The sequence below is a fragment of the Dama dama genome, chromosome 20 (assembly GCF_033118175.1).
Source record: "Dama dama isolate Ldn47 chromosome 20, ASM3311817v1, whole genome shotgun sequence".
Classification (NCBI taxonomy): Eukaryota; Metazoa; Chordata; class Mammalia; order Artiodactyla; family Cervidae; genus Dama; species Dama dama.
Genome location: NC_083700.1, coordinates 27,061,050 through 27,133,138, shown reverse-complemented (window position 1 = coordinate 27,133,138; position 72,089 = coordinate 27,061,050). Strand labels below are relative to the sequence as shown.

General features: G+C 41.5%; 1 protein-coding gene and 1 non-coding gene across 2 annotated transcripts; one reads left to right on the top strand and one right to left on the bottom strand.

The window, feature by feature from the left end:
- Positions 1–20,344: 20,344 nt before the first annotated feature.
- Positions 20,345–20,469, top strand: LOC133041864 (small nucleolar RNA SNORA26). Its single transcript, XR_009689418.1, has one exon. It is a non-coding gene; the product is annotated as a small nucleolar RNA SNORA26 (small nucleolar RNA).
- Positions 20,470–34,174: 13,705 nt separating this feature from the next.
- VTCN1 (V-set domain containing T cell activation inhibitor 1) lies at positions 34,175–70,844 on the bottom strand. Its single transcript, XM_061168434.1, has 8 exons — positions 70,805–70,844; positions 70,376–70,519; positions 66,243–66,297; positions 56,726–56,803; positions 55,008–55,072; positions 42,792–43,139; positions 37,409–37,687; positions 34,175–34,299 (listed from the first exon to the last, which is right to left on the bottom strand). Exons 1-8 carry the CDS (start codon positions 70,842–70,844, stop codon positions 34,175–34,177), a joined length of 1,134 nt encoding a protein of 377 aa, XP_061024417.1.
- Positions 70,845–72,089: the final 1,245 nt, after the last annotated feature.

The window sequence follows — 72,089 nt, the reverse complement described above, 5'->3', positions numbered from 1 at the left end:
ATATGGGATAAGATGATGGGAGAGAATTATTTAAGGAGTCTCCTTTCTTAGGATTAGTTAGTGTTTTAGTCCATGTTCACATACTGCTTCATCTTTTTGGGTACCCCGGGAAGCAAATAGTTACAGGGAAGTGCAAAAGTCTTGGGATCAGAGGAATAGGACTGAGGAAAGGGCCAGGTCTGTCAAAGTGTCTAAGGAGTTTCACTGCACTCCTGTGGCTCAGCGGATAAAGAATATGCCTGTAATGCAGGAGACACAAGGGACAAGGATTCAATACCTGAGTCAGGAAGATCCCCTGGGGGAGGAAATGGCAACTCAGTTCAGTATCCTTGCCTGGAAAATCCCGTGGACAGAGGAGCCTGGTGGGCTACAGTCCACAGGGTCACAAGAGGCAGACATGACTGAGCGATTAAGCGACTAAACCTGTAGCCCAAGATAGGGAAAGTACCAAAGGCAAGAAGGCCAGGAACAGAGGATGACCTATCAGGAAATCGGCACATCTGGATTGGACAGTTTGCCTTATTAGCACCACCAGACATGGGGTGAATGTACAGAAGTGAACCAGAGAACTAGAGAGCTATGTCAGGCTTCCCTTTCACCATTATCCCTATTTCTGTCATTCACCATCCTTCCTCCTCTGAAAAGCAGAAGAATCCTTTCTTCTAAGATCTGTGCTTTAAAGCCCAGTCTCATCTACTTCCTCCTCTGTCTTCATCCTTTCTTTTCTGAAGGGTTTTTCTTCCAACTCACACCCATATTTAAGTCTCTTCTACCTTACAACCCGTCTTTAGCTCTTGATTTCACTTTCCCTCTTAAAAAGAATAGTCTACATTTGCTTCTGTAATCCTCCTCACATTTTACTCCTAAACATAGTATAATCTGGCTTTTGTTCTCACCATCCCCTGAAATTGCTTTTGCCACAGTGCCTGATAACTTCCCCCTTGCTCTGTCTAGTGGATACTTTTCAGTTATTATCTAACAGAATTTGTTATAGCTTCTGACATTGACAGTTTCTTTTTGAAACTTTCTCCTCCTTGGTTTCTCTAACACTATGCTTGATTTTTCTTCCTCTTTCAGCCCTTCTCACCACTACTTTTCTTCTCCTTGCAGTGCACTATTTCTTGCACCTGGCTCTTAAACACTGCTACTTCCTAGGGTCTTTGAGCAAAGCTTTTTTTTTTTTTTTTTTAAAGAGAGCTCCCTTGGTGGTTGTGGGGTTTGGAGGTGATATAGATAAAGCACCAGCCCACTTTATATAGGGGCTCTTTTTGCCGATACCATTATTGTCTGTATCATATCTCTGAGTCTACTCCCTCCCTGCTTTTCCTGCTTTAGTTCAAATTCCTGTCATATTTTGTTTGGATCACTGATTAGTTTCTCTATTTCCAATTTATTCACCATGATCCTGTTAGATTAAAATCCTTTTTTTTTTTTTTACCCCCTGCAGTTTGATCATAATCTTCAGTGGCTATTGAATACCTTCATTTATTCATCAAATATCACTTAAGCACCTGGAATATGTTTTCCCCAAATATCTTCATGGCTTGCTCCCTACTAGAATAATAGTTTCCATGAAGGGAGGGACTCCTGACTGTGCCAGGATATAGCTTATTGTGTGGAACAAGGTAAAACTCTGTTCTCATGCAAATTATCTTCTAGTAGGGCTTGACTTCCTCTGCCAGTCCAGCTAACCTCATTTCTTGCACTGCGTCACCCTCATCCTAGCATGCACCCTGAGCTTCAGCCTCTTGGATAGTTGTACAAACTTCTTGCTCTGCCTAGGACACCCTGCCCATTCTCTTGTCTAGTTAATTCCTATCCATTCTTCAAAGCTCAGTTTTCAGATATCAGCTTCTCTAGAAGTCCTTTTTGCAACAAGCCTTTATTAGGTGTTCCTCTTTGTGCTACCATGGTACTCTGTGATGACCTTTTTAGCATTCTCATTTCAATTGTATACTTGTTTCTCACTACACCCCACTCCTCCCACACTAAGAACAAGGTATAATATTTTATTTCTGCATTCCTAACATTGGGCAAGTCTCATAGATAGTATGCTTTAATAAATGTACTATGCATGAATTTAGTGGCCAAGATTCATGTTTAATTTCTAAGGAACTGATCATAATGGTAGGACAGATGACTGGAGGAATTTCTTGTTTATTGTAGTAGATCACTTTTGCTGTTCAGATTTATTTTCCCCCCAGAGTCTGAACCTGTAGTGCCATCTAGTGGAAGTAGCTGCAATAAAAAGCTATCAGTTCAGTTCAGTTGCTTAGTCATGTCCCACTCTTTGAGACCCCATCTTTGAGACTGCAGTCCGCCAGGTTTCCCTGGCCGTCACCAACTCCTGGAGCTTGCTCAAACTCATATCCATCGAGTCAATGATGCCATCCAACCGTCTCACCCTCTATCATCCCCTTCTCCTCTCGTCTTCAATCATTCCCAGCATCAGGGTCTTTTCTAGTGAGTCAGTTCTTTGCATTAGGTGGCCAAAGTATTGGAATTTCAGCTTCAGCATCAGTCCTTCTAATGTCCAAGGGACTCTCAAGCATCTTCTCCAGCACCACAATTCAAAAGAATCAATTCTTTGGTGCTCAGCTTTCTTTATAGTCCAGCTCTCACATCCATACATGACTACTGGAAAAACCATAGCTTTGACTAGAGGAATCTTTGTTGGCAAAGTAATGTCTCTGCTTTTTAATATGCTGTCTAGGTTAGTCATAACTTTTCTTCCAAGGAGCAAGCGTCTTTTAATTTCATGGCTGTAGTCACCATCTGCAGTGTGATTTTGGAGCCCCCCAAAATAAAGTCTTTCACTGTTTCTATTGTTTCCCCATCTATTTGCCATGAATTGATGGGACTGGATGCCATGATCTTAGTTTTCTGAATGATGAGTTTTATGCCAACTTTTTCACTCTCCTCTTTCACTTTCATCAAGAGACTTTAGTTCTTCTTCGCTTTCTTCTATAAGGATGGCATATCTGCATATCTGAGGTTATTGATATTTCTCCCGGCAATCTTGATTCCAGCTTGTGTTTCATCCAGCACAGCATTTCTCATGATGTACTCTGTATAATAAGTTAAATAAACAGAGTGACAATTTATAGCCTTGACATACTCCTTTCCCAATTTGGAACCAATCTGTTGTTCTATGTCTGGTTCTAACTGTTGCTTCTTGACCTGCATACAGATTTCTCAGGAGGCAGGTCAGGTGGTCTGATATTCCCATCTCAAAGAATTTTACAGTTTGTTGTGATCCACACAGTCAAAGGCTTTGGTGTAGTCAATAAAGCAGAAGTAGATGTTTTTCTGGAACTCTCTTGCTTTTTCAATGGTCCAGCGGATGTTGGCAATTTAATCTCTGGTTCTTCTGCCTTTTCTAAATCCAGCTTGAACATCTGGAAGTTCATGGTTCATGTACTGTTGAAGCCTGGCTTGGAGAATTTTGAGCATTACTTTGCTAGCGTGTAAGATGAGTGCAATTGTGCAGTAGTTTGAATATTCTCTGTCATTGCCTTTCTTTGGGATTGGAATGAAAACTGACCTTTTACAGTCCTGTGGCCACTGCTGAGTTTTCCAAATTTGCTGGCATATTGAGTGTAGCACTTTCACAGCATCATTTTTCAGGATTTGAAGTAGCTCAACTGGAATTCCATCACCTCCACTAGCTTTGTTCATAGTGATGTTTCCTAAGGCCCTCTTGACTTCGCATTCCGGGATGTCTGGTTCTGTGTGAGTGATCACACCATCGTGATTATCTGGGTCATGAAGATCTTTTTTGTACCGTTGTTCTGTGTATTCTTGCCACCTCTTCTTAGTATCTTCTGCTTCTGTTAGGTCCATACCATTTCTGTCCTTTATTGTGCTCATCTTCACATGAAATGTTCCATTGGTATCTCTTAATTTTCTTGAAGAGATCTCTAGTCTTTCCCATTCTATTGTTTTCCTCTATTTCTTTGCACTGATCACTGAGGAAAGCTTTCTTATCTCTCCTTGCTATTCTTTGGAACTCTGCATTCAAGTGGGTATACCTTTCCTTTTCGTCTTTGCCTTTCACTTCTCTTCTTTTCTCAAATATTTGTAAAGCCTCCTCAGACAACCATTTTGCCTTTTTTGCATTTCTTTTCCTTGGGGATGGTCTTGATCCCTGCCTCCGTACAATATCATGAACCTCCATCCATAGTTCTTCAGGCACTCTGTCTATCAGATCTAATCCCTTGAATCTATTTGTCACTTCCACTGTATAATCATAAGGGATTTGATTTAGGTCATACCTGAATGGTCTGGTGGTTTTCCCTACTTTCTTCAATTTAAGTCTGAATTTGGCAATAAGGAGTTGATGATCTGAGCCACAGTCAGCTCCCGGTCTTGATTTTGCTGACTGTATAGAGCTTCTGCATCTTTGGCTACAAGGAATATAATCAATCTGATTTCAGTATTGACCATTTGGTGATGTCCATGTGTAGAGTCTTCTCTTGTGTTGTTGGAAGAGGTTGTTTGCTAGAGCCAGTGCATTCTCTTGCCAAAACTCTGTTAGCCTTTGCCCTGCTTCATTTTGTACTCCAAGGCCAAATTTGCCTGTTATTCAAGGTATCTCTTGACTTCCTAGTTTTGCATTACAGTCCCCTACATTGAAAAGGGCATCTTTTTGGGTGTTAGTTCTAGAAGGGCTTGTAGGTCTTCATAGAACCATTCATCTTCAGCTTCTTCAGCATTACTCATTGGGGCATAGACTTGGATTACTGTGATATTGAATGGTTTGCCTTGGAAACGAACAGAGATCATTCTGTCGTTTTTGAGATTGCATCCAGCTACTGCATTTCGGACTCTTCTATTGACTATGAGGGCTACTTCATTTCTTCTAAGGGATTTTTGCCCATAGTAGTAGATATAATGGTCATCTGAGTTAAATTCATCCATTCCTGTCCATTTTAGTTTTCTGATTCCTAAAATGCCGATATTCACTTTTGCCATCTCCTGTTTGACCACTTCCAATTTACCCTGATTCATGGACCTAACATTCCAGGTTCTTATGGAATATTGCTATTTACAGCATCGGATTTTACTTCTATCACCAGTCACATCCACAACTGGGCGTTGTTTTTCCTTTGGCTCCATCCCTTCATTCTTTCTGGAGTTATTGCTCCACTGATCTCCAGTAGCATATTGGGCACCTACCGACCTTGGGAGTTCATCTTTCAGTGTCCTTTTTGCCTTTTCATGCTGTTCATGGGATTCTCAAGGCAAGAATACTGAAATGGTTTGCCATTCCCTTCTCCAGTGGACCACATTTTGTCAAAACTCTTCACCATGACCCGTCCGTCTTGGGTGGCCCTACATGGCATGCTCATAGTTTCATTGAGTTAGACAAGGCTGTGGTCCATGTGATCAGATTGGTTAGTTTTCTGTGACTGTGGTTTTCAGTCTGTCTGCCCTCTGATGGAGAAGGATAAGAGGCTTATGGAAGCTTCCTGGTGGGAGAGACTGACTTGAGGGGGAAACTGGGTCTTGTTCTGATGGGTCCATGCTCAGTAAATCTTTAATCCAATTTTCTGTTGATGGGTGGGGCCGTGTTCCCTCCCTGTTGTTTGACCTGAGGTCAAACGATGGTGGAGGTAATGAAGATAGTGGCGACCCCCTTCGAAAGGTCCACAGTGCAGGGCATGCACTGCCGCCCTCAGTGCCCCCAACCCTGCAGCGGGCCACCGCCACCCCACGCCTCTGCCCGAGACTCCTGGACACTCACGGGCGAGTCTCGGCCGGTCTCTTGTGGGGTCGCTGCTCCTTTCTCCTGGCTGTGGTGTGCACAAGGTTTCGTTTGTGCCCTGAGAGTATAGAATCTGTACTGTGTAAAACTTGGACAGTGCACGCTGTTCTACTCTGTTTCTTTTGAACAGAGACAGAGAAGGGAGAACTTGGTTGGGTTGCATTATTGGTGCTTTTATTTCTGTCTAGAAATTCACTATACCTTGAGGTGTTTCTAATTGTGAGATGTAACAAGTGTAAATATTCCTTTATAAGGGATATTTTGTGATAAATGGGAAACTCTTCAACTTTGAGGTGTATGATGCAATGGCTAGAATGATCTGAGCTTTGATGCTCTCCTTGTGTAACTGCTTTTAGGTCAGAGTGGAACTAAATAAGACTTAAGTTCCATTATTATTAAGACTTAACTGCCTACCTTTTCAGAGAAAATTTTTCTGTTGTGTAATTCAAGATCTTCTAGTTCTTCTCACGTGACTCCTAATTGATCAAATTATTTGCCATGACCCCAAACATTCTGTAGTTGTTGTATCAGGAAGGTGCACCTAATCATTATTGGTTTGGTATAAATATAAGCTCTTCTTAGACTGTTTGTACATTAAGGCAGACACTGTTCATCTCTCTGTGTAAATTCCACTGCTATACTTTTAAGCTCATTAACCTTCTAAAAAGCATCTGATACATTATATTAAACAAGTTTAATGTGGGTAAATGCTTTGTGATCATGTCTTTCACATAAATTTATCTTCTATATAAATATATATACAGTTAAGTTAGTAATAATATAAAGAAAATGGCACATTTAGAGTCTGGATTCTGTGCTGCATGTGGTGATGATTCTTGTGATTCAGGTTAGAGCAGCTGTTGTGGAGTACTCATCCTGTTGTGTTAGAGAATGGATCATGAAAGTCTTGCTTTGCACTCTTTATGATGTTGCTTTATAATTTAAAATATGCTGTTTTTTCCTCTTAGGATTCTTTTATGGTTTATATTTAATGAACATGCTGACTTCCAAGCTTAACATGAGAATTTTGATTTAGAGGTGACCCTTTGTTTGGAATATGTTTGCCCTAGATATCTTCTTAGCTTATGGCTTATTCCCTATCAAAATGGTAAGTCTTTGAGGGCAAGGACTGTTGTCTGTTAAATTCTATGTATATCCACAGTGTCTAGATGCATGCCTAGCCCATATTTGGAGCCCAGTAATTATTTATTGAATGGATGTGTGAGAAAATTGAGGCATGGCTAGATAAAGACATTGGTCTAAGGTCACACAACAAGTTACTGGCAGAACTGGGTAAGAATCCATGTTTTATGACTCCTACTCTATTGAGTGATTCAGTACAACACCTTGTCTCTAATCAGTACTGGGTCCCCTGCCCTGGGCCCTTTGCTTTGAAAGAACCGACTATGGTGGGCCTTCTCCAGTTACATCCTATCCCAGGGGCCAAAAAATTCTAAGAATACATTTCCCTACTACTTTACCCACCCTGCCTCCCCAAACGCCCCATGACACACACATATTCCAGCGAGATTCTTACTACCAGGGACCCTTGAAATTCCCTGACAAATAACCGGAAGCCTACTTTCAGGGCCTCTGCCAGCTCTTCTTTGATTGTAGACAGAATAAGTGTGCCCACATCTAAACCTTCCGAGTTGTCAAAGGACAACTGTTACAGGTGATGGAGCTTGATCAAGTTTGTTGAAATATCCATACACGTGTGTGACTCCCCTCTATAGGGTGGAAGGAGAAAAACAGATTCTGGGCTGGATGCCTCTGTTTCTTCTCTTGCTTATGGCCCCTCAATGTTAGTGACAGCCCTACTTACATGATAAATCTGGTTCTCCTCACATATTAAATGTCATTTAAAGGAACACTTAGTGAATATCTGTATTAGACCAGACCTTGTGCTTGGCATTTTCAAATGTGTTTTCTCATTTATGTGTTCACCTAAGAAGACTCAGAAGTGACTTGCTTAAGGACCCACAGCTGATAAGGTGCCAAGCTAAATGCAGTCTCAGGAGGTGTATCCTCAGAAAGTGTTAAGTATTCCACACTTATCGAGACTGACACACATATAAATGTACACATATATCATGCAATTGTGTGTATCTTTTATATGTGTCATATATGTGTCTTTTATATATTATGTATGCCATATAAAATGCATAATTAAATATTATATATATCCATGGGTATGTATATATCTGTGGGGTAGATGTTTGTGTTACATATATACATGTGTATATAGATCTTTGTACTGATAAAATAATGTTTTATTAAAAACACATGAACAATTTAAAAGAGTGTGAGTAAATAGTAAATCTCCGATGCCAGGCCTTGAGTCAGAGACAACCAAACATTCTGTAGTTGTTGTAGTCACTTTTTTGTTGTTAAAGATACTCATATATTTTAAAACTTTCCACCAACGAGTTTGAACTTTTTTTAATCTGGAAGACTTTAAATATAAGTTGTGTACAAGTGGAGAGAAAAGGATAACACATCCCCAAGTATCCATTACTCAGCTTCACCAGTTAATAGCGTTCTGTCATTCTTATTATTCTTAAGGTACTGATTTGGAAAAGCAAAAAATGAGAAATTTCAAAAAAAATCTGCTTCATTGACTATGTTAAAGCCTTTGACTGTGTGGATCACAACAAACTATGGAAAACGCTTAAAGATATGGGAATACCAGACCACCTTATCTGTCTCCTGAGAAACCTGTATGCAGGTCATGAAGCAACAGTTAGAACTGGACATGGAACAATGGACTGGTTCAAAATTAGGAAACCAGTACATTAGGGCTGTATATTGTCACCCTGCTTATTTAACTTGTATGCAGAGTACGTTATGTGAAATGCCAGGCTGGATGAATCAATCACAAGCTGGAATCAAGATTCCTGGGAGAAATATCAACAACCTCAGATATGCAGATGATACCACTCTAATGGCAGAAAGTGAAGAAGAATTAAAGAGCCTCTTGATGAGGGTGAGAAGAGGAGAGTGAAAAAACTGACTTAGAACTCAACATTCAAAAAACTAAGACCATGGCACCTGGTTCCATCACTGTGACAGATTTATTTTTCTTTTCAGGGCTCCAAAATCACTGCAGACAGTGACTGCAGCCGTGAAATAAAAAACGCTCCTTGGAAGAAAAGGTATGACAAACCTAAACAGCATATTAAAAAGCAGAGATATCACTTTGCCAGCAAAGGTCCGTATAGTCAAAGGTATGATTTTTCCAGTAGTCATGTACGGATGTGCAAGTTGGACCGTAAAGAAAGCTGAGTGCTGAAGGATTGATGTTTTTGGTGTTGGAGAAGACTCTTGAGAGTAAGGAGATCAAACCAGTTGATCCTAAAGGAAATCAACCCTGAATATTCATTATGCTAAAGCTGAAGCTCCAATACTTTGGCCACCTGATGTGAAGAGCCAACTCATTGGAAAAGACCCTGATGCTGAATGAGGTGGTTGATTGGCATCACCGACTCAATGGACATGAGTTTGAGCAAACTCTGGGAGATAGTGAAGAACAGGAAAGCCTGGCATGTTGCAGTTCATGGGACACGATTTAGTGACTGAACAACAACTTATTTGAAAAGGTTTACATGTAAAGGTGGAAAATTTTGACTTTTTGTCTAAATTTTTTATTTTTAAAAATGCCATACATAGTTAAATACAAATTTTATATATTTATTTTACATTTCTTCCTTTATTTCAGAGAGGACTCAGATGAGAGTTAGACATTTAATAATGTTTTTATAACAATAAATACAACTTACTTGATATGTATGCATTCTGTTTCATGTCATACTGTTTTCTTTGCTGGATTCTGTGAGACTGCAGTTTTACTTTGTTATAATTGGTCTACTTTCTGTTTTTTTTTTTTTTTTTTTTTTATCTCCCTTCATTTGGAAGAGCTGTTGAAAATGATAAGCAAATAAATGCCATTTTTTTTTTTATCATTTCTGTGAGTGATAGAACTTGAAAGTGATGAATATGTAAAGGCAGACTATGATTTAACATAGAGGATTTTCTAGTTCAAATGACAGCTCACTTTTCTGAGCTAAAGTGCACCCACATCTTGGTAGCAGCATTTAGAGCGTGAGTAGATGATAACATTTCATGGCATGCAGAGAAGTCTATACAGTATTTCTAGGAATGTTGCTAGGAAATATAAATAAATAATGTTTCTAGTTGCAAGGAAATATAAATAATCCCCACAAACTGAGGCAAAGCCTAGTTATTTATTTCTATAATGACAGCAACTATTTTTTTTCTAAAGTACTTATTTTCTAGGTAGCATTTAAATCTGCTCAGCATTTTAATTCATTCTTCATTTTTTGTACAGTGTACAGGACTGAAAGCTTTTTCTCCTGTTGTTAATGAGGAGCATACCTAATATAAATGAGGTGTTTTCAGGAAACTCTGGTGTGATAAATACCTTCTGTCTTCTGTGTTCCATGCCTCTCTTTTAGACAGAATTCCATCAAGAGAAAATCTTCAGAGTGATACCATCTGGAGGGCTGGGCTGGGGAGGGGCCTTGCAGGGAAGATGCTCCTGAATATCTGTGTGACAGGAGCTGAGAGCCAGCAGGCTGGGTAGAAAAAAGATTCAAAGGCTTTCTTGGAAGCTGCATTTGCAGACCCGAACACTTTTTCCTCATTTATGTATCCAGTGTGGCTTGGTGCTGCCACTGCTCCAGACTTACATTGTCCAGTGTGAGAACCACTAGTCATTAAGTGGCCTTTGAGCACTTGAAATGTGGTTAATACAAATTAGAAATGGTGTAAATGTAAAATGCATGCAGGTTTTAAAAAGATTCATTATGGAAAATGCAAACTGTCTCATTTAGTAATATTTTATCTTGATTGCATGGTAAAATATTTTATCATTGATTGCATGTTAAAATGATACACATTTTAAATATAGACTTTTTTTAAGAGTAACTTTAGATTTACAGCAACACTGAGCAAAAAATACAGAGTTTTTATGTATGCATTTTCTGCCCCTGCCCCAGCCCAGTACACACAGCCTCCCTCGCCATCAATATCCTGCACTAGGGAATTACCTTTGTTATAACTTGTAAACCATCACTGATACAAATTATCACTCAAAGTCCATATTTTACATTAGGGTTCACTCTTGGTTTTGTTCATTCTATAGATTTTGACAAATGTGCAATGACACATATCCACCATTATAGTATCATACAGGATAGATGCACCGTGCTGCATTTATTTCTCTCTTCTCCCCAAACCCTTGGCAGCCTCTGATCTTTTTATTGTCTACAGTCTTGCCCTTTTCCACACAGTATGTAGTCTTTTCAGATTGTGTCCTTTCACTTAATAATATGCATTTAAGAATTTTCCATGTCTTCATGGCTTGATAGTTCATTTCTTTTTAGCACTGAATAGCATTTCAATGTATGAATATACTGCAGTTGCTTGTCTTAAAGTGACAATATTTTAATTAAAGTCTATTAAACCTATTGTTAAATTTATTTTCAGTTGTTTTTTACCTTTTAAATGTGGCTTCTAAAAAAATTACATAGACTGTTTAATTAAATTTCTGCTGGATAGAACTACTTTACATCTTGGTAAAACAGTGTTACTGGTAGAGTTAATCTTTAATACAACCTTGTTCAAACACCTGTGGAAGTTTTGCGGCCTCCGACAAAGAAGATTCTTCTCTAGTACTTGCTTGGGTCTGGTCCCTCTGTTGCCCTCAAACTTCTTGGGATTGCCGTGCTCCTCCCCCAGCCCCTTCCAACAGAGACTTATGTTATTTAATTAATTTCATCAAAGACCAGATGATAATTGACTGGGTCTTTTACTACCATACTAGTTTCTCTGGGGCACATGAGTATGGGGTCTGTGGCCAAGTGGCTTTAAAATAAAAAGCATTTTCTTAGAAGAACTGAAATAAAACTTTATGAGTTCATCAGTACCATCTTTCTAGATTCCTTATATATTCGCAGGGTAGCAGTGGAGACGCAGACATAGAGAACAGACTTGGGGACGCAGTGGGAGAAGGAGAGGGTGGGGTGGTTAGAGTAGCACTGGAGCATATACACTGCCATATGTAAAATAGAATTTGCTGTGTGACGCAGGAAGTTCCTACCTAGTGTTCTGTGACTGCCTGGGGAGGTGAGAAGGGGTGGGAGGTGAGAAGGGGTGGGAGGTGGGAGGGAGGGGACGTATGTATACCTATGGCGGATTGATGTTGATGTATGGCAGAAATCAATGCAATGTTATAAATCAAAAATAAATAAATTTAAAACAGTAGGAGTTAACTTTTTTGTTTGAACTCTTAGAATTTATCTTTATATGTGATTCATATAATGTTTCTAAAAACTAATTGAAGTAGGAGTTCATAATCTAATTCATTCTTCTTTTGTGTTCTCAATGACAATGCCTGTCAGTGGGCCAAAACTGGTTCTTGGAGCATGACAAAGATCTTACCCTTTAGTGTATAATGCATATGCTGAGTTGTTTCAGTTGTGTCTGACTGTTTGCAACCCAGTGGACTGTAGTTCGCTAGGCTCCTCTGTCCATGGGATTCTCCAGGCAAGAATGCTGGAGTGGGTTGCCATGCCCTCCTGCAGGGGATCTTCCCAACTCAGAAATCTAATCCAGGTCTCCCACACTGCAGGTGTATTCTTTACTGCTGAGCCACCAGGGAAGCCGCACATGGGGCCCCTGCAGCTGCTGCTGCTGCTAAGTCACTTCAGTCGTGTCCGACTCTGTGCGACCCCATAGACGGCAGCCCACCAGGCTCCGCCATCCCTAGGATTCTCCAGGCAAGAACACTGGAGTGGGCTGCCATTTCCTTCTCCAGTGCATGAAAGTGAAAAGTGAAAGTGAAGTCACTCAGTCATGTCTGACTCTTCTCGACCACATGGACTGCAGCCTACCAGGCTCCTCTGCCCATGGGATTTTCCAGGCAAGAGTAGTGCAGTGGGTTGCCATTGCCTTCTCCAACATGGGGCCCTTCAGTTCAGTTCAGTTCAGTTCAGTCGCTCAGTCATGTCCAACTCTTTGTGACCCCATGAATCACAGCACGCCAGGCCTCCCTGTCCATCACCAACTCCCAGAGTCCACTCAAACTTATGTCCATCGAGTCAGTGATGCCATCCACCCATCTCATCCTCTGTCATCCCCTTCTCCTCCTGCCCCCAATCCCTCCCAGCATCAAGGTCTTTTCCAATGAATCAACTCTTCGCATGACATGGCCAAAGTATTGGAGTTTCAGCTTCAGCATCAGTCCTTCCAGTGAACACGCAGGACTGATCTCCTTTAAGATGGACTGGTTGGATCTCCTTGTAGTCCAAGGGACTCTCAAGAGTCTTCTCCAACACCATGGTTCAAAAGCATCAATTTTTCGGAGCTCAGCCTTCCTCACAGTCCAACTCTCACCTCCATACATGACCACTGGAAAAACCATAGCCTTGACTAGACGGACCTTTGTTGGCAAAGTAATGTCTCTGCTTTTTAATATGCTCTCTAGGTTGGTCATAACTTTCCTTCCAAGAAGTAAGCGTCTTTTAATTTCATGGCTGCAATCACCATCTGCAGTGATTTTGGAGCCCAAAAAAATAAAGTCTGACACTGTTTCCACTGTCTCCCCATCTATTTCCCATGAGGTGATGGGACCAAATGCCATGATCTTAATTTTCTGAATGTTGAGCTTTAAGCCAACTTTTTCACTCTCCTCTTTCACTTTCATCAAGAGGCTTTTTAGTTCCTCTTCACTTTCTGCCATAAGGGTGGTGTCATCTGCATATCTGAGGTTATTGCTATTTCTCCTGGCAATCTTAATTCTAGCTTGTGCTTCTTCCAGCCCAGCGTTTCTCATGATGTACTCTGCATATAAGTTAAATAATCAGGGTGACAGTATACAGCCTTGATGTACTCCTTTTCCTATTTGGAACCAGTCTGTTGTTCCATGTCTAGTTCTAACTGTTGCTTCCTGACCTGCATACAGGCCCCTGCTGAACCACAATTTCTTGTAACATTTTTCTCTTTGGTCTTTTTCATATGTTGCTCCTTCTGCCTGGACATACCACCTGCAGCCCCTCCCCTTCCTTCATACACAGCCTTTGCCTGGATAACTCCCAGGAGTCTTTTAAGGTTTAACTTCCTCCAGGAAGTCCTCCCTGACCACCCAGCCCCACTCAGGCCTAGATTGTGATCACAATCTTTTATTGTGATTGTCCTTACTATTGCCCTTGCCATATTTTATTATACCTGTACATTAAACTTATCTGTCTTCATTACACTGGGAGTTCTTTAAGGACAAGAATTATGACTTATTTTATTGATCTTTTTGTCCTCTTTGGTTATTATAGGGCCTCACACAGTGTTTATTAAATAAAGCAACAATTTTTCTATGAGATTTATTTTATATAATTCTATTTAAAAGGAAAAAGAAACAAAAAATAAAGCCTTGATGTTTTATTTAGCTTGTAAAGCTTTACTGCTGATAACAGTATAATTTCAGATTGACATTTATAAATATTAAGTATAGCTCCCAGGTGCCTGTTATTACCCCTGTAAAACTCTTGGTGAAATGTACCTGACAATCCTAGGAGAAGCAGATTGGGTGTTCCTCTCAGCTGGGGGCAGGGGCTGGGTTGGGGAGATACCAAGATAGGAAGCAAGGGTGTTGTTTTTCAGAAGTTTGGAGGTTGGTGAGAGGTACAGATTCATGAATGATAGTGATCATTTTTCCTTACATTTGTATTGTTTTTTATAGTTTCAGTTCAGTCGCTCAGTTGTGTCCGACTCTTTGCAACCCCATGAACCACAGCACGCCAGGCCTCCCTGTCCATCACCAACTCCCAGAGTCCACCCAAACTCATGTCCATTGAGTCGGTGATGCCATCCAACCATCTCATCCTCTGTCATCCCCTTCTCCTCCTGCCTTCAGTCTTTCCCAACATCAGGGTCTTTTCAAATGAGTCAGCTCTTCGCATCAGGTGGCCAAAATATTGGAGTTTCAGCTTCAATATCAGTCCTTCTAATGAACACCCAGGACTGATTTCCTTTTATAGTTTACAGTACACTTATTCTTCACCAAAGTCCTGTGAAGTAGATATTATCAACTCCATTTTAAGGATGCTGATAATAAAAGCCAGAATGTGTTATGAAGGTAAGAAAGTCTTTTTTTTTTTTTTCTTTTCTAGACTTTAGGTATTTCCCTCAAGTCTGAGGTCCACCAGTTTTAAATCTTTAGCACCTTACCAAATTCTGCACTTTTCCTTTGTATAATACTGTGGAGATACAACTCAGGCTGCAGCTTCACTCTTAGCAGCAGGAACTTCTCTCTAATGAATGATGTACTCCATACTGACAATTTCTCAAGTGAGGTGCGTGAGATTAAGTCAGGTCAGTTGCTTTTCTAATTTATCAAATCTTTTTATATGTAATCCTATATATTTACCCAAGATGAAGGCTATGATCGCAGCTGTTTTTGCAGTGGACAAAGACTGGAAGGGCGTGCACAGACATGGTAATCGTTAGGGTGGTGGATTTAGAAGTAATTTTTTCTCTATGTAAGTTAAAAATTGTATATAATTTTTAGAGTAAGTACATACCCAAGTTTTTTGCACATTAATTAAGGAAAGCTAATAGTCATCCACTTTGAATCTTACTAGATCCTTAGCTAATTTAACTCAGTTGTTGAACAGCCATTTTCTCTCTGTCTTTCCACCTCCCATCAAGAAATCTCCCACCCTCTCCTCTCAGTAGCATGATAGTACTCTCTCAGAGTCATTGGCTCAAACCACAGCATCATACCACATTGATCTGGAAAGATTTGTTTCTCTATTTCATGACCTTGTCATTCCTCTTGAGAATCGGGCCTAATGAATTCTTGCTTTTCTCCTCCTGAAGCAAATTACTTTGTTCCAAAGAGGTCAATCTTGAATTTCTACTATGCCTCAAAGGGGCATGGATCAAAAATCAAAAATTAAAATGAAACTGGGAGCAGGAAAATTAGTTTAGAGTCTTGGGCAATTGTTCACTTGAGAGAAGATGCTGAATTAGGAACCATAAGGATGAAGAGGAAGTAGATGGATTATAGAGGCAGTTTGACAGGCCGATTAATTAGGCTGTGTTAGGGATCAAAGAAGACTCTCAGACCTCTAACTTGGATGACTATGTAGATACTACAACTCACAAAAATGAGTCTGTTTTGGATATGTTTAAAATGAGATAACTTTGGATGGAGGTGCTCAGTCAGTAGTTGGAAACATGTCTGTATCAGGAGAACGGGATGAAAAATGGAGATAAAAATTTGAGAATTATCAGATTTCTTTTTTTGGTAACTACCAAAAATACAAGTGATCTTTCAGTTAAAGTGACCCTCTTCCTTTGATTCAAATTACCATCTGCTTCATAATATATATTTGAGACATTTTTACTATTTTCATACTGTTAATGAAAGGATTCTAGACCATCATTTGCCCAGGGAGCAGCTGAGTACCTGAAACAAGAGAGGAAGGTCAAAGGGAAAGAATTGATCATTTAGTGAACTCAGAAACTGTCTGTGCTCTGCATATAACAGACTGTGGGTGGTCTTCAAATGATAAAAGAGAATTTTCATGGCCCTTTCTGGCAGTGTAACTCCAGAGGATTATTTTGGTTTTGTTTCTGGTTTGAATCACAACTTGGTTCCTAACGTGAATCTGAGCAGAGACCTCTAGGCCTTTTCTTTCCACCTGGTAGAGAGCTGGCTCAGAGTTGGCACACCCATGTGAAAGCTCTTAAACAAAACTGGTCACCCTTTGTGCTGCCATTTCAACTGACCAGTGGTTCAATGACATGTATACGTACTGTATATGTATATGTATACATAAGGCTGAGTGCCAAAGAATTGACGCTTTTGAACTGGAGAAGACTCTTGAGACTCCCTCTGACAGCCCAGAGATCCAATCAATCTTAAAGGAAATAATCAAGCCTGAATATTCATTGGAAGGACTGATGCTGAAGCTGAAGCTCCAATACTTTGGCCACCTGATGCAAAGAGATAACTCATTGGAAAAGACCCTGATGCTGGGAACAATTGAGGGCAAGAGGAGAAGGGGATGACAGAGGATGAGATGTTGGATGGCATCACCAACTCAATGGACATGAGTTTGAGCAAAATCCGGGAGATAGTGAAGGACCGGGAAGCCTGGCATGCCACAGCCCGTTGGGTCACAAAGAGTTGGGCACGACTTAGTGACTGAACAGCAATGGAATATGTACTGGAAGGTTGCCTGACCTGCTTTACAATAGCGGGTAGATAGGTAGTATGATTATTGCTTTTCCTTAACTGAGCAGGACACATCTGTGGAGGGCCCTGGAAGCCCTTGACAGAATAACCTAGTACAAGCTCCTGAGCTTTGGGGGGCACCCTTTCTAACAAGGCCATTTCCACAGTTGGGATCTTCCATAGCATCATAGTTCCCTGCTCTTTCTTTTCTTGCAAATACGTAGAGTGTTAATATATAGAAGGGTCGCTCTCTACTGTAATGAGGATGGGTGACTACGCTCTACTTGAATGCTTGGCCTGATGAATCGGGTGTAGCTATACCCAGCCTAAGCACTCCATTCTAATGAGCTCAGAGGATTGCTCTGCTCTTTCATATTTGCTTGGAAGTTTTTCCCCCAAATAAACCACCTTTTTTTAATTCGAAAATTAAAACAGATGTTTAAAGGTTACTTCCCACTTACAGTTATTACAGAATATTGGCTATATTCCTCATGTTGCACAGTATATCCTTGAGCCTATCTTACACCCAGTTGTTTGTACCTCCCACTTCCCCACACCTATATTGGCCCTCCCCACCTCCCCACTGGTACCCAGTAGTACCCACTGGTTTGTTCTCTACATCTGTATGTCTACTGCTTTTTTGTTATATCCACTATTTTGTTATTTTTTTAGATTCTGTATTTAAGTGATATATAATTATACAGTCTTTCTATCTTTCTTTAAGTTGTCTTTCCCCAGCTTATTTCTCTTAGCAGAATGTCCTCTACGTCCATCCATGTTGCTACAAATGGTAAACTTTCATTCTTTTTTATGACTGCTGCTGCTGCTGCTAAGTCGCTTCAGTCGTGTCCGACTCTGTGCGACCCCATAGACGGCAGCCCACCAGGCTCCTCCGTCCCTGGGATTCTCCAGGCAAGAACACTGGAGTGGGTTGCCATTTCCTTCTCCAATTTTATGACTGAGTAGCATTCTATTGTGTGTGTGATATAAACACACATATCACATCCTCTTTATCCATTCATCTGCTGATGAACACTTAGATTGCATCTATATCTTGGTTATTATAAATAATGCTGCTATGAACATTGTGGTGTGTGTGTCTTTTCAAATTAGTGTTTTTGGTTTTTTTGGGTACATGCCCAAGAGTGGAATTGCTAGATCATATGGTATTTCTATTTGTCATTTTTTTGTGAAACTTCTTACTGTTTTCCACAGTGGCTACACCAATTTATATTCCCACCAACAGTGTACCAAGGGTTCCCTTTTCTCCACATCCTCACCAACATTTGTTATTTGTGTTCTTTTTGATGATAGCCATTCTGACAGGTGTGAGGTAATATCTCAATGTAGTTTTAACTTGCGTTCCCCTCATGATTAGTGATGTTGAGCATCTTCTCATATGCTTGTGGGTCATCTGCATTTCCTCTTTAGAAAAATGTCTATTTAGTTCTTCTGACCATTTTTTTAAATTGAAGTATAGTTGATTTACAACGTTGTGTTGGGTTTTGCTATACAGAAAAGTGATTCAGTTATACATATATACATATTCTTTTTCAAATTTTCCATTATGATTTATTACAGGATATTGAATATAGTACCTTGTGCTATACAGTAGGGCTGACCTTGTTTATTTTATATATAGTAGTTTGTATCTGCTAATCCCAAACTCCTAATTTATCCTTCTCCCTTCTCTCCCTTTTCTCCTTTGGTCACCATAACTTTGCTTTCTATGCCTGTGAGTCTGTTTTTGTTTCAGTAAATAAGTCCATTTGTGTCACATTTTAGATTCCAGGTGTAAGTGATTTAATATGGCATTAGTCTTTCTCTTTCTGATTTCACTTAATATGATAATCTCTAGGTGTGTCCACCTTGCTGCAAATTCTTCTGCCCATTTTTTAATTGTGTTGTTTGTTTTCCTTGATGTTGAGTTGTTGGATAGCCATCCCATATTGGTCATATCACTTGTAAATGTTTTCTCCCATTCAGTGGGTTGTCCTCATTTTTGTCAATGGTTTCCTTTGATGTGCAGAAGTGTTTTAGTTTAATTAGGCACCATTTATTTATTTTTGCTTTTGTTTCCTTTACATTAGCAAAGTGAAAAGTGAAGTCGCTCAGTCCTGTCAGACTCTTTGTGACCCCACGGACTATAGCCTATCAGGCTCCTCCGCCCATGGGAATTTCCAGGCAAGAGTATTGGAGTGGGTTGCCATTTCCTTCTCCAGGGGATCCTCCCGACCCAGGGAGCTTCGCAACCCCAAAAGATCTTGCTGTGATTTATGTCAAAAGGTGTTCTGCCTCTGTTTTCCTCTAGGAATTTTATAACATCTGGTCTTACACTTAGGTCTTTAATTTGAGTTTATCTTTGTATATGGTGTCAGATACATCCTCTTTTATATTTACATTATGTAGCATTAGGGTTAGTGTTCCTTTTGCATGACTTTGACCAACACAGAGATGTTTTACTCTACAAGGACTGCAAAAAGGATTTTAGTGAGAAGGACAGAAAAAAGAAAAAAGTTGTCTTCTATTTTGAGAGCCCCAGGACAGAAAAGATTGTAATCTACCTCTAGCCCAAAGACAGCCTTAGTACTTGGCAATTTAGTTTAGTCACACGGAGCCAAAACTGCCCCTATCACTGAGTTCTACTTGTTTGAAGATTGGCCCCACACTGGTTTTGTTTTTCATCTTTTCATGCTCTCTGGTCTTTTGTGACATTTAAAATAGTAACTTGTGGTTTGAGAAGGCCATTAGTCAATTCAGTTCCTTTAACAGCATCCACCTGCTGAGCCATTGTGCTCTAGTCTTCAAGTGTCCTCTGACCCGGTTTGAAGCAGTAGCTATTTGGACAAGGTTTTCCCTTGTGTCCCAACTGTTCAAATATTAAACATCTATTCTTGGTCAAATAAGGGGAAAAAAGCTAAGTTGGTCATATCTTTTCCTGTTATGGTTGCTTTGACATTCATTTGCCCTTTCCAATACACATTTGATACTTAATAATAACTAATTTTATTAATTATTCCTTATATGTTAATGTTAGGGACTGAATTGTGTTCTCCTGAATTCCTGTGTTGAAGTCCTACCCCCCAGTACCCCAGAATGTGACTGTATTTAGAGATAGGGCCTTTAAAGACGTGATTAAGGTTAAATGGGATAATATGGTTGGACCCTAATCCAATATTACAGGTGTCATTATAAGAAGAGGAATAGACATCAGAGATGTGTGTCTGCAGAGAAGAGGCCATGTTAGGACTCACTGAAAAGGTGCCCATCTGCAAGCCAAGGAGAGGGGCCTTAAGATGAACCAAACCTCGCCCTTTCCAGTGCCCTTTTAAAAGGCTGATGTGGTGCCTTAAGAGGCTGACACAGGAGGGTAAAGAAAGTCTCCATAAAACCCAGAGAAGAGATTTTTAGAACTCCCCTCTGGATCCTGTCTGGAGTCACAACTGAACTGGAAGATTTTAAGACTTAGCACTTACTAGTATGTGTATAGTTAATACCAAAGTCATTAAATTTAAACTTGACCTTCAGTTTGACAATTAAAAAAAAAAAAAAAGATGAACCAAACCAACTGACTCTTGGATCTTGGATTTCTAGCACCCATAGCTATAAGAAAGTAAATTTACTTTCTTGAGCCACTCACAGCCATCTCCTGGGAATAGCTGGGTTAAATGTATTTGCAAATAAATATCCTTTTTCCTTTCCTTTATATACTGGTTAACATTGTGGGTCACAAAGGTTATCAAAAGATCAGAAACAGATATAAGTATACATATAAGAACATGCAATAGAGTTAAATATTATAAAAATTCAGTGGGGGTAAGGAATTAATGAGTAGTTTTGGAGAATCACTTGAAAAAATAATAGTTAACTCCCTTACCTCACAGATTATACTAAAAATTAGCTTCAGATGAAATAAAGATTTAAATGTTAAAAAAGAAACATGGAATATTAAAATATAAAGATGATCATTTTTATATCATCTAGGGGCACTGAAGGCATGTAAGCATAAGTACTAAAAGAAGAAACAAAAATGGAAAAAACTGATAGATTTGATTATATATAAACAGTATATTCGGTCCTGGCAGAGTTTCCGTGCTCCACATTTGTGAACTCAAGGAAATATTTATAACAATTAAACCTATTCTTCAGGTATTTTTGAGGCCTAACAACACAGAACATATAAACTGGTCTCAAGAGACATTTTGGATCATCTGGTAAAGACTGCACCTCAGCAGGTTACAGCCATCTTCTGAAGTCTTAGAGATCGTCCCCAGGGGACTTTGGGGATCACATCAAGGTGAAGTTAGAGTGAGTTAGGAGGAGGCTTGAAATTTCACTGCCAGCCCCTTTGTAAATTAGGGAAGGGCTGTGGTGGAAAATGCCCAAGTGTAATTGAGGAAGCACTGAATCTCTTCCAGGGAGAGGGTCCATCTTCCTTATAGATGGCTGCAGATCTTCATGAGCAGTGAAGCTGAAAGTTCCAGTGAGTCCTCATAGTTTAATACATATAATATACAGGATAGCCAATATTTATATAACACATATGGTGGATTCTTTATCAGCTGAGCCACAAGGGAAGCCCAAGAATACTGGAGTGGGTAGCCTATCCCTTCGCCAGCGGATCTTCCTGACCCAGGAATTGAACTGGGGTCTCCTGAATTGCAGGGGGATTCTTAACCAACTGAGCTATCAGGGAAGCCCCTCACACACACAGTATTAGACTTTTTATAGCACTTTTACAAATGACCATGCTTTTCCAGAAATAGTATGGTTGTGATGAGAGATTTGAGTTTGAATGATTTTTCAATCTGTTGTCTGTATAATCTTTGGTAAGTTACTTAACCTCTCAGGACCTGTTTTCTTCTCTGTAAAATGGTGACAGAGCTTGGGTCAAGGTGATACCCATCTTATAAGGACTGAAGAGACAAATACCTAATATGATGTTTGAGACATAGGAGGCACTCCATTTCTTTCCTTCTCTAAAGATTGTAATTTGTGTCAGGGGATCTCAAATTTCTATAATAGTAATGATTATAAAGGTAACATTCTCTTCAAATATATCTCATGTTACACAGTGATTCTTAATTCCAACAGTGGGGGTGGAGGTGGTGATTTATGTATGAGGTGGTGATTTATGTATTATTAAAAAGCACCCCCACATCCTCAGTGAGAATCCTTGGTCTACTTTGATACCCCAAGGATCTCTTGCTACTTTGATATTTTTTGTTTGGTATTTTTACTCATAGCGTTATTTCAATGAAGTGAGGATTTGCCTTCATGGGAAGATAATACCTTAAACAAATGAAGAAGATGCCAGGGAGCATTTTTTTCTTGGCGTGGGGGTGCATGGGGAGTTTTGATGAAAAGAATGGTGAAAAGACAGAGTACTCAGGGCCTAGAGGAGAGGTGATTGGGCTGTATGGGAGAAAATGGATTAAAGGGATGATGAGTGGAACTGAAGACAATCACTATTTTTCTTATGGATCTACATTAGCAGGCTGTGACTTGGCTTCTTCTGGGGGCCACCTGCTGTCTGTTAATAGAAACTACTATCTTTATGCTGTAAACGTCTCATGTTTCCAGTCTCATCTACCCTTGTTATGAGACCTGGACCCACCACTTGAGTCATATAGGGCTATCTGAGCCAACTCATCAAAGTCATATTTAAGTACCATAAGATCCTGGAATTTTATCTGTGAAAACCTAATAGTTCTTCTTATGATACATAAATAGTTACAAAAAAATCTTGGCAGCTGCAAATAAGGAAGGCAAAGAGAAGGGAAATGGTTACAGTTTGCTGTGACCCTCTCACAGGATAGATGAACTGAGTATTACTTTTGTTTAAAGAGTGTGATATAGGACGAAGATATCCATAAAGTTCTCATTTGAAGTGTTGTTTAGAGTTTTGGGTTCAGTTCAGTTCAATCGCTCAGTCATGTCCAACTCTTTGCAGTCCCCTGGAGGGCAGCACCCAGTTCCTGTCCATCACCAACTCCCGGGGCTTACTCAAACTCACGTCCATTGAGTTGGTGGTGCCATCCGACCATCTCATCCTCTGTTGTCCCCTTCTCCTCCCACCTTCACATCTTTCCTGTCATCAGGGTCTTTTCAAATAAGGCAGTTCTTCACATCAGGTGGTCAAAGCTGAAGTTTCAGCTTCAACATCAGTCCTTCCAATGACTATTCAGGACTGATTTCCTTTAGGATTGACTGGTTGGATCTCCTTTCAGTCCAAGGGACTCTCAAGCGTCTTCTCCAACACCGCAGTTCAAAAGCATCAATTCTTCAGCGTTCAGCTTTCTTTATAGTCCAACTCTCACATCCATACATGACAACTGGAAGAAACAAAGCTTTGACTAGATGGACCTTTGTTGGCAAAGTAATGTCTCTGCTTTTTAATATGCTATCTAGGTTGGTCATAACTTTTCTTCCAAGGAGCAAGAGTCTTAATTTCATGGCTTCAGTCACCATCTGCAGTGATTTTGGAGCCCCCCAAAACAAAGTCTTTCACTGTTTCCATTGTTTCCCCATCTACTTGCCATGAAGTGATGGGACCAGAGCCATGATCTTAGTTTTTTGAATGCTGAGTTTTAAGCCAACTTTTTCACTCTCCTCTTTCACTTTCATCAAGAGGCCTTTAGTTCTTCTTCACTTTCTGCCATAAGGGTGGTGTCATCTGCATATCTGAAGTTATTGCTATTTCTCCCAGCAGTCTTGATTCCAGCTGGTGCTTCACCCAGCTCAGCATTTCTCATGATGTTCTCTGCATATAAGTTAAATAAGCAGGGTGACAATATACAACCTTGATGTATTCCTTTCACTACTTGGAACCAGTCTGTTGTTTCATGTCCAGTTCTAACTGTTGCTTCTTGACCTGCATACAGATTTCTTAGGAGGCAGGTCAGGTTGTCTGGTATTCCCATCTCTTGAAGAATTTTCCACAGTTTGTTGTCATCCACACAGTCAAAGGCTTTGGCATAGTCAATTAAGCAGAAGTAGATGTTTTTCTGGAACTCTCTTGCTTTTTCAGTGATCCAGTGGATGTTGGCAATTTGAACTCTGGTTCCTCTGCCTTTTCTAAATCCAGCTTAAACATCTGGAAGCTCATGGTTCACGTACTGTTGAAGCCTGGCTTGGAGGATTTTGAGCATTACTTTGCTAGCATGTGAGATGAGTGTAATTGTGCGGTAGTTTGAGCATTCTTTGGAATTGCCTTTCTATGGAATTGGAATGAAAACTGACCTTTTCCAGTCCTGTGCCACTGTTGAGCTTTCCAAATTTGCTGGCATATTGAGTGTAGCACTTTCACAGCATCATCTTTTAGGATTTGAAATAGCTCAACTGGAATTCCGTCACCTCCACTAGCTTTGTTCATAAGGGATCTTAAAATTGAAAATGCTAAGGATACTTCTTAGGCCAGACAGTTAGATTTGAACTGAAGAGATAAGATAATGCTGCAGGTCAAATTATGACTTTGAGAAGAGACAGGCATATCATTATCTGGGGGAGCCATGCAGTTCATAGACACAGAGGCTCCTAGGGTGACAGCTCCAGACCCCCCTTCTAAGTGGTGACTTAACCTCTTTGACCCAGCAGATTCTATCAGTAAATAAGGCTTCCTGGGAGTGTCTGCTTGATCCTCTTCTATGAGCAAACTTCCAGGGACTACCTAGGCTCTGTCCTTATTTTGTCATTAACTTTATAGTGTCCAAGTACTCAGCAATGAAAAACAATAGACAAAACAATGTGCGATTTTGTGATAAATTGCATTTGTAGACAGAAGAGAAGAGTGAAATCATAGTGCAGAGGACCACTCAGAGACAGCCTAAACAAAAAGTTTTGCCTGAGGGAAGTAGAATTTAAGGAAAGGTAAAGGAGAGCATTTCTCAGGTTCTGTTTTTGTGACTTAGTTTTTACTCATGGCTTGCATACTGAAACTCCTGGATGATTGATGTCAAAAAAGGAATAAGACAAGGTTAGAAGGAGAAAGGTGCTCAGGCATATATTGGGACAGTGTGAATTAGAGTAGCCAGTTGGCTGTTAGGAGACTTACCAGCTGAAGGGAGATTAGGAATTACAAATTTCATTAATAGAAGCCTTACTATGCAGTAATGACCCCCTGCATATCCCATCCCCCAGTTAACAATGAAGAGATTGAAGTCAGTATACACTTACAACAAATCTGGGTATAGCTGGTAGCCAATAATTCTCAAAGTTTGACTTGTTCCCTCAAATTGTTATACTTCGGAAATATTCTAGCTTTTGGCATCCAGAGTTGAGCTTCCCTAGATGTGGCGTACATTGTATCCTTGCCTTTGTACTTCAGGTAATACGATGCATCTGTTGTCTGATGCATCTGCACACACCGTGTACTCAGAGACAAGGCCAAAGAAACAACGTGGGCTGGGAGTGGTTGCATTTTCAGTTTACTCTCTGAGTTTGAAAGTGAAAGTCGCTCAGTTATGTCTGACTCTTGGAGACCCCATGGACTGTATAGTCTGTGGAATTCTCCAGGCCAGAATACTGGAGTGGGTAGCCTTTCCCTTCTCCAAGGGATCTTCCCAGTCCAGGGATCGAACCCAGGTCTCCCGCAATGCAGCCAGATTCTTTACCTGCTGAGCCACAAGGGCCAGCATTATTCTCTTCCTACAGAAGACCTTTGAGAACAAGCTGGGAATGCAGCAGAGATATTTCAAAGTCCCCTGGGAATTTGCCCTTTGGCAATTAAAAATTTTCTTAATATTTTACTCCTCTACCAACTACTAGTATGATTTTGGGCAAATTATATAGCCTGAGGATAGCTAATTACCCACACTTTACCCTGGGCCTCTGGATCTTCATCTGAAAAGTGAAAGGACTAGGAAAGAGGATTCTGAAGTCCTTCCACCTCCTAAGATTTGAGAGTTTAATAATTCCTGAGTAGTAAAAATCAGATTTTTTTTTTTTTTTGATACTAGGGCAATGGGTTTGTGCACTGATATGTATTCTCCCTCAAATGGGAGATTTGCCTCAAGCCTACTGTATATTCCCAGGTGGAGACTTGGCAGGCTGGTAAAGCCTAATGTAGTTTCCTTAAGAAAACTAGAAACTAGACCAAGTCACCTTGCCTTTGTTCATAGGCTCCTATCATTTCCACTCATTCATTTATTCATTCATTCAACAAATATTTATTGAAGGTCTGCTGTGTACTAAGTACTAATCTTTAGAACTTGATCTCATGCTTTTTATCCATTTTCCCTTAAACTAATGTTCTTTGACAAACTAGGCAGACAGCAGCATAGGAAATGTATATTTAATCCTTCTCTTGAATGGTCAGAACTCTAAAGTCAAGTTTTCTATAACAAAATGTAATATAAGCACAATTGGTCCAAAGTGCCAGGGAGGGCAGTATGCGCCACGTGAAAAATACAGGGAGGGAGTTAGAAACCAAACATCTTTTCTATCAGAGCTTCACTTCTCAGGGTCTCATTTCAAAGGTTCATTGCCCTTGCTTTTGGAAGTCTCTGCTTCAAGGAAGTTACATGGTTTTGTTGCCTTAATTTGAGTTTTGACTAGGCAGAGTCCTGAGATCTAAATTCAGAGTGAGAGAACTTGGGATGAAAATCAGGCAACACTCTCACCAGACTTGGTTTGTAGAGTAGGAAAAAAAGGAAAGGCAAGTGGAAGCTCCAACCAGCTGAGGGTCATCCCATCAGGAATTCCTGGTTGCTTGAAACTGAGTTCTGGCTCTCTGTGCTGAGGCAGCAGCCAGAGAGACAGAAGCTAATGCCTAATTTTAGGAGGCAAACAGGTTTGTTTGCTTGCCTCTTTTCTAGATACTTTTCTACTCTGCGTCAGAGTTTCTTAATCTCAGCCCCACTGACTTTTGGGGCTGCGTAATTCTCTGTTGTAGATGGACGGCCTGTGCATTGCAGGAGGTCGAGCAGCATCCCTGGGTCCTGTCCAGCAGATGCCAGTGGTACCCCCACGTTGTGACCACAAAATTGTCTCCAAAATTTTCGAGTGCCTCTGGGGGTGGCACAGAATCACCTGGTTGAGTCCCCCTGCTCTAGATGCTGGTGAAAACTGAGGTGATCACTGTCTGCTCAGGATATAAAGACGAAGCCTCAAATCTTGTGATAACCTAGTATCACACACGGTCAAGATGAGAGGTCCTTTCCCCGGACCATTCAAGGATAAACGTCATCTGAGAAGTAAAATAGCATCAGTTTGTTTTAAAAATAAGGTGCTGACATAGTTTAGAAACTCAGTGTCACCCAACTACATTTTTTATGTTCAAATTATGATCATTTTCTACATGTTTTTCTTGGCATTTGTCAGGTGGGAGGAGATGCCAGGGCACTTTTGCATTGAAAAGTGAATCATTTGACCCTTCATTAAAATGTATGCGTGCATGCTTAGTCACTCAGTCGTGTCCAACTCTTTGCGAACCCATGGACTGTAGCCCTCCAGGTTCCTCTGTCCGTGGGATTCTCCAGGCAAGAACACTAGAGTGGTTTGCCATTTCCTTCTCCACAGGATCGTCCCAACCCAAGGATCATACCTGGTCTCCTACACTGTGGGCGGATTCTTTAGTCTGAGTCACCCGGGAAGCCCGCTAAAATGCAGCCACCTCTAAACTGTGAAGTGGCGGCACATTATCAACTTCTAACTGAATCCACTACAGTTTAATTTGTGGATTATAAAACATGGATATAGTGCAATCAGAACTTTCTAGAAACTTCCTCAGAGCACCATCACAGCAATATAGCTGAAGATTCAGAGACAAAAGAGATGCAATATCCTATTATCTTACTTCTTGGGTGGGGATGGTGAAGTCCCTGAGATATGGGGATACACTTGTCCCACATGCATTTTACTTGGTAGTATTAATACACTTCTCTAGTTCAGATGAATTATTTCTCAACTTTTAATATATGTCTTTGAAGATAAATTTATCTTGTTCATATTGAAGTCTTCTGTGGGTTGCTTTTGGCTTCTTTTTGCTTCTTGATCTTATTTGTTCACTCCTGAGTTCTAGACATGAATTCATTTCCCCCCAGAAATATAAAACTAGGTCATATCTTGTGGTGAAATAGTTCTGCAGATTCCTGGGATTCTGAAAATAATAGCAATAAGATACCATTACAACCATTCAGCAAACACTTATCAAACACTGAAAGTCTCCCTTCCACTGTATGAGTATATTTCTTGTTCAGAAATGGATTTGTTTTTCTGTCTTTTGATGATATTCTATTGAGGCTGCATGGTGTCATGGGTCACTAGGGGAAATGAGATGACTTGAGTCTCCCCTTAAGAAAGGGGATCATCCTCACAGCAAACAGAAACTGAGAGAGGAGCTATGGGCAAGCTCCTAGATGGAAGCAGAAAGATGACTTCTATCTGAGTTCTCAACCAAGGAACGTGTGCGACCTGAAGTGTCATCATCAGTTATAATGTGTATCTCAAGTAATGATCTCTTCACTTATTTTTTAAAAAATGATTTAAGGTTATCCCCCTATAGTTCTAGAGAGAAAGAAGTGAAGCTATAGCTAACCAGGTGACAGTATATAACTCTTTGCATACTGCATGTGAACATATATTCATGTATGTCTTATTTTATTTAAAAAAGATTGCAAATCCCTGCTCTAAGGGAATACAAGATAAAGATGAATAGGCTATACTTTATAGGTCAGATTATCTAGTTATAGTATATTAAAAACTCATTTACAGTGTCATAAGAATCAAGGAAGGAAGAAAGGGTTCCTTCTAATGACATCCTCAAAGGATAGTTTCCTCAGAGAAACCTCTCTCCAGTGACAACCACGGAGTTTGGAAATGATGGAAACTGGTAGGTTTCCTTACAAAAAAATCTCTTCTGTTCACTGCACCATAGTGTTTGGAGAACAAGAGAAAAAATGAAAAGCAGGTCAAGAGATCCCCAGCCAAGGTGGTGGAGTAGAAAGACCCTGAGCTCATCTTCTTTCATGGGCACACCAAATCACAGCCATTTGCAGAACAGCCATCAGTGAAAAAGACTGGAATCTACCAGAAAAGGTCTACAACTAAAAACGTAAAGAATGCGCTACAATGAAACAGGTAGAAGAGGCAGATTCATGATGTGGTGAAGTCCCCTACTCCGAGGTGCGTGACCCAAAAACTGGAGGATAATTACCTTGCAGAGGTACTCCCAAAAGAGTGAGAAATCTGTGCTCCACATCAGGCTCCCCAGCCCAGGGGTCCTACACTAGGAAGATAAACTTCCAGAACACTTGGCTTTGAAGGCCAGCGGGGCTTACTTTTAGGAGAGCAAAAGAGCTGGGGAAGAAAGACTTCACTGTTAAAGAGTGCACATAAAATCTCACATGCTCTGGAACCCGGGCAGAAGCAGTAATCTGATATGAGCCTGGGTCAGACCTACCTACTGATCCTGGAGAGTCTCCCAGAAAGGTAGGAAGCAACTGCACATCACCCTGGGAATACAACTGCTGATGGCAGCCACTCTGGGGAGCTTCTATCATGTGGACACTGACAAACGCCAGTGTGAAATTCTGCCTGTAGCTCCTTAGCACCAAGACCTGGCCCCACTCAACAGTCTGTAAGAGTCAGCAGTGCTCGGATGTCTCTGGCCAAGCAACTAACTGGGCAGAGACACAGCTCTGCCCATCAGCATACTGGCTGCCTTAAGACTACCTGAGACCATGGCTGCCTCTGGATGTGGCCTTACCCACCAGAGGGCCCAGGACCTAACTCCATCCACCAGTGGGCAGGTACCAGCCCTAGAATCCTCTGGGCCTGGATGCTGCCTTCCAGGAAGCCTGTTCTAGCCTCAGGGCCAGTTTCAACCACAAGGGGGCAGACACTACATGCAAAAAAACCACAATCCCAAAGCCTGCAGACCTAGCCTGCCTACCAGCAAGTCAGACCCTGCCCTGAGAGCCAGATGGGCCCCAGCCCTGCCCTCTAGCAGGCCAACACAAACTTTGAGACACCCAGACCCTGGTCCCAATGGTATCAGGAGTGCCCCTTCCCCCTCCCCCAACAATCCAAGACCAGCTCTGGGCCCTGCAACCAGATTCCAGGACATAGCTTTGCCTACCGGTAGATTGGCACTGACACCCTTGCTCTCACTCACCAGACAACATTACCAGAGTTCTTTGGACCCTGACTCCAGCCGTCCATGACCCAATACTAGCCCTGGGTCCCCCTGAGGTTCTGTAGTCAGCTGCCTCTGTAGCTAGCAGCCTCGACTCATGTGGATGGCCTGTATGCCAATTGGATCAGGGGCCAACCAAGCCTACTAGACCTCCCACATAGCCAGCCTGCAACAACAGGAGGACCCATGCAACCCTCATATAAAGTACTCAAGAGCATATAGTTTGGGTGATGAGAGGTGAGTGTGCTGTTGGGACACCTAAGAGGTCTCCTACAAAATAGCACTTCTCCAAGGTGGGAAAATGTAACCAACCTATCAGATACATAAAAATACAAATAGCTTGGCAAAATGAGGTGACAGAGGAAGATGTTCCAGACAAAGGAACAAGATAAAACCTCAGAAGAACAATCGAGTGGAGCTAGGCAATCTACCTGGGAAAGAGTTCAGGGTAGTGACTGTAAAGATGATCAAAGAAATAGGGAGACAGTAAGAGTGAAAAGTTAAAGGTTTTTAACAAAGAGAAAATATATAGAACGACCAAACAGAGATGAAGAATAGAATAGCTGAAATGAAAAATACACCAGAAGGAATCAACATTAGAGCAAGTGATGGATGAGTGAACTGAAAGACTGTAGTGGGAATCACTGATGCTGAACAGAAAAAAGAAAAAATGAAAAGAAATGAAAGAGTTTGAGAGACCTCTGGGACAACATCAAGTGCACTAATATTCATGTCCCTGAAGGAGAAGGGAGAGAGAAAAGGACTGAGAACATATTTGAAGACATAATAGCTGAAAATTTCTCTACTCTGGAAAACGAAACATCCAAGTCCAGGAAGTGCAGAGAGCCCCAAGCAGGAGCCAAAGAGGAACATATGAAGACACATTGTCATTAAAATGGCAAAATCTAAAGGGAAAAAATATTAAAAACAGCAAGGGGAAAGCAACAGATAACATACTAGCAAATCCCCAGAAGGCTGTCAGCTGGCTTTTCAGCAGACACTCTGCAGTTCAGAAGGGAATTGCACAATATGTTTAAAGTGGTGAAAGGGAAAAACCCACAACCAAGAAACTTCTAGCCAGTAAGACTCTCTCCTTCAGATTCCATGGAAATATCAGCAACTTCACAGGCAAGCAAAAGTTCAGCACCACCAAACCAGCTTTACAAGAAATGTTAAAGGAACTTCTCTAAATTAAAAAGAAAAGGCCAAATCTAGAAACATGAAAAGTATGATAGGAAAAAGCTCATAGGTAAAGGCAAACATAAAGGTAGGAAATCATGTCATGCACAAAGCTAGTAGGAAGGCTAAAAGACAAAAGCAGTAAAAATCATCTGTATCTTTAGTAAGCAGCTAAGGGATACATAAAACAATGAGATGTGAAATGTGATATCAAAAACAGTAATCAAGATGGGAGGAGAGCCCAAATGCAGAGTTGTACTTTGAAATTAAGAGATCAGCAGCTTAATACAATCATGTGTATATTTTATTGCTATTTAAAAGCCTCATAGTAACCACAAACCAAAAACTTATGCTAGGTACACAGAAAAGTAAAAGGAATCCAAACATAATACTAAAGATGGTCCTCAAATCACAAGAGGACAAAAGAAGAAAGGGGCAAAAAAGCCTTAACAAAAAGAACCCCCAAACAATTACAAAAAATGACAATAAGAATATACATATCAATAATTACTTTAAATTTAAATGGACTAAATGCTCCAATCAATAGACATAGAGTGGCTGGATGGACAGACCTGTATGTATGTTGCCTACAAGATACTCACTTCAGATCTAAAGACACACAGAGACTGAAAGTGAGGGGGAGAAAGATATTCCATGTAAGTTGGAATCAAAAGAAAACTAGGATAGCAAAACCTATATCAGATGGATAAACTTTAAAACAAAGACTGTTATAAGAAACAAGGACACTATATAATGATCAGGGAATCAATCCAAGATGAAGATAAAACAATTGTGAATATATATGCACCCACCATAGGAGCACTTAAATACATAAAGCAAATATTAATGGATGGAAAGGGAGAAATCAGCAGTAACTCAATAATAGTAGGGGACTTTAAAACCTCACTTACATTAATGGACAGGTCATCCAGACAGTGTAAAGTCTCCATTTGGTCTAATGTGTCATTTCAGGCTAGTATTTCCTTACTGATTTTATATATATTTATCTAACATTTAATTTGAAAGCATCAGAATACATATTCTTTTCAAGCACACGTAGAACATTCTCCAGGGTAAAGCACGTGCTGCTGTGTGGCAAAGCAAGCCTTGGTAAAATTTTAAAAATTGAAATCATGTAAAAACATCTTTTCCAATCACAATGCTATGAAACTAAAAGTCAACTATAAGGAAAAATGACTACCAAAAAAAAAAAAAAAAAAACCAAACCCACCACAAACCCTCCATGTGGAGCCCAAAGAGCATGCTACTAAACAACCAATAAGTCAATAAAGAAATCAAAGAGGAAATAAAAAAAAATGCCTGGAGATAAATGAAAATGAAAACACAATCCAAAAATCAGTGCAAACAAAAATCTATACAACAAAAGCATGTTGTTTATAGCAAAACAAGCTTAACTCAGGAAACATGATCTGACCTGATCCCCACAGCAGCCCCAAAAGAAAGGGTTTCCTCTAATTTAATTACTTGCAATTTTTGTAATCTTTGCAATTTTTATAATATCCATGTACTACCTTATCCATGTATACAACATTATATTTTTAATTCAATCACTATTTTTTAAAAATAAATGTTTTTTTGTTTTTTTTTTAACCATACTCAAAAAAGCAAAGCAGCTAACAGATTTTTGCCTGCCCTTGAGGACTTATCTAGGCAAAGAATATATGTGCTTTAGAGAGTATAAGGTATTACAAATTATACAGGCTCACCAAGGTGATGTGAAATAAGAGGACCATTAGGAAATGGGTGAAGGAAATGTGGGCCTGAATTTACCATAGAGTAGAGATTTCCAAGAAGGGAGACACAGGGAGCAAGGACAGAGGGCAGTAGTAGAGAGCCGAGAGAAGGAGGAACCTTAGGAAGAAAAACTTAGAGAACTGTGACCGCAGAGCTGAGGACTTTAACTTTGATGTGACAATGCCCTGAGAGTCACTTTAGGTTGCAGAGTAAAGGAATGCTATGATGAAAATAGCATCTGAATTTTTTTTATTCTGGCACCGTGTTGCCTATCACCTGAAAGAGAGGAAGATAAGTACAAGATTCTAGAACTAGTTGGGGCATAAAATGATGAAGCTGGATTAGGGTAGTCTGAAAGACATGGGCAAGGACTGTACAGCTTGGGATCAAATTGACCTGAGGACAGATGGGGGACAAAAATAGCTCTAAGGTTGTGAGCCTGGTGCATGGTGGTGGTCACTGAGTAATGCGGTAGTGTTGACTGTGACTTCATAACTCGGCGGTGTATGCAAATTCTGCATGCAGAAGAAAATTTAGGAGGAAGTGTCCTACCAATAATTAGAGCCAAAGGACTGAAGGGACAGCGGGAAGTCTCAGCAGGAAGGCTAGTTGGTGAGCGCTTTGTCAAGTCTCTAGTCCACAGGGGCTTTGTTGGGGGGTGGGCATTGCTGGGTGGGGAGAAGCTGCTTATGTGATTATGCCCATGTTTCTTTGTGCAATTCAGAGTAATCAGGGCCAAATATCTCTTTCTCTCCAGTAAGACGTTTTCCTTCAAAGATGACTCAATAAATGAAAAGGTGTTTGAATTTATACAAATATTTGAATTGTATAGAGTTGCTTTTCCTGTAAGTCTGTCAATGAGGTCTATACTCGTTGTTAACAAATGCTTACCTTTTACAATAGCAGTGGAAATAGTGCCTGCTGCCCTGACATTATTAATGTTTCTCTCTGAGGCTGGGGGCTGCTTGATTCTTGATAGGGACACAAGCACAAACATATGCAGAGGATCCCCAACACCATTTGTGATTCATCTCACCTGTCATACGAATGGCTTTGCATGTTTCTGTGTGACCAAGGTCTGTTATTTTAGCATCAGATAAAAGCAGAGTGGCAAGAGTGCCCAGTCTATGCCAGAATAAGCAGAGACACACAGGGAAGCCTTTGAGTTCAGCAGCTGTAGGTGGCTTCGCCTCTTAATCTCTGAGTCTGTAAAGGAAGAGAAAAAAGTTCAGGATCATAGAGGAAAAGGTGATGTCTTCTGCATGTGGCTGGTTAACAAAGAAAAGTACCCCTAAAGCAGAACACGTTGTTCCTAATATAACTTGTGCCCTAAGTTGGGGGGAATTTTGTAACCCATTCTCCACCTTTCTGTAATTAGCTTAAAAGCAGAGCTTTCCCTTTCTTGAGAGATGTTCCATTCTCTCTTCCAGTCCAGTGAGCACTCAGCCAAATGAAAAATGATGCCAATAAACAGATTGCTATTGGTTACCAAATAAAAAATAGGCTAAACCAACAGCTACCGCCAGTCCTTGGTTTCAGACACATTTTTTTCCCTCTAGACGGTGACCTTTACAGGTTCTGTGTCATTTGCTTTCATCACAGCGCCACCAAGTAATGAGAAAATATTGTTCTCATTTTGAAGTAGAGAAAGGCAAAAGTGAAGAATTAAATTACTCTTTACTCTATTTTCTCCCTAGATAGTCCAATGTCATTTAGTCCATTTCAACGCTGACACTTAATAGCTGTGTGACTTCAGGCAAGTTTAGGCAAGTTAATCTATATGTGCTTCAGTTTCTTCATCTATAAGATAGGGCTAAAATAATAATCAACTTCTTAGGGTTCTTATGAGGATTAATGAATTAATACGTATAAACACTTAGAACAGAACCTGGCCCCATAGTAAGCACTCAGTAGGTATGAGCTATAAAAACAACAGTAACCCCACTCAAGCCTGATAAACATTACCTCCATTAAGTTGATCATTTCTAAATCCACCTCCTTAGCCCCAATTCTGTCCTAAATTCCCCATCTGTATTTATAGTTACCAGAGTATGTCAGTTTAAAAATGTAATATTCAGCAAATAGTTTTGAGTGCCTGTTGTTTGAATTCAAAGGAGTCTAATAAACACCCTCTCCCCCACTGAGCTCTGAACCAGTTAATGAGTAAGACCAAAAAAGTGAGGCAACTGGAAGACTAAAATCACCTTTGTTCTTGATAAAGCTGATAATAAAGAATTAGGCTTTGTCTGCAGGGAAGTGGGCTGCATGCATCTTAAGACCCGGGCCTGCTTTCTCCTGCAAGGGCAAATCCTGCCCCTGAAAACTGATGACTCAGAGGAGCTAATTTCTGGTTAGCTAGAGAGAAAGGAACATAATTCCTTGTGTTATAGAATAACGCAAGCAGCTCAGCTCTTGTGTTGAGCTACTTATGCTTCCCCTAATAAACTCACTGATGGGGTGAGTTAATTCCTCCTCCTCTGAGAAAAAGTGAAAGAAGGGAGAAGAGAGAGACTAGAAGGGTTACACTGGTGGTAGAGGTCTCTTCCCATGGAAGAAGTCTGTGGCGTAGGGATGAAGCAGCCTCCCCCAGACTTGCCAGTGCTGGGTCCTATGCTAAGCACCGGACATCTCTGCCTTTGTACGCAGTGGACACTTTCAACACAGCACCTCTAAAATCTTTAATTTCCTCCCAAACACATTGCTTTTCCTACATTTTCATTATTGTTGTTGTTGGTAGCATTACTAACCTCCTAAGCAATCTGGGTAGAAATATCAGACCCCTCTCAAGTTATTCCTTCTCTTGTCCTGCACATTTGTGTCACCAAGGCTTGTAGATTATTTTCTTCATTAACTTTTGATTCTTCCCCCTTTCCTTCCCATTGTCACTGCCCCAGTTAAGATCCTTGTAATTTCTCCCCTGGACACTGATATAGGCTCCTGACTTCATGCCTTTCTAGTCTATTAAAGTCATTTTTCCCCTTCAAAACCCAGCTTGAACTCTTTCTCATCTATTGAGCCACTGTACTCATAATAACTCTTTCCCCTAGATGCCATATCCACCCTGATTAACTTCTCTTATGACAACTGTGCTATTCATCTTAGTGTTTCATAGGACTTACAAATTGCTTTTCATGTGTTTGGCACTCAATAGATACTTGTTGAATGAATGACCCCAGTTAGCAATAAGAGAACACAGGATATAAACCCCACAGGCTCATTCAGTTGTTTAAAAACTTACCCTGTGTGTGGTAAAAAGGAGTTTAGTTTATGTTGATTTTTGAGCTATGTCACACTTCTAAAAGTTGTATATAGTCCTAGTGCTGGTATATGGAGCACTTGTTCTAATGTATCCAATAAGCATGCGCTGAAAAAGAACCTGCTCACTGAAAAAAAAGCTGTGCTCAATTTCTGTGGCTTGTTCAGTTATTGCCATTTCTATTAGGAGCATTCGTTATGTAGTTTGGAGCTTTTAATTGAGATCTAAACTGAGATACTCTTGTTAACACTCATTGTTTTAAATGCCTAACACTTCATTCTCCCTTCTCTTCTGGGAAGGCCTTTCATCCAGGTACTATCTCATTGGTCTAAGTACAGGTAGCTGACTGAAGTTGAGCCTTTCTGGGAATGTCGAGTCAGACTGAGGGACTGACCTTCAGTCTGGTTACTCTCTTGAGTGAAAGAGACTTTTACAGGTAAGAGCTCTTGGCAACCATATTTTTCCCTGTTGACTAACACAAAAGAGTAAATTAGAATTTACTAGAGAATAAACTAGAAATGAGAGACAAAGAATACCAATGGAATTTAAGTTCTTGGTTCCGGCTGCTCCTAAAGTCATACTGTACTTCCTGACCTTGGTTTCATGAGATATCCTAATACCCTTTTAGCTTGGGCCCGAGTTGGTTTTGTCTTGTGTTATAGGCAATTAAAAGTGTTCTAATTGGTACAGTCATCAATTTGTTCCACAGGATAGTGGAAGAGCTCTCTTTTTCTCATGTAGATGATTTTTTTTATTAGATACTGCTTTACCAAAGAAATCCTTCTGAGTTAGACAGGGCCTCAGAATCCTAAACACTGCTCTCCAGGCAGTAAGAAGGCATACAAATGAAAACTAATTGTCAGCTTTGCCCTGTAGGCCATAAATAGTTTTGTATTAGTTTTGTTCTTACATAATGCAGTCTCAACTGGAATTGTGATTGAGGTCTCAGTGAAACTTTCTGTGCCCTGGTACATAATTTATCTGTTAAAGAAATTAAATTTTAATTTATACTTGATTATAACCACAATACATTCATACCACAAGTGTGAAGGAGCCCACCTGTCACTTTGATATCCCCTGTGGCTTTGGCAATGTTGTTTTCAATCATACAGGAGTAAGTGTTGTTGATTGTGACGTTGTAGAGTACGGACACAACCTTCATGGTCACATTCTCAGAGTTCAGCTCAAAACTAGTGTTGGAGACGTCTGAGAAGTTGGCTCCCTGGTCAACTTGGGATGCCCAGACCACTGTGGGCTGGGGAAACCATCGGGGAGCCTCACATCGTAAGCTCTCCGAGCTGGCGTTATAGTCCACGTTCACCTCTGGGATGCTGAAGGCTGCAGGTCAAAAGGACAGATGTCAAGGTTGGACGATAAGACAGTGTAGTCTTTGAGGTGCTAGGTCTTGCAACAAAGACACTGAAGTGACTCAGTACTTTCCCAGTGGGCTGTATATGGCTCATTGTATCATAGATGCAAAAAGTGATTTGCTCATAGTATTGCTATATATCACAACATTCTGGCCAATATCACAAACTCCGAGGACCTACGTTCTAGATGTAATTGTTACACAAATAAATTTCTCCATGTAAGAGGAATTTCAGTGATCATACAAAAAATTTTATTAGCTAGGGAAGTTGGGTGTTTATTTTCCCAGGCACCGTGTGAAGCCTCCTGAATTTTATGTATTTTTCTGCCTGGAGGGTAAAGTTAGGGTGGGGAGGGAGAAGGAAGAAAGAAAGAGCATTCACCTATCACCCACAGAAATTCCATACACAGGACTTGTCATCATGGAGATCTGAAGTTTGCTTGGGTAGAGATTGCCCTGGTATCCATGAATAAAGACAGGCATTTTTTTTCTTCTAAGATGATGCTCCCTGGGCTGGCAAGTACATTTTGAAATTAAAACTAACTTCCTCATCTATCTAGGCAGAGAGACACTTGTAAAAAATGTTAAGTTGTGGACTTTGGCCAGTAAATGTTTATCATGCCAAAAAGGCAGGATACACATTGTTAATATATTCAGCATCTTCCTTTGCCCAGGACTGTGCTAGTGTTGAGTGAGAAGTAGAAGGACAGCCTTGCTATACCCTTAAAGAGCCTGCAGCATAGCAGGGGAGACCAGACTCACACACTTGGAACAGGTTAGGAATGAGCTCCTGGGAGATGATGTGGGAACCTGAGTGTACATGACAATGAACCACCATTTACAGAGGGTGTGCTCCGGGCTACGGACCAAATTCTAGACATTATTTCATTTGTTTGTCAAAACAGTCTCAGGTATATCTAATGTTGTGACCACTTTAAAAAATAAATTTTTAATTCTGGAATGATTTTATTTATCTTTTGGCCATGCACGGCAGCATGTGGAATCTTAATTCCCCAACCAGGGATCGAACACGTGCCCCCTGCATCGAAAGTGTGGAGTCTAAACCACTGGACTGCCAGGGAAGCACATGGAATAATTTTAGATTTATAGAAAAGTTGCAGAGACGGTACAGAGGGTTCTTGTATACTCCTTACCCAGTTTCTGCTAATATTCTGCTAACATAACTGTGACACATTTGTCAAAACTGAGAGACTATTAATATTGTTTATATATTACTATTAACTCCAGACTTCATTTGGATTTTATCAGTTTTTCCACTAATGTCTATTTCCTATTCCAGGATCCCAATCAGAATGTCACATTGCCCTTATTTGTCATGTCTTTTTAGATTCCTCTGGTCTGTGACATGTTCTCAATCTTTCCATGTTTTTCATGACCTTGACAGTTTTGAGGAGTACTCAGTTCAGTTCCGTTCACTAGCTCTGTCATGTCCAGCTCTTTGTGACCCCATGGACTGCGGCCTGACAGACTTACCTATTCATCACCAACTCCTGGTGCTTACTCAAACTCTTGTCCATTGAGTCGGTGATGCCATCCAACCATCTCATCCTCTGTCATCCCCTTCTCCTCCCGCCTTCAATTTTTCCTGCCATCAGTGTCTTTTCAAATGAGTCAGTTCTTCGCATCAGGTGGCCAAAGTATTGGAATTTCAGCTTCAGCATCAGTCCTTCCAATGAATATTCAGGACTGAATTCCTTTAGGATGGACTGGTTGGATCTGCTTGCAGTCCAAGTGACTCTCAAGCGTTTTCTTCAACACCACAGTTCAAAAGCATCAATTCTTCTGCGCTCAGCTTTCTTTATGGTCCAACTCGCACATCCATACATGATTACTGGAAAAACCATAGCTTTGACTAGACAGACCTTTGTTGGCAAAGTAATGTCTCTGCTTTTTAATCTGCTGTCTATGTTGGTCATAGCTTTTCTTCCAAGGAGCAAGAGTCTTTTAATTTCATGACTGCAGTCACCATCTGCAGTGATTTTGGAGCCCCCCAAAAATAAAGTCTGTCACTGTTTCCATTGTTTTCCCATCTATTTGCCATGAAGTGGTGGAACCGGATGCCATGGTCTTCATTTTTTGAATGTTGAGTTTTAAGCCAATATTTTCACTCTCTTCTTTCATTTTCTTCAAGAGGTTCTTTAGTTCCTCTTCACTTTCTGCCATTAGCATGGTATCATCTGCATGTCTGAGGTTATTGCTATTTCTCCTGGCAATCTTGATTCCAGCTTGTGCTTTATCCAGCCCAGCATTTCTCATGATGTTCTCTGCATATAAGTTAAATAAGCAGGGTGACAATATACAGCCTTGACATAATCCTTTTCCTATTTGGAACCAGTCTGTTGTTCCATGTCCAGTTCTAAATGTTGCTTCTTGACCTGCATACAGATTACTCAGGAGGCAGGTTAGGTGGTGTGGTATTCCCATCTCTTGAAGAATTTTCCAGTTTGTTGTGGTCCACACAGTCAAAGGCTTTGCTATAGTCATAAAGCAGAAGTAGATGTTTTTCTGGAACTCTCTTGCTTTCTCAATGATCCAACAGATGTTGGCAATATGATCTCTGGTTCCTCTGCCTTTTCTAAATCCAGCTTGAACATCTGGAATTCACGGTTCACATACTGTTGAAGCCTGGCTTGGAGGATTTTGAGTGTTACTTTGCTAGCATGTGAGATGAATGCAATTGTGTGGTAGTTTGAACATTCTTTGGCAGTGCCTTTATTTGGGATTGGAATGAAAACTGACCTTTTCCAATCCTATGGCCACTGCTGAGTTTTCCAAATTTGCTGACATATTGAGTGCAGCACTTTAACAGCATCATCTTTTAGGATTTGAAATAGCTCAATTGGAATTCCATCACCTCCACTAGCTTTGTTTGTGGTAATGCTTCCTAAGGCCCACTTGACTTCACATTCCAGGATGTCTGGCTCTACGTGAGTGATCACACCATCGTGGTTATTTGGGTCATGAAGATCTTTTTTGTATAGTTCTTCTGTGTATTCTTGCCACCTCTTCTTAATATCTTCTGCTTCTGTTAGGTCCATGCCATTTTTTCCTTTATTGTGCCCATCTTTGCATGAAATGTTCCCTTGGTATCTCTAATTTTCTTGAAGAAATCTCTAGTCTTTACCATTCTATTCAGGAGTACTAGCTAGATATTTTGTAGAATGTCCTCTATTGGAATCTGTCTGATGATTTCCTCATGATTTGACTGAGATTATGGATTTTGGAGAGGAAAACAATAGAAGTTAAAGTGCCGTTCTCATTATGTCCCATCAGAGAGTGCATGCAATCAGCAAGACTTAATCATAAGGATGTTAACTTTGATCACCTGGCTGAGGCTGTGTTTGCTAGGTTTCTTTGGAAATTGGACTTCACTAACACACCTTAAGTGTGGTGGGTGGGGGAGCAGGGAACTTCTAAGCTCCACCTCCCAGAAGGGGAGAGATCTAAAAATATCATTTGGAATTCATCTATAAAGAAAATTTTCTTTATCTCACTCATGCAAGAATAGACTTGTGTATTTATTTTATACTTAGTTATAATTTAACACTATGTTGTTTATTTTGTTGCTCAGATCATTCCAGCTTTGCCACTGGAAGTCCTTTCAGCTGGCTCCAGTGTCCAGTGACTCTCTTAATCCCTATTTTAATATGGAGAAGCTAAGTCTCAGTGAGGTTACCTTGCCCAGGCCACTGTTATGTGCCCAGGTCTATCTCTAGATCTGTGCTTCAAACCATTACATATACATGTCATGAGCGTTCCAAGAAAGACCTGTGCAGACTAACTTAGGCTGGGAAGTCTCAGAATACTTTCTATCTTTCAAGGCTCCTATTAAATGTCAAATTCTTGGCATGGGGACCTTCCCATACCTTTACTCCCTATGCATTTGGATATGATCTCTGAATCCCCAAATCACTCTATATTTTCTCTTCAAGCATTTAATACACTTGTGGCTCAGTGGTAAAGAATCTCCCTGCCAATGCAGGAGACCGAGGTTTGATTCCTGGGTTGGGAAGATCTCCTGGAGGAGGAAATGGCAACCCACACCAGTGTTCTTGCCTGGAGAATCCTGTGGACAGAGGAGCCTGGCAGGCTACAGTTCATGGGGTTGCAAAGAGTTGGACACAACTGAGCAACTAAACAAAAAGCACTGTAGGACTTCCCTGGTGGCTCAGACGGTAAAGCATCTGCCTACAATGTGGGAGACCCGGGTTCGATTCCTGGGTCGGGAAGATCCCCTGGAGAAGGCAATGGCAACCCACTCCAGTACTCTTGCCTGGAGAATCCCATGGATGGAGGAGCCTGGTAGGCCACAGTCCACAGGGTCGCAAAGAGTCAGACATGACTAAGCCACTTCACTTCACTTCACCAATTATTATAGATTTTACACATATTTCTTATCTCTGCCCTGACCCTCAACTCTATAAACTCTATACTATGAGCTCTGGCTCTAGAAGGAAGGACAATTATCTTTGTTTTCTTAATCATCTTTTTACTCTTACAGTATCTGAGTCCCTTGTACATAAATTCAGAAAATGTTAAATTTAGTTGGTAAGGAAGTATGGATTTCACGGGAGAAGGATTAGTGAGTTTATAGGATAATATTGTTTTGGTCAGTTACCTTTGAACTTCTCCTATAATGGTTTCCACTGCTGTGAGTCCCTGGAGGTACTGATTTCAGACTTGGGCTAGAGCCCACTTAGAACAGAAAAGTCTCAGACTGGATTATATATAGTCTTCTCTCACTAGCAAGACTGAAGCCTACCATAAAAGAGAAAGAACAAAGAGCTATTAGGGAGAAAAAGTATTTTGGAAAAATATCTCAGGGGATATATGAGAAAATTCAGAAGAGGCTAGAGTCCTGAACAAAAGATTTTAAGACTTAATATTATAGTGGGTTACTTGTGGAGTTGGTGTGGGTCATAGACAGCAAGGATGGCTACTAACAGAATTCAGATGGTCTTTGTTGGATATTAGTCACTCATGAGCTATTCACACTCTCTAGTCTCAAATATCTCCTGGCCCTTTCCTTCCCACTGTGCAAAAGTAACTTACCTCCAGTTTTATATTCGAGGTTAGCATTCCCCTTGCCCTTAGAAGTGATGATGTAACATTTATAGGTGCCAGCATCTGTGAGTTGTACATTTTTCAGCCTCAGAGAGGCATTACCAACTATTACTTGATCAGAAAACACTGCTGTCCGGCCTCTGAACATTTCATCCTGGTTTGACAGGACATCTTTGCCTTCTTTGAACTCATGGACCAAGCCCATGACACCTTCCTTCAGCCACTGTATCACGATATCAGCAAGTTTGATGTCAGGTTCAAAAGTGCAACTTAGGATGCCATCCTCCCCGATGTTCCCAGCTGAGGTGAGAGTAGTGACTGTGATGGAGTGTCTTCCTACAATTCAGGAAACAAGGGTCAATGCCAAGGGAAGCTTTGGAACATCGACAACCAAATCCTTCATCATTAAAAAGCCAAACAGTGACTTCTGCAAAAAATTAGAATTATACAAAACAGGAGAGTCATGAAAAAAGAAGACGTAATAGAGCATTAAGACAATAGTTTTGATACCTTCAGCAGCTCTGCCAATAGCTGATAAAAAAAGCTATACTATAGCTTTTTGAGACCAAGCAACCAAAACCTTGAGACCAAACAAGAGGAGAATGTATTGGACTTGAGTTTTGAAGATGAGAATTCCAATCCTGGCTTGGTCAGTTAACGAGGTTTTTGAACTTGACTACACCTCTGGGTTTCAGAAAATTGGAGGTAAGGATATCTGTCTTACCTACCTTAAAGAGCTCTTGTGAGGATCAAAATCAAATGGATGTGAACTTGATTTGCAAACTGTAATTAACCATATAAGGTAATTGTTATTCTTAGTTAACCAGAAGTGGCATAGAAATGAACTCTCATGTTAACTAAATGTGGCTAATAATTCTGAAGAATGCTAAATTCTAAAGTGCTGTTACTTTTATCTCCACCTGAATGATAAAGAAACGAAGGCATAGAGAACAGAAGTGACTTGATTAAGGTTAGAGTGCTAGCTATGGTGTAATGAAGAATGGTACTTAATTCAATTGATCTGGGGCCGAAGATAGAAGTCACACCCTCCTCTCCAAACATATCACAAGTAGAAGCATTAATTAGGGTGACAGTCATGTCCACTGGCTCTTCTGCACTTGCCCACTCAGTCTGTAAAGGATTGACCAACTCTTCTTGCTGTACTGGAGGCTGCTGATTGAGGATGTTTGTGGGGTGGTTTAATTAACTGAATATTCTTGAGAGCCTCCTTCTGTGATTTGAATGTGGAGCTAAGGAGAAGGATGGGTCTTTGAGCTCCAGAAGAGAGTGGTACAGGCCCAAAGAAGTGTGTGGGAGACCATGAGAGGAAAAAATGAAGGGAGTCCCCCATCTCCAGTGCTGTCTTAGATCCTGAAGGTTTTCAGGTCTAGTTTCTGAGTATCCTTTAAACAAACACTGATTATAATGGTCTGCACAAACATCTCTTTCTTATAACCAAGAAAGTCCTACATATGATGGGTGCTGAGCACTTCTCAGCTGGACTTCTCAGTTTCCTTGTTGGTGTTCCTGCTTCTCATCTTTGCATCCAGGTGGACCTTAAAGAACAATCTTAACATCTCAGTTTTTTTTTTTAATACTGTTTTTTATTTTTTAGTTCTAAATTTTTGTTTTGGCTTCACTGGGTCTTCATTGCAGCGTATGGGCTTAGTTGCCCTGTGGCATGTAGGATCTTAATTCCCCAAACCAGAGATGGAACCCACATCCCCTGTACTGGAAGGCAGGTTCTTAACCACTGGACCACCAAGGAAGTCCCCATGTCAGTTTTCTAATCACTGACCTTCCACGACTGCCAAGGGCTATGGAGTAAACTTCAGACTAATAGCATGGCCTTCAAAGTGAAGTACTGCGGGACACATAGGAAATGCCCATATATATTAGCTCTTATTGCTGCTTTTCCAGCCATACTTTCTACTACACTCTATACTGTAGTTTGCTTATCAAGCAATTTATTTATTTGCTGCTTTCAATGGAAAAATACATAAGCAAAGGATACTTGCTATTTTTCAAATTTAAGAGGTTAACATTTTGAACATAGGGATATCTTTGGCCTCTTGTGTCTTCCAGCCCATAAGAGGTTGGAAATGTCTCACTAGCTCCTAGGCCTTTGTAAACAAATGAAGGTAATGGATGTGGGACAGAACTGGAGAAGCAAGCTAGATGAATTTACATTATAAAGAACAGAGAGCTACTAATGGAAGAAAAAATTATCAGTAAAAAGGAGACAGAAGAAACAAAAGCACGTGCATAGGCTGAGTTGGAAGGTTGTTTTGGAGGCTTTAGAGTATGGGAAATGAGAGGCTGTGGCGTAACTGCCATGAATGGCCATTTATGTGGGAGATTTGGGAAAAAAAATATGAAAGAGGGTAGTATGCAGTTTAGCTGTGTGATATGAGTGCAGCATACCCCACCCCCTGCCTTTTCTTTCTTGCCCTTTTGTGCTGCTCTAATAAAATTCTATTTTTATTTTTGCAAAGATGTACTTGATTTTTTTCAATAAAAGAAAGAACATAAAAAAGTTCAATGTAATAACAAATTTGACACATCTGCTCTTCCTGTATAGAATCCTGGAACAGTGGGGCTCACAGGCTCTAACAGAGGACCTCATCATGAGGAAGGAGTTTGCCCTGCCTTGGCATTTTCTTTTCATTATTTTTATTTATTTGCCTGCACCAGGCCTTGCAGCACATGGGATCTTTAGTTGTGCCATGTGGGATATAGTTCCCTGACCATGGATCACATCCAGGCCCCCTGCACTGGAAGCGTGGAGTCTTAGCCACTGGACCACCAGGGAAGTCCCTTGCTTTCGTATTTTCTTGAACATTGCTTTAAATATTAATTTGCTTTTTATTTGTTTTTACTTGACAGATTGATATCCAAGATATTGCAGGCTAGTACTGGTTATAATTGTACTGTGCATCTTGACACATACCCTTGTTCATCTTGCATCTACAGTTTATAGTTCCTTCTCCTTTATCACCAGTTGTCCAAATCCTACTTATATTCAAGGCTATTCAGATTGAGGGATTCACATGAAACCCTTTTTGATCTGCCAAAACAAAGTTAATAGATTCTCGGGAGGCAGGAGGGGGGATCGGGATGGGGAACACATGTAAATCCATGGCTGATTCATGTCAATGTATGGCAAAAACCACTACAAAGTAATTAGCTTTCAACTAATAAAAATAAATGGAAAAAAAAAGTTAATAGATTCTCTTTACTTTTCCTGAACGCTTTTCTTTGCCTTTATTGTAGCACCTGTCTCCTTTTACTTTGTCTCTAGTCCATCTCTGGCACTAATTCGTAAGCTTTTCAAAGGAAAAGCTGTCTTAATCATATTTGTAAGTCCTGTAAATGTTTTGATGGTTACTTTTATGTGTCAACTTGACTGGATCACAGAGTACCCAGCCATTTGGTCAGATATTCTGGGCTTCCCTGGTGGCCTGCAATGCAGGAGACCTGGGTTTGATCCCTGGGTTGGGAAGATCCCCTGGAGAAGGAAATGGCAACCCACTCCAGTATTCTTGCCTGGAAAATTCCACGGATGGAGGAGCCTGGTAGGCTACAGTCCATGGGGTCGCAAAGAGTTGGACACAGCTAAGGGACTTCACTTTCACTTTCTGGGTATGTCTGTGAGGATGTTTCTGGGGGAGATTAGTATTTGAATCAGTAAAGGAGATCACCTTCCTTAATGTGGGTGGGCCTCATCCAATCAATTAAAGATCTCCTAGAACAAAAAGGTGGAGCAAGAGGGGTCTCATGCTGCCTTTGAGCTGGGACATCTGTCTTTTCCTGCCTTCAGTCTTGAACTGTGATTTTTTGTGATTTTGAGCCTGCCCATTTTTAGGCTAGAACTACACCATTGGCTCTTCTGGGTCTCACACCTTTGGACTCAGACTGGAACTGAACTATCTGGGTCTCCAGCTTGCTAACCACAGATCTTAGGACTTCTCAAAGTCCACAATCATATGAGCCAATTCCTTCTAAATTTCACTCTCTCTCTGCCTTTCTCTCTCTCGCCTCCTCCCTATATCCCTGCGTCACACACACATAACCACACCCACCCTAACGGTTCTGTTTCTCTGGAGAACCCTGACTGATAAATTTTGGTACTGGAAGTGGGGGTGCTGCTGTAATAAGTACCTAATAAGCATATGGAGGAAGTTTTGAAACTGGGTAATGGGTGGAGGCTGAAAGAGCTTTGAGGTGTGTGCTAGAAATGTGGATGTTAAGGGCCATCTGGTGATGTCTTAGATGGGAAATGAGGAACACATTATTAGAAACTGGAGGAAAAGCTGTCCTTGTTAGAAGGTGGCACAGAACTTGGCCAAACTGTGTTCTAGTGTTTTGTAGAAGGTAAAACTTGTGAGCCATAAAATTGGATACTTTGCTGAGGAGATTTCTAAGCAAATTGTTGAAAGAGAGGTTTGGTTATTCCTGACTGCTTATACTAAAATATGGGAAAGGAGAAAGATGAATTGAAAAAAAAATTGTTAAGCAAAAAGTATCCATAACTGAGATTTAGAGAATTCTCAGCCTATCAATATTGCAAAAAATGAGAAGACTATTCTGAAGATAGCACTCAGGGTGTGGGTGAACATCCATTTGATAAGGAGATGATATGTATGACTCATGGATTTTAACAGCCACCACAACAGAAGCCAGGAATAGAGATAGGATTATATATTGCCAGCTTGGTACAGAAAAAACCTAAGGGTATAGAAAAAGGAGACAAAATGAAGGAAGGCTACCAGACTTCTTAGATCCTACAGTAAGACCAGACCACAGTACTATTCAGCTCTATGCTTCAACAGGCCAGGGGACCTCTCTTGGAACTACTCCATGTGTGATATTTTGTCATGGCAACCTGAGCAAACTAAGACAAGTGCCTAGTGCTGTCTCTATAGAGAAAAATAATGTTTGTTGAGTGAATGAATAAATGAATGAATCAAAATCAGTTGAAATCAAGACACTGTTTGAAATAATGATTCTATCCAAAGTGATTGTAGGAGTAAGGAACATTTGGCAAGATTATCCCATCTAAATTTTGGGGAAATGTGAGTCAGTGAAAAAAAGAAAAAGCAATGAAAATACACCATGATTCTCAATAAAATCTTAAAGCAAACATAACTATTTTAGAGCAAGGGTAAATTTGATTGTAGTTTATAAAGTCCCATTAAAGTTGAATTGAAAAATTACTTTTTAGAAAAAGTATATGATTAGCACAATTTATGGAGAAAATGAAATGGTAATGACTTATCTTAGTTCAGTAATTATGTTACCAAATTAATTTTAATGTGTTGGCCTTGAGCCCACAGGTGGAAAATTTGTTGAAATATCTCTTCGAAAACGTAATGATTAAAAGTAGGCAGCTGTGGAGTGCCCCCAGGGACCCACTGCCAGCTCTAGCTCATTTAAGGTTGCATTAAAGATGTGGCAGATGGAATAAGTGCACTGTTGATTAAATCCCCCCTCCTTGTAGCAAATCAGGGAGGAATAAAAGCCAGTGAGAATTTTAAAAACCATGAGGACCTAGGCATTGCTTTCACACCCAGAAAGCAATCAATAAATATTTATTTGTTAGGTGAATAAATGATGGTTACAAGTGATAAAATGAAATTTAATTTGCAAGCAATAGCGTATAAATATTGCTTCTCTCAAAAAGAAATCTGTTTTCAATTTGGCCAACAAATAGTGGCTCGAGGAGCTATGTTCTAGGAACCACAGTCTGGTCTAATGTGACTCTCCAGGTCTCTTAAACACCAGGGGCTCTTGTGTGGCTGGTTGAGGGTAAAAGGACTTTAAGAGATGGTTAGAGTTTTGTATCTACTGTTAAACAGGCATGGGTTTTAAGAATTCCACTGGTCTCTTAAGATTCCATCAAACCTCTTTAAAGTTAGAAGCCCCAACGACTCTCTGAAAATGAATTCTCTAGCTCCTGGGGGCTAATTACCACCACAGCTCTGGTCTGCATGCAAAATGAGGATTGTCAGAGGGCAGCAAGCTGAAATTGGAGCCTTTCTGTTTTCACATGGATGGGCACTATTCAACTGCCATCTGCAGTAGGAACAGGAATCTCTTGGAAAGTGGGGATTATAGGTAACACAAGGCAGGGATTCTTTTTTTTTTTTTAATTTATTTTTAATTGGAGGATAATTGCTTTACAATGTTGTGTTGGTTTCTGTCACACAGCAAGGTGAATCAGCCATTAAGTGTTGATCGCTCAGTCGTGTCCAACTCTTTTGCAACCCTATGGACTGTAGCCCACCTGGCTCCTCTGTCCATGGAATTCTCCAGCCAAGAATACTGGAGTCGGTAGCCATTCCATTCTCCAGGGGATCTTCCTGCTCCAGGGATTGAACCCAAGACTTCTGCACTGCAGGCAAATTCTTTACCATCTGAGCCATCAGGGAAACCCTGAATCAGCCATAAGTATACATATAATCCTGTCCCTCTTGTGCCTGCCACCTGCCCACCCCCCACCCCCACCCCCAATCCCACAAGCACCAGGCTGAGCTCAAGGCAAGGATTCTTTATAGAAATTATGATTCTGGGATGCCCAGTACCACTGGATGAAACCTGGGAAAATGAACTTTCCTTTGAAGTGACTCAGTAAGTTCTGTGGATTCCAATAGCATGGAGAGCTTTCTCAGCATCCACTGCAGCCCGCTGTCTGGATGGGCATCATAACCCATGGTGGAAAGGTGGAAACGCATAGGCTTAAGCCGGCACTGCTGGCACCTGGGGAAGCACCTGTCAGCGCCACTCTCACCAGAGAAGAGGGCAGGGTGGAGGAGAACAGTTGCTTTGGGAGAAAACATTAGAAAGGATGCTAGGCCAGGCTAGTGAAAGGAGCAATGTAGGGAAGCAGGTTGGGCTCCAAAAATCACTGCAGATGGTGACTGCAGCCATGAAATTAAAAGACGCTTGCTCCTTGGAAGAAAAGCTATGACAAACCTAGATAGTGTATTAAAAAGCAAAGACATGACTTTGCCCACAAAGGTCAGTATGGTCAAGACTGTGGTTTTTCCAGTAGTCATGTATGGCTGTTAGAGCTGGACCATAAAGAAGGCTGAGTGCTGAAGAATTGGTGCTTTTGAACTGTGGTGTTGGAGGAGACTCTTGAGAGACTCTTGGACTGCAAGGAGATCAAACTAGTCAATCCTAAAGGAAATCAGTCCTGAACATTCATTGGAAGGACTGATGCTGAAGCTGAAGCTCCAGTACTTTGGCCACCTGATGCAAAGAACTGACTCATTGGAAAAGACCCTGATGCTGGGAAAGATGGAAGACTAAAGGAGAAGAGGGTGGCAGAGGATGAGATGGTTAGATAGCATCACTGACTCAAGGGATATGAATCTGAGCAAACTCCAGGAGATAGTGAAGGACAGGGAAGCCCAGTGTGTTGCAGTCCATGGGGTCACAGAGTCAAAAATGGCTTAGAAACTGAACAACAGGGAAGCAGCATCAGAGCCTGGCATGTAAGAACAGGTATCAAGCTCTGGGTGATCAAGTCCCAGTTCTGCCACTTATTGGATATGGGACCTGGGCAAATTTTCTAATTTCTCTATTTCATAATTTTTTTAAATGAAATTATCTATAAATCCCCATAATCTGTAAAATGGGGATACTAATAATAGTAGCTTCCGCAGAGGGTCCCTGAAAGGACTAAATGATACAGTGTAGGTAAAGAGCTTAGCATGGTACCTGACTTGCCACGTGTTGAACCTTAAATCAATGATATTGATGACCATTATTAGTTAGAATCATTTAGAAAGATTGCAGATCAGCACACAAGGAGGAAAGAAATATTTTACTAAATGCTTGCAGTGATTCAGGTTAAGCCAGATAACAACCTTGAGAGGTAGGAATTATACTGTTCTACCCATTTTATGAATAGGATAAAGAAGCTCTGTGGGATTAAATGGCTTGCCTAAAGCCCTATATCTAGCTAGTAGTGGAGCCAGTATCAAACTCAGTCTTGACTGAGTTTTTCCTAAGCCTGAATGTGAAAGTCGTTCAGTGGTGTCCAACTCTTTCCAGTCCATGGAATTCTCTAGGCCAGAATACTGGAGTGGGTAGCCGTTCCTGTCTCCAGCAGATCTTCCCAACCCAGGAATCAAACCAGGGTCTCCTGCATTGCAGGTGGATTCTTTACCAGCTGAACTACCAGGGAAGCTCTAAGTCTGTATTCCTTCTATCACATTTTGCTGATATCCAGGGCCAGATTGAGATATGTGGAGAGCCTACCCATGAAAACAGTATCCCCACCTCCTGTAAAAATAAAAACAATTAAAAACCTTAAAAGAAGTATAAGAAAGGTCAACATCTATTTGATTTCCCAGATGACTCCAGTGAAAAAAAAGTATCAATTTCTTTTCAAACCACTTCAATGTTTGTGTTTTGGTGCCAGACTACTGCTACTGCTAAGTCACTTCAGTTGTGTCCGACTCTGTGTGACCCCATCCCTGGGATTCTCCAGGCAAGAACACTGGAGTGGGTTGCCATTTCCTTCTCCAATGCAGAAAAGTGAAAAGTGAAAGTGAAGTCGCTCAGTCATGTCTGACTCTTTGAGGCACCTGCCTTATTGTTTATCCAGTGACCAAAGATGGAGCATCATTAGGAGGCAGTGTCCAGTGTCCAGGATTCCCTAACTTCAGAGGAATTGCCTGGTGTGGCCAGGAAATCGTACAAGTTTTAGGAGGTGCTGTGTGAATGCATTAATAATAGCAAATGATTAATGGCACTGATGGTATCAATGTAAACAATAATAGCAGCCCATTTATTACACACATATGTGTCTGGCACTTTATAAACACTTTCTCATGTAATTCCCACAATGACTCTCACTATTTTACCAGTGAGGTTCTAGAAAGTTAAGTTACATCCCAAAGGATACACAATGTTATCCCTGAGGTTAGAGCAACTCCGATCTCTAAGTGTTTCTACCACACAGAGCTGTTCAAAGTTACCCGCGGGGTGGGTAGCAGACTAGCTACCACAGACTAGCAGAGTACCATCAGGGGCCTTTCCACTGCATCTCCCTCCTTCTTACAGGGTCACCCACCAAGGCTGCCCTAAAACCAGCCTGATGCGAGCTGCTCAGCCTCTCTTCCCAACCAACCACCTCAAATGCATTTGGGGTCCATATTTAGAGTTTAGAAGGCGTGGAATGCCTATCAGAAGGTGACCTATACAGCCTCAGGAAAGTTACAAAGAAATAGATTTTTTTTCCTGTATTTAGAAATATCTTTATCATCTGTGGTCTCAGGAATAATGCCTGCAAGGTACACCAGAAAACATCCTTCTGTGTTACGGCTCTGTGTTACATGAGTGTCATGGGTATAGGGCAATGGGTGGAAGTGTGGGTTCTGGAAGCACATGTCCAGGGCTTGAAATGCAATTATGTGTTTGTGCCTGGTTGCTAGCTGTGTGCAACTTTACACAAGTTTCTAATCAGGACATAGTAATATTTATCTCTTATTTGTTGTGAGTTGTAAATCAGATAATATAGGCAGTTATTTGGCACCATGAGGTGAACACAAAAAGGATTTGAAAAATATCACCGCCACCACCACCATCATCTAGTTAATGCTATTTGCTTAATTTCATTGTCTATTATATTCATCCAGCTAGCATTTTATCTAACTCATTTAAAATGTGGTAATGTCGTGCTCTCAGGTACTGGTTATGGTTCTTTTAATAAATAGGCAATTGAGAAAAATCCAACTAACTAGTGTTAAACTAATAAACAGTCCATTTAATCCAAAATAGCCAGCTTTTACTTTCTGAAGGAGAAAGAAGGCAGAGAACCTTTCATTGGTGGTAGGGTTTTAATATTATTGGTAGCTCATGGCTGAACCGCGTGAACTGTGACTTCTGTCTATGTATTTATCCCCCCTTGTCTCTGTCCACTTGTCTATTAAAAAAACTAAGTACTTAAAGAGTCTTCTTTGTATTCAAGGAGCTATTGCTACACGTTTGGAATCTGGTTCCCTGACCAGGGATCAAACCCGGCCCCCTCTACCTTGGGAACTCGGGGTCTTAGCCACTGGACCCCCAGGGAAGTCCCCGTTTTTCATATAGAATGTATTGTTCTGTGTCTTGCTCTGTTGCTCAACATTATGTTTCTCATTTGAGAACATACATCTCTCAGTCACCAGGAAATAGAAGTTAAAATCGCAGCAGTATTCCACAGTATCCAGTGTTGGTGAGGACGTGATGCACTGGGTCCCTCATACACCTCTGGTTAAGAATAACTTGGTAAATCGCTTTAGAAAACGAAATGGCAGTATCTACTAGGATCTGTTTATTGGCTTTTTGGACATACTGTTTTGTGAAGTGCTTATTTTAAGATACTAGAAAAAGAATTAAAAGTAAGCAACAACTAGGTCCTACTGTATAGCAAAGGGAATTATATCTAGTCTTCTGGTTTAAACCGTAGTGAAAAGAATTTTTTTTTTAAAGAATGTACATATGTGTATAACTGAGTCGCTTTACTATGAAGCAGAAATTAGTACATTATAAATCAACTATACTTCAACAAAGATTTTTTTTAAATAAAAAAGAACTTAAATGGGTCATCACTTAAAAAAAAAGAATTAAAAGCAAAACAAAGCAGGAAGAGGAACATTAATAAAGATAAAAGCTATAATTAATTAAATAAGGAAATCAGAGAAAGTAAAAATAAAACCAAAACCTGGTTCCTTCAAAACTACTATAAAGCTAAACACCTTGTAAATCTATTTTAAGATGACAGAAGGTTGGGGGGAGAAAGAGCACCCAAGATTAGGAATAGGAAGACATAAGATAAAGAGAAAACAAATTATAAAAGAATATTCTAATGAAATAGGCTAGTGAGCTCAGAAACAGATCCATACACATTTGGATACTTGATTTATGATAAAAATGACACTAATGAGAAGTGGGGGAAGGATAGTGTTTTGACCCATCTTAACCACCGTCTTTGCCCATGCACAAAATTATTCTAGATGGTAGTAGATATAAATGTGAGAGGTTAAACATTAAAGCTTCTACAAGATAACCTAGAAGAAAATATTTATGACCTTGGAATAGGTAGATGTCTTAAACAAACTGCTTACAAAAAATTCCTGGTGTAAAGAAAAAGATAAGTTGGACTGTGTTAAAATTAGGAACTTCACTCATTGAAAGACATCCTCAAGAGAGTGAAAAGTAAGCCAGAGAGTAGAAGAGATTTCTCAATACATATAACCAAATCGTACTCAGCATATAATTCCTACATATCAAAAGAAAAAGATAACCCAATAGAGAAATAGATGAAAGACAAAATACACATTTTTATCGATAAAGAAAATGGAGAAAGATGCTAATATCTTCTCTAGGCAAACACATCTACAACGAGTTTTATTCATTTAGGCCTTGTGATTACTATTTAGTGGCAGCACACACAGTGGAGGAGAGTGACAGACAGAAAAGACAGCTGGAACTATAAGAACTAAAGTTATCAAGTGACAGCTTTGGCCACAGTCTAAGTTAAAATAAATGTGTTGGCCTGAGTCAGGCGCTTCAAGGGAAATGAAGCAAATGACTTGCTTCAGAGAGGACAGCTGCTGGTCTAACTCACTCAATGTCTTAATCTGGCATCCATAATAGATGCTCCTGAGACGTGGCCTACACAGAAGAGAGGACTGTTCCTGCAACCGACATCAGTTGACTGCCTTTGGAAACTCACCATCCACGCCGCAGTGGCGTCTGTTTCCCACATGGAACGGCAGTTGTGACCAGTAAGTATTCTGTTTAAGAACCCTGTCTTTGAAGACCTGATGTTCTTCAACACTTCAGCTGAAGCCTCATTGCAAAGGAGTCATCTACTGAGGTCACCTGTTGACAGAGTGGCTCAGCCAAGGCACTTAGCTGTGATCCCAGAATGACAGCTTCAGCACTGTGTGGTGAAGACAACAGTCCGAGAGACATTCCATTTGTTTCTCTCAACTACCTGGGGATGTAGATATTGTTTCCTCCACGTCATATGTGGGGAAGCTGAGGTCTGGGGACTAAACGACTAAGGGGCAGAGAACACAGCCAGTAAGTAGAAGAACCAGTGCTCTCTTCTGAGGCGTTCTGGGTTCAGACCCTGTGTTCTTGCCATCTACACATTAAATGATTAGGGACTTACCGATCATGGTAATGCAGGAAATCACATACCTGAAATACCAAACCCGATGATAAATGCAATTGCTCCAGCCAGAATAATGATGATGCTAATAATGCTATTGAGAGAGAAAGAAACAGGAAATTATTCTTTATTCCACTTAACATGCCGTTGTGCAACCTGGGCTCACACCTACCCTTTGTAAGGGGTTCTATATAAAGACTCTCAACTTTTTCTTCAACGTATGTCCTTTCCTAGAAATAGGTGCCCCAGAAAGGGATCTCAACAATCCCATCCTCGGCCCCCTGGGTGCTGGGATATATTAAAGGAGTGGCTCTTTTGTCTGACTATGTGCATCATCTTACTCTCCTATTTCCAGATCAGTGAAGATCAGACACAAAGACTGCTGGGGAAAACCCAATGGCATTTCTGTAATGCCAGGTGCCATTTGAGGGAGACTAGTTCAATCCTTAGCCCACCCTGAGCATTACTGCATCCCTCTTATTACATCATTAATCTATCTGTTTTGTCTCCTTCCATAGACTTTAAACTCCACTAAGGACAGCGGTCATATCTTTGCTTTGTACCCACTAGTTCGCTTCACTCTGTAGATCCTCAGTGAGAGTTTGTTTTATTAAAACAGTAAGAAGTTTATTACAGAGAGCTTAGGAAATACAGATAAGCAAAAATAAGACAATAAAGTCACCTGAAACTCCACCATCCAGACATAACAACTGGTAACTTCTTGATATGTTATCTTGCCAGTTTTCAATGAGCAGATTAATAAATGATGTTTAGGAAATAAACAAATAAGGAAATACTGCTTACATTTACTGAGTGCTAGAATTATGTCACAGACATGTTGTTTTAGGCACCATTTATGGACTATGTCATTTATCTATGTGATAACCTTGTGAGGAAAACAAACATCTCAATTTTACAGATGAAGACATGACATAGGGATAGGAAGCTTCTTCCCTAACTTCACACGGTTGGTAAGTGGCAGAGCTGGGATTAGAATCTTAGGATTGACTGCTTCCTACACGGCCTCCCAGGGATGGGTGTTCGAGACGGGGTGTGTCCCTCCTCTCTGCCCAGAGGAACCCATTAGGGGATACCGGCTTGAGCTGCTGAGAGTGACTCAGACAGAACAGAAGGTGCAGGTCAGAGCTGGCATGGTGGCAAAGCAGTCCCTGGGAAGCTTGCCCAGCACTGCCTTCTCCGGTGCACAAGTCATCAGGCAGGTGTCCTCCGCCACAGTCTCATTGCTGCCAACTCACACATTGCCTGCACCCACACTGATGTTATGCAATAGGCAGGACAAAAGAGAGGCACAGGGAGGCAAAGAATGACGCCATGGAGAGAGAAGGGAAGCACAGGGCATTTTACTTGCTGCCCCGAATAGGCTCATTGTACCCAGTTGCCCTCAGCTCAGGGATGGGCCCACCAGAGAGAAACGATAGACTCACGAGGAACAATTTGAGTAAACAGTTCCCCTAGAGGTTAAGCCCTCATGAGGTATAGCCACAGGGACAACAATTGAACAAGCAAAATGATCACTAGGACTGACAAGGTGTCTGCAGTTGATTCCAAGAAGAGACCTCATTTAACCACTCCCCCCTTTCTTTACACACCTAGGTGTGGCCTCAGATATTATTGGGCCGAGTGTGTGAGAATAGCTCAACAAACTCATAGCAAGAGGTACTGTCTGGCTCTCTGACTACTGAGCTGGACAGAGCAGACTTGCATTTGTGACCCAGGAATCACTTACCTTGGGTGAATTACTTTGTCTCTCTGAGACTCAGTTTCTTTATCTTTAAAATGGGAGTAGGAATAATTCCTGCTCCATCTGTTATAAAAATATTACAAGTTGAAGTGTGCCTCTCCCTACTCATATATTGAAGTCCTGACGCCCAGGACCTCAGAATGTAACTATTTGGCAACAGTCACTGCAGATGTGATTAGTTAAGATGAAATCGTATTGGAGTACTGCTGTGCTTAGTCGTTAAGTCATGTCCAACCCTTTGCAACCCCATGGACTGTAGTCCGCCAGGCTGTTCTGTCCATGGCAATTCTCCAGGCAAGAATACTGAAGTGGGAAGTGCCCTTCTTCAGGGGATCTTCCCAACCCAGAGATCGAAGCCCGGTCTCCCGCATTGCAGGCGAATTCTTTACTGTCTGAGCCACCAGGGCAACCCACACTGGAGTAGGGTAGGCCCTAATGCTGTATGACTGGTGTAATCCCTTCTCCAGTGGATCTTCCTGACCCAGGAATCGAACTGGGCTCTCCTGCATTGCAGGCAGATTCTTTACCAGCTGAGCTACCAGGGAAGCCCCTGGAGTAGGGTGGGCCCTAATTCAACATGACTGGTGTCCTTATATAAAGGGGATAGTTGGACACAGACACTCACAGGGAGAACAGCATGTGAAGATGAAAGTGGAGATCTAGAAGCCAAGGAACACCAAAGATTGCCAACTAATACCAGACGGAAGCTAGGGGTGAGGCCTGAACAGATTCTTCTCATGGTCCTTGGGAGGAACCACCTAGACTGCTAGTCTCCAAAACAGTGAGACAATATTTTTTTTCTGTTGTTACCCAGTTTGTGGTATTTTATTACAGCTGCCCTAGCTTTGATCTTGTTTTAAGATCAAAATGGGCAATGATTGCTGCATATTCCATATAAGGCTATTCATATGTTTCTTTTTTATTTGTAAAAAATATTTACCTCTGGCTATTTGCTACATGCTTATTATTAAAAGCTATGACTTAAATCTGGAGAATAACCCAACTGGTAATAATAAAAATATCATAAGTATTTTGGTATATCAAAAAGAGCATGTAGTAAGCTTGGTGCTAAGCATTCAGTGCACATTTTCTCATTTGTTTGAATGATCAGGTCCTGGTCTCCTTAATTTCTCTCATATTCCTCCATTTCTGTCCCCACTGCTCCTGGTCACCACCATGTCTAGCAGCATTGTTGCAACACTCTCCTGACAGTCCTGCTTCTAGACTAAAACCTTCCTAACCCATGCTTCACCCGGCCAGAATCAGTGGTGACTCCAGAATTTTTTATTATGTATTTATTTCTGGCTGCAGGGGGTCTTTGCTGCTGCGCACAGACTTTTTCTAGTTGCAAGTGGGGGTTTCTCTCTAGATGTGGTGCACGGCTTCCCACTGTAGTGCCATGGCTTCTCCTGCTGCAGAGCGCGGGCTCCAGGCATGCAGCTTTAGTAGCCGTGGTGCTCAGCCTCCAGAGTGTCGTGGTGCACAGGCTGAGCTGCTCCACCACACGTGGGATCGTGGTTCTCAGACCAGGGACGGAACCTGCATTGGCAGGCTTCTTAACCACTGGACCACCAGGGAAGTCCCAGAATTTCTGTATGAGTGTGGCTTAGGGGAGATGACCCAGTTGAAATGGGGCTGAGGGTGATACTGAGGCAATATGATGCTGTAATCACGTCATGGCTTCTGGGTCCAGCCTGAACAAGTTCACATCCCAGCACCACTAGGTACTAACTGTGGACCTTGTTTCCATTCCTTCCTGTGAAGACTGAGTTGACACATTTTAAAAGGTCACCTAGAACAGCGGCACACAGGAAGCTTTAATCAGTATTAGCTATTACCATTCTTGTTTTCCTTCCGTGGTTATATAACAAGCACAGGTTTCTAACTAAATATACATTTCCTTGGTGGTGCCAATGGAAATGCTTGTGAGGACCACCCGTTGCTTAGCTACGGAGCTACTGGTCAGAATGACTACAAAACTAATCATACTAGTCCTGTGCTTAAAACTTCAAGTGCCTTTCCATCTCCCTGTGGTAAAAATCCACTTTGTGATGTAGACAACATGGCCTTCCAAAGGGAGCCTTAGCGCTCTCTCTTCAGCCTTGCTGCCTCCCCTGCCCCTGGCATCCTGCACTCCAGACCACCCTTCCAGCCCGCTGGGCCATCACAGATCTCCCTGCCACAGGCCTACCCCCTCTAACAAGGTGAGTGGACAGCAGAGACACTGAATAGCTACCTGGACCCTCACCAGCAGGGAGGGGACAGTGGAGATTGTACATCACAGTCAGAGCCGCTGAGCCCGTCTCCCTCACCCCCAGGCCCACATGCTTTCCCTGCAATGGAAGCAGGTCCCTGCTGTCTGTCAGCCAGTTCCCTCTCTAAGCAGAAATCACCTTGAGGTTTGTGCTGAGCTGGTATTCCCTTGGGAAACAGCTCAACCTCCAGAGCCTTGGAAAGAGAAGCAGGAACTATCAGAGCAGCCAAATGAAATAATTCCTGTCTGCTGCTTGTTAATTTTTTAAGAAGATGAATAAAATATTTCACGTAAGGTGTTCTTACATTGCTTTTTGGTTTTTACTTCCCCAGAATAATTTCTAATAACTAATGCTACAGGAAATGTTTAATGCAAAACTGTGTCTTCTAACCAACTGCATTGGAATTCACAGTGCACGTTTGTTAGACTCTCCTGACAAAGAAGCCCAGATGACAACCAGTGTCTTTGGAGGATTTGTTCACTTAATAAACATTTATTAAATACTTCCTAAGTGCAGGACATTGTTCTGGGCACTATGGAGGAAGTAGACAGATGAAGTAAACCAAATGCCTGCCCTCAAGAAACTTACAGTAAATTGAAGTAAGACACACACACGTAAAGCATACACAAACATACATTGCATACACAGACACATATACATGCCACTGTAATAAGACGTAATGTGGTGAGGATTTCAGTGAAGAGAGGAGCAAGTTCTCACAGGAATTCTAGGAAGGTAGGAAGTTATTTTCAGGGCTTCCCTGGTGGCTCAGCTAGTAAAGAATCTGCCTGCAATGTGGGACACCCGGATTCGATCCCTGGGTTGAGAAGATCCCCTGGAGAAGGGAAAGGCTACCCACTCCAGTATTCTGCCCTGGAGAATTCCAGGGACTGTATATATTCCATGGGGTTGCAAAGAGTCAGACACGACTGAGCGACTTTCACTTCACTTCACTTCACTTCACTTCACTTCACTTCACTTCAGAAACTTATTTAAATCTGAGAGAAGTAGGGAGAATCAAAGTACACTTTCATGGACAAATTTCAAAGGAAGTAAAGAGAAAGGCTTCATCCAAAAATATGTTTAGCTAATTCATGCTAATATATACTCTGTATCCAAGGCAGAACCAAAAAGAAAAGTTGTTTCTGCTGCATTGCACAGGGTCAGGACCCGAACATCACACCCTAGTGCTCTGGGCGCGCCGAGGGGAGTTTCAGGGGCTGCAGACCTCAGCCTTTCAGGGGAGGGGCCCGCCTTGCAGCCTGGTAATCAGCATAAAACATCCACACAACCTGAGGATGGCCTCGCTCACTTCTCTCATGTGTCTTTGCTTCAGCTGCTGGCCCTCTCTGAGGCACTTGAAAAAATGAGGCATTTCTGTTAAGACGTGCTGTGTTCCTGAATAACCTCATATTCTACAAAATAACACAACGAACGTAATAGGGCTTATGGGGAAAAAAATAGGGTTAAGGGATGACCATTCAAAACCCACATGACTCTGTGATCAGTCTCTTAAGAGACACAGTAATTGGTACCTTGGGAGATGACTTAGCAGCCAAAGCAGGCAGCTTAGTAGGCCCAGAAGCTGCTGCAGGGAAAATTTTAAATGCATAGAAACCACTGAGTGGAAACTCCAACTTAAGGTGATATGAGGCAGTGAGGTTGTGGTAAATGTGGGTACAATGGCGGAAAGTGGAACCTGGGGGGTGCAAGGCTGATGTGGGCCTCTGGGGTGGGAGCCCCAAGTGCATGGGTTCATTTAAAATTAAAAGAAAAATAGAACAGAAAGCCATACTCAGCCCTTCCCACCGACACTGTCATTCTCTGCTGTTTCAGCTCCTCTCGCCTTGGAAAAATTTGCCTGTGACTAAATACTATGTCCTTGTTAAACTGTATCAGTCCTCTTTTCCAACCACATATGAGCTAATTGATTTTATAGATATCTATATTGCAGCATACAGACTATAGTAATGAGTTACCAAGAAACAAGATTGATGATTCCCTAACCCTGCAGTTTCAGAAGTTCCAAATAGGCAATCCCTTTGACCTAACAATCACTCCTCTAAATGGGGTACCACCTCCTTCTGGCTATATGAGACCCTAATAAATTTTATTTTCAATTCCTTGTTGAAAAAGAAGCAATGTTTAATCTTCTTTGGTTTATATTTTATGGAATGTATTATTAATATGTGCTTCCAAAATTGTCTGAAATTCCTAGAAATTTATCAATTCAAGGTCTTTGCTATCCGTGATATGTCCAGTTATAGTGTAATAGGTCATAATTCCAGTTATTATCTTAAAATGTTATCTCACTGAAACAATCAAATTTCCTTGTCAATTGCACTGAAGTGAACTCTCATCAGGTCTTTAAAAAAAAAGAAAAGAAAACTAGGATGAGATACCTGCCTTTTAAGGACCAACTCTCATTGTATCAGAGATCCCTAAGGATGATTAAACAATAGCTAATGCTTGTCGGTCCTGTTCTGTGTGCGGTGCTATGCATGCAGAGTCTCCTTCATTCCTTACAGTAATGCCTTGAGGCAAGGGTCACTATCTTTACCTTTTTACATGTGGGGAGACTGAGGCTTAGCTTAAGTAAATGACCAAACTCTCACAGCTAGCAAGTGGGAGAGCCAGGTCTCAAACCCAGGGAGTCCAGTTTGTGAGCCTGTTCTCCTGAGAGCCATGTTTGTAGAAAAAGTGCCATATGGCAGGAGGCTGCAAGTTTGGAAGGCACCCTCAGCCCCACCCATGAATATCTTTTCTAGCTCTATTTCTGAAAACAAGGACTTCCCAAATTTGCTATGCCGTTGTGTAGAGCAGTCATCCGGTAAGGCGTCTAATGCTCTTTGTTTTATTCAGACATTAATGGTTTCTCTGTTGTCCAGTTTCTGCCTCCTTCTCAAATACCTGGAAAACAGAGAGACTGTATTTCTTATACATTATCAGTTTACCTCTACTTGTGCCACTGATAAATGATTAATACTCTGAAAACTAGATTAAGTTAGCAAATATGGGATTAATCTGAATAAATTCTACTTTTAAATATTACAAGCAGAGTATTTGAGTAAATCAAGTAAATATTTGAATAAATCAAACATATTACTTTGTTTATAAACTAATGAAGTAACTAGGTTTATAAAGGGATGCTGAAATTGAAGACATTTATTACAGCTTATCCAAAAAGGTTCTCTCTCTCTCTCCTGTTTTTTTCCCCCATAAAAGGAGAAAAGAAATTATTTGTGGCTCAGGGGGTAAAGCATCTGCCTGCAATGTGGGAGACCCGGGTTCAATTCCTGGGTTGGGAAGGTCCCCTGGAGAAGGAAATGGCACCCCACTCCAGTACCCTTGCCTGGAAAATCCCATGGAAGGAGGAGCTGGTAGGCTACAGCTCATGGGGTCACAAAGAGTCGGACACGACTGAGCGACTTCACTTTCTTTCTTTTATTTTATCTTTCTATGTGAAGCACTGGGCTTCAAGGTAAAACTACGTACCATCCTTAGACATCGATCAGTGTTGGTTTTAGGTTTGTGAGGCGCTTAGATGGTTGAGTACTCAAGTTCTTTCTTTCCCTGAGGAATCCGGAGTGTGTTTCCCTACCTCTACATTCCTCTCCTTCACCTCTTCATTTTGGAGAATTCAGGGCCAGTGTAAATCCAAGAAATGAGATCATAGAGTGGATCAGAGAATGAGCAGCAAGAGTGGGGAGTGGAGAGTGAAGAAGAAAATCGGCAAAGGGAAGGAGCAGTTCCTGGGAGCTTGAGGAGAGTGTGTAGAAGAGGGGCGTCCTTTCTGGGCAGCCCCGCTCTGCCCACACTTCCTTAATGACAGCGGGCAGCATGGCTTTGTGTTGGGGAAAGGGATTTTAGGAAACTGTGTATGAGAAGCTTGGGTGCTTTTGAGAGTCAAGTTGAGGATCTCTTCTTTCAAGCTGCCACTAGGGGTCATGACACGGGATTGTGGGGTCCTCCAAAGCTGGGGCCCCAGGATTACATCATACCTGGGGCCCAATGCCACAAAACCAGAGAGACATGATCAGCAAGTGGATTTCATCTCGCACACTGACTTCTTTTATATGATTGATGGTGGTGGCCTAGGATATCATGTTGGAAAAGACTGCAAGTCTGCCTCCGGGCTCAGCAAGAGAGAAGACCACTATTGATAAATGATTTCTAAGTGATCACATGGGCCCTGTCCCTGGGTTAGCAGCAACACATGAAAGGGGGCTTTAACTGGCTGATCAGTACCAACTACCTGAGTCTCAGGCTAATTTAGTTCAGTTCAGTTCACTTCAGCCATTCAGTCATGTCCAACTCTTTGCAACCCCATGGACTGCAGCATGCCAGGCTTCCCTGTCCATCACCAACTCCTGGAGCTTGCTCAAACTCATGTCCATCGAGTCAAGGCTAGTTTAAAAGCAAATTGAGGCTAATTTAATAATAAATCGAGGCTAATTTAATAGCAAACTAATGCCAGTCCAATGGCAATGTTAACTGACTGCATATTTTGGCATAAATATGCCCATATTTTAAGAACAACACTGATTCATGTGTATATTTAGGACAGTGTTTCTCAAGCTTAGCCTTACTGATGATTTGAACCAGATAATTCTTGGTTGTGGGGCTGTTCTGTTCATTGCAGTTTGTTTAGCAGCGTCCCTGGCCACTAGCTGGGATGCCAGTAGCACCCCTGCCCTTCTTGTGATAACCTAACACCATCTCCAGATGTGTCACCCAGGTTGATAATCATGGATCCAGGAAAAACAGGATCAGGGTGGTGATGTGATTAGAAGAGAAGCCTTTTGAAGAATAATTAGTAGAGAGGACTAACTGTAGTGATGATCATTCCAAAATGAAATAGGCTATATGGGCCTATTCTCCATCACCCTGGAAGCAACAAAGCCATTAGGTGAAAGTGCTAGAGGTTAGGTTTAGATTCGCCATAGAGAGAAACTTTCCAACAGAACTCTGTCGCTCTGGCCTGAGCCTGCAGCTCCCCATCACTGTGTGTGGGTGTGCACCCTGGGGTTGAGCAACCACTTAAGGAGAGAAGAGGGAAGGGAAGAGCTTCTGGCACTAAACAAGGATTGGAACAATCCCAAAAGTCCCTTTCAAATATAGCAGTTAAATGATTCTGTAATCCAATACTCCCTGGCATTTGCTCTGGCCTTGCCATTGCCAGAGTTCTGTATTCTGTCCTGCCTCCTAAAAACCTTTGTTAATCATGTAACAATGATAATTGATACTGAGTGTATGACCTCATTAATCCCCACAAGAGCCCTCTGAGGGAGGTAATAATATCTGTGTTTCATAGATGGGTAAACCAAGGCCCACGATCAAGGATCTCATCTAAGGGCTCATCTCTGGGAAATTAGACTCCATCATCCATGGCCTTCATTATTACACTCTATTTTATATAAATCCAAGTTTTGTAAACTCCAGTGTTCAGATCTGTGCTGAGACTCCTGTTTTGCACAGTTGTAGCTGGTGGGAGGACTACACAGCCAGTTTTACATGGACTGAAGGAGTCTCCCTCTATCTTATATCCGAAACCCTGAAAGGAAAACAGGAAGGAGGAGTGTCAGGTGGAAAAGTATAGAATGTTCATAACTAGACACCACCTTTCCCCAGACAATGTTGGGTTTGTGGCAAAGCCGTTTTATTTTATTCTTAAGCCAGCTCTATTTATAACCGTCCCCGGATTGCCCACAAAGCCCACATTAGCATTTCATCAGCCGGGTGCACAAGCAGAGTGAGACAAAAGTCAACACAAGATTGATTACTAGTCCTTTTCCTAATCATACCTGTATTTCCCATTCCTCCTTATTCTCACCCCGGAGGAAAAAAAAAAAAAAAACATTTCCAGAAGATTCCTTCAGCAGCATAACTGATCTCATTGTGTTTAACAACAAACACACTTCAAACCTTTTACAAACCTCCCATGAAGAGTCTGTACTGTTAGGGAAGCCAGGTGTCCTCTAAGCGGTCTGTGTGGCCTGCACTGTAATGGCTTAATTGTGAGTCTCTCAAACCGGCCTTGAGGAGATGCTCACAGCACCCAGGGTGAGGTTTGGCTGCTCACAAGCACGTCGTTTTCATGATCACAGTTGTTTGGGCTGCTCTTCTTTCACCACTGCCTTCTCCCCGGCTTGCCCTGCACCACCTCAGTCTGATCATTTCTGGAATGGACGACACTTACAGAAGGCACTGTGTCACCCTTGCCCCTTATCAATTCCTCACAGAGCCCAGCTCTCATGATCTGAGGGAGCCCTGATGGGAACAGGGGCTGGTATTGTTGAGAATGGTGCCATTCATCCTTTGGTGGTGGTGGATTAGTTGCTAAGTCATGTCCGACTATTTGTGACCCTGTGGACCATAGCCCACCAGGCTCCTCTGTACATGGGATTTCCCAGGCAAGAATACTGGAGTGGGTTGCCACTTCCTTCTCCAGGGGATCTTCTCGGCCCAGGGATCGAACCCATGTCCTATGTCTACTGCATTGGCCAGCAAATTCTTTACTATTGAGCCACCGGAGAAGCCCATCACCTTTGCCACACCCTAAAGCCACAATGCGGAGAAGGCAATGGCACCCCACTCCAGTACTCTTGCCTGGAAAATCCCATGGATGGAGGAGCCTGGTAGGCTGCAGTCCATGGGGTCGCGAAGAGTCAGACATGACTGAGCGACTTCACTTTCACTTTTCACTTTTATGCATTGGAGAAGGAAATGGCAACCCACTCCAGTGTCCTTGCCTGGAGAATCCCAGGGATGGGGTCGCACAGAGTTGGACACGACTGAAGTGACTTAGCAGTAGCAGTAGCAGTAGCAGTAAAGCCACAATGACTGTTTGGTGTTGTATTCCTTGACCTGCCTACAGGATCACGCACTGTCACTGAAGGAATTCAGATAACTGCTTGGGCTGTATCCTCTCAGAACACCTAACCCTGGGATTAGTTCACTGTTTGTTCATTAAGAAAACCGGAAACAAGTATGTCTGTCTTCTTCAGAGCTTTTCTCTAGCCAAGCACATATATCTGTCCCAGGCAGTCTGAAGTCTCTGCATCCTGAAATGGGACACAATGTCATATCTGTTGACTCCGATGCTTCCACCATTCACTCTCTATTTCAGTAACACTAGAAAATATCCCAGAGAAAAGCAGGCCACTCTGTCTTCGATATCAGTAGGGATATGGTGTCCAGTCTTCCAAAAGTCCTACCAGGAATACAAACCTGCTGCAAATCCTCACCTGCTAGGACCTGCATTCTCATCTTTTAGACGCGGGCACAGCTCTCCAGGTGTGGCTGTTGGAAAGGTTTTACGGATGGAGATGCGGCCATCAGGCTGGCGGGCCCATCCTCTCAGGACCTCGTCTGTCTGTCTGAGCTGCACCCTTCAGCTGCCCTGGCACTGCCTTGCGCTAACAAGCCTCGGTTGTCCACACCAAGGATGGTTCTGAAACCCAATGCAGGGGAGGCGCTCCCTGTCCTAGGAACCACAGCCATCCTCGAGTTGGACTTCCCTGTGGACCTGTCTGCTACAGACACGAAGTGCCCTGGCCTTCCTGGACTCTGCACCCTGCCTCTGCCCTGGAGCTGGGTTTGAACCCAGACCTTCTTGTGATGATTTCAGACTCTGCTCTTGGTCTTTCCCTTCTGGTCCAGCCTGAGTTCTGGCGCCTTGGTCTCAACTTTCTCCTGTAGATTCATGGGTTCTGCATTCCCCTGGTACTACATGCAGTAAGAACCTACTGTGTTCTCCAATACCCACCCCCAACTCCTATCCCAGACCCGGTGAGCCACCCTAACCCACTGAGACCCAGGATCCGGCACAGACCCAGAGATTGTTACAGGGCTACAAGGAAACACAAGATTTCTTTTAATCTTCTGAGTGAGACTTCTCAGAACCCATTCAGATACCATATTCTAGTAAAAGCTTAAGACTGAAATCTCAAGTATTGATTTGAGAAAAGTGAAGCATGCATATAAATTCTCAAAGTTTAAAGTTTGAACACAAATATAAGCTCAAGAAGAGTTTACATAAATTTGTGGATACTTTATCCCATTTCTTGCCCCACTCTGGCCCCTACCTCCATGTTCCATCTATTCAACATTACTTTGGGCCTCTAAATAGGCCAGGCTGTTTCTCATCTCTGGGCTTTGTTTACGCTGTTTTTCCTGTTCTTGGAATATGGTAGGCAGTTAATGTTTGTTGAATAAGTGCTCCACCTTAGAAAACGCTTCCCTCAGAGTGTCTAACACATAGTATTTAAAACTTGTTGAAGTAATGGTTAAATTAAATATCAGTACTGTGTTACTAACGGAAACTAAAACATTCTTAACTTTTGAGCATCCAATCATGGCAGAAATGATCATTTATCTTCCTTTTTAAAAGAAGATATTGGGAGTTTGGGATTGACAGGTACACACTACTATATTTAAAAGAGATAACCAACAAGGACCTACTGCATAGCCCAGGGTACTCTGTTCGATATTCTGTGATAACCTTAATGGGAAAACATTTTGAAAAACAATAGATACACACGCACACACGTGTATATACACACACATGTATATACACACACGTGTATACACACACATATGTATAACTGAATCACTTTGCTGTACATCTTAAACTAGCACAACATTGTTAATCAGTTATATTCAATATAATTTCTCTCCACGGATGACTTATGAAATAGAGGAGTCCTTAAAGGGGCTTTGCAGACAATGAATGTTTAACTTTCCAGCAACAGTGAATATAGATACATTAAAAATAACCATCTTACTTTATACATGTTTAAAATGCTGAAAAAAACAAAGCAAAACCACATGCATATTATTTTTGAACACTTGCTTTTGCTAGCAAGAAAAAGAAGTGAGATGTACAGAGGCTGAACATGAAGGAGATACATGAATCCTGGGAGGGAAGAGAGTGCTGAACAGTGGCTGGCCATGCTTCCCAGCGGCCAAAAGCTTCCGTCTTAAGAGTCATACAGAACACAGAGACAGCTGAGGGGCCACACAAGCTAGGAGCTCCAACTGGAGACTCAGGTAAGCTAGGACCCCCACTTCCCCAAAGGACGGTAGCCTTATCTGGTCTTAATTTTGAGTGAAAAGAAAAAAGTACTCCCCTGAGTCTGGGTATATATCATTCAGTCATCATGCAGTTTTGAAGCCTGAATTCACAATACATCCAGCCCCAAAGAATCCTAAACCAAGAATCAAGGTTAAAGAGTTCCTAGTAGGTAAAGTTTCGATGCTTGATAGAAGTTGAAGGAAATATTTCTGAAGAAATATACTTTCCAACAGATGAATGGATAAAGAAAACATGGCATATATCCACAATGGAGTACTACTCAATCATAGAAAAGAATGAAAAAATGCCACTTGCAGCAATGGGGATAGACCTAGATATGGTCATACTAAGTGAAGTAAGTCAGACAGAGAAAGACAAATATCCCTTGATATCTATTATATGCGGAATCTAAAATATGACACAAATAAACTTAATTACAAAACAGAAACAGACTCACAGACACAGAAAACAAACTTATGGTTATAGAAAGTGGGGGGGGGGATAAATTAGGAGTTTGGGCATATACACACTAACATATATGGAGTAGATAACCAACAAGGACCTACTGAATAGCACAGGAAACTATCCTCAATATCTTGTAATAATCTATAATGGAAAATAATTTTTAAAAGGATATATGCATGTGTGCCAAGTTGCTTCATTCATGTCCAACTGTTTGTGGCCCCATGGACTGTAGCCTGCCAGGCTCCTCTGTCCATAGGATTCTCTAGGCAAAGAATACTGAAGTGGGTTGCCATGCTTTCCTCCAGGGAATCCTCCCCACCCAGGTATCAAACCCATGTCTCCTGCATTACAGCTGGATTCTTTACCACTGAGCCACTAGGGAAGCCTATATATATGTATAGACCTGTACAAATTTCAGTTGTAAAGATATATATATATCTGTACAACTGAAACTAACAACATTGTAAATCAACTATATTTCAATGAAAATATTTTAAAAATTAAAAAATAAATCATTTTCCCATCTCAAAAAAGAAAAAAAAAGATGAAGAAAGAGAAAGAAATATACTCTCAACCCAGGCTCCAACAAATTTCTGCAAATGAAATTCCCCAAAATCAGTTCATAATAAAAAAATCATTTAAGTACACAAAGAAAAAACTAACACGAACAAAAGTTGGTAGAAACAAGCTGCAAATTGGGAATGAAAAGACTTTGAATATTGAAACTGCTGCTGCTGCTGCTGCTAAGTCGCTTCAGTCGTGTCTGACTCTGTGCGACCCCATAGACGGCAGCCCACCAGGCTCCCCGTCCCTGGGATTCTCCAGGCAAGAACCCTGGAGTGGGGTGCTGTTTCCTTCTCCAATGCATGAAAGTGAAAAGTGAAAGTGAAGTCGCTCAGTCGTGTCCAACTCTTAGCGACCCCATGGACTGCAGCCTACCAGGCTCCTCCCGTCCATGGGATTTTCCAGGTGAGAGTACTGGAGTGGGGTGCCATTGCCTTCTCCAATTGAAACTGCTAGATACAGAATATAAAATAAGCCTTTCAAATTTGTTAAAATAAATGGAAGAGGGAAGGCAAGCCCGAGTAAGGAACAAGAGACTAAAAAAGCTGATTACAAAAATTTGAAAAAGAACCAGACAGAATATATAGAAATGAAAAATAAATAATTGAGTTCAAACTTACTGAACAGGTTAAGTAGTAGATTGGATACAACTGGAAGAGAGAAATAGTTAATCCAAAGAGTGGAAGAATTACTCATGGTATAGTACGGAGAAACAAAGGGTTTAAAAATATAAAAGAGGGGATAGAGGATCAAGAGGGTAGAGAAGGGGGAGCTCACTTCCCCCCACAAACATATCAAGAATATACTCCCCATGTGAAAAAGAGAAAAGCTGCTGGAAATTGGCACATTTCCTATACAAACAAAGCTGCAAGATAGATCTCCACATAAAAGTGTAAGATTAAAAAAAAAAAAGGCCCTCAGTATGTGACTGGTGCCCCTGAGGGATCTCTAAGGAAGAGAAAATCCACAGGGGCAGACCCCCACCAGGGGAGACCACTCGCCTGCTGGGAAATCCCCTCAGACAGAGGCGCTGGAGAAACCTAGACTCTAATTATGTGGAGAACCCGTGCTGGTTTGCCAACAGTCAGGGCAGAGAGAGACCTGAGCTAGTGGTCAGGTCAGGGAATTTCATCTGCTGAAATTTGTTGTGGCCTGGGTTGAGAGTACATTTCGCTTTCTTCCTTTTTTCTTTTTTTTGGTGGGAGAACCACCAGGGAGAGAGCCCCCTCGCTGCACTTCCCAATCCGAAGAGGAGAACTTCCTGGTTGGGCTCACTCCACACCCCAGTCCGGCAGGAGATTTGAGCAGAGGTCTGGTCTACCTGTGCAGAGACAAAGCTGGGCACCTGGGCGTGATGGAACTGAACAGCAGAGAGGGTGTCAGCAGGCACACCGGGCAGCGAGGTGAGCCAGCCAGACACTGCCAGTGCACGCACCACAAGAAAAGACAGCGGAATGCTTGTCTTAGGCAGACAAGCCCTGGGAGAGGACTTGACTTAGCCGTGTGGAGACAGCCAGGAGGGCCTGGCCCAGGGGAAGCCATGGAGCCTATTGTCAGCATGCATGGCAGGGGAGGACCTGGTCGCAGCAGACGTTGGCACCATAGGAATGCACAGTGGCTGCGGACGGAGTCTCAGGCAGACAGGCCCTGGGCAGGAGAAGGCAGGAGTTCATTTCCCAGTGGGATCGCTCAGGCTCCACTCACCCCACACTGCAGCTTGGTGCTGGATCTGGGGCGGACACATCCTGGGGAAGGTCTGCACAGAGGCAGCCCAGGTCCCCACTGGCAACACGGCACCTCAGTTCCTGCAGCCAGCACCTGAGCCCCCAGCCCCATCACACCACAGCCTAGCACTAGGCCTGGGATGAAGACAACAGAGGAAGGGAGATGACCTTGGACTGCTTCTGTGTATGGGTTCACTGTGACCGCGTGGGCCTGACTTACTTCAGTGGTCACTTCCTTTAGGACTAGGCATATACTCAAGGGCGATGGAGCTTGATTGAACTTGGGGCTTCTACTGCAACAACTGGGGAGCAGACCCTGCCTCCCAACAAGCTGGTGACAGTCACGGAGCAGTGAGGGGGCACTGCCCCTACATCCAGCCAGGCTCTTGGTTGTGACCCCTACCAAGAGGATGACGGCCAGCACACTGAGAAAAGACATGGCTGGCATGCACATCCAAACCTGGCCTTGGACCAAAGATACTGGATTCACACAGTTTACACAGGGATACTCCCACATAAAACCAGCCCTTCAAGACCACAGTAGGTAACGTTTTCTAAATTCACAGAGACAGAGAAAGTTAAGTAAAATGGAAAAGCAGAGGAACTGCTCTCAATGAAAAGAACAAGAGAAATCCCCTGAAAGAACAAAGAATGAAACAAAGCTCACCAGTCTACTGGAACATCAGTTCAAAAAGGAGGTTTTAAAAATGTTAAAGGAATTAAGGAAGATTATCAATAGAAATGCAGATCACTGTGACAAGGAACTAGAAACCAATCTCGGGTGAGAAAGTCTAGGTGTACCAATCAAAATTAGACAATTCAATTGCCAAGATAAAAACCAATCTAGAAGCAATGAATATCAGACGAAATGACACAGAAGAAAAAAAATTGAAAAAAAAAATGTGATCTGGAAGATAGAATATTGGAAACCATCCAACCAGAACAGCAAACAAAAAGACAAATGAAAGCAACATACACGATCTATGGGATAATATAGTAATATAAAGCATTCCAACCTACGCATAATAGGGGTTTCAGAAAGATAACAAATAGCAAAGGGGATGGAAAAAATATTTGAATAAATTATGGCTGAAAAATTCCCAAACCTATAGAAGGAAACAGATATCCTGGTACAAGAAGCACAGAAAGTCCCGAACAAGATGAACCCAAATAGACGCATGCCAAGACACCATAATAGCAAAAATTAAAGAGAGGATTCTAGAGGCCACAAGAGAAAGACAAACGGTCAGTTACAAAGGGACCCC

Bases quoted from the DNA above. Each gene is read 5' to 3' on its own strand.
- VTCN1 (XM_061168434.1), bottom strand. From the start codon at position 70,844: ATGTGTCCGCCCCAGATCCAGCACCAAGCTGCAGTGTGGG. The intron at 66,298-70,375 runs GTGAGCCCAACC...CCTTTCCAACAG, and splicing joins CTGCCGGACTGGGGTGTGGA to CCACACCTGGAGAGCTGTGC. The intron at 37,688-42,791 runs GTAAGTTACTTT...TTTGACCTGCAG, and splicing joins CCTCGAATATAAAACTGGAG to CCTTCAGCATCCCAGAGGTG.